The sequence below is a fragment of the Ceratosolen solmsi genome, unplaced genomic scaffold, assembly GCF_000503995.2.
Source record: "Ceratosolen solmsi marchali unplaced genomic scaffold, CerSol_1.0 scaffold35, whole genome shotgun sequence".
Lineage (NCBI taxonomy): Eukaryota > Metazoa > Arthropoda > Insecta > Hymenoptera > Agaonidae > Ceratosolen > Ceratosolen solmsi.
Window position 1 is genome coordinate 1,917,316 of NW_011948423.1, and position 72,089 is coordinate 1,989,404.

General features: G+C 26.5%; 2 protein-coding genes across 3 annotated transcripts; one reads left to right on the forward strand and one right to left on the reverse strand.

Moving 5' to 3' along the window:
• Nucleotides 1-1,747: 1,747 nt before the first annotated feature.
• Stg-1 (stargazin related protein STG-1) lies at nucleotides 1,748-21,873 on the forward strand. The gene is made up of 8 exons (XM_011499468.1): nucleotides 1,748-2,045; nucleotides 11,434-11,526; nucleotides 11,953-12,096; nucleotides 13,785-13,873; nucleotides 17,252-17,407; nucleotides 19,851-20,105; nucleotides 20,818-20,987; nucleotides 21,409-21,873. The coding sequence occupies exons 1-7, from the start codon at nucleotides 1,754-1,756 to the stop codon at nucleotides 20,974-20,976; spliced, it is 1,188 nt and encodes a 395-aa protein (XP_011497770.1). The 5' UTR covers nucleotides 1,748-1,753; the 3' UTR covers nucleotides 20,977-20,987; nucleotides 21,409-21,873.
• A 2,134-nt stretch (nucleotides 21,874-24,007) lies between these two features.
• Nucleotides 24,008-37,361, reverse strand: LOC105362120 (transmembrane protein 114). 2 transcript variants are annotated; one of them, XM_011499470.1, is made up of 5 exons: nucleotides 37,106-37,361; nucleotides 34,536-34,788; nucleotides 29,313-29,393; nucleotides 26,516-26,653; nucleotides 24,008-24,365 (listed from the first exon to the last, which is right to left on the reverse strand). In XM_011499470.1, exons 1-5 carry the CDS (start codon nucleotides 37,136-37,138, stop codon nucleotides 24,115-24,117), a joined length of 756 nt encoding a protein of 251 aa, XP_011497772.1. In that variant the 5' UTR covers nucleotides 37,139-37,361; the 3' UTR covers nucleotides 24,008-24,114. The 2 variants fall into 2 exon arrangements, with proteins under 2 accessions (XP_011497772.1, XP_011497771.1); XM_011499469.1 differs by having other exon boundaries at nucleotides 29,313-29,396.
• Between the last annotated feature and the right edge of the window lie 34,728 nt (nucleotides 37,362-72,089).

The following is a 72,089-nucleotide window of genomic DNA, read 5'->3' on the forward strand; positions in this document are numbered from 1 at the left end:
TTGTAAATATTATAAAATATAAATAAAAATATAAAGTTTTTAAAATTATTACATGAATTAAATGGAATAAAATTTTTATATGTATTTATTTTCAATTGAATTTATATATTTATATTTTACCTATGAAATATCTACGTATTTTAAATAATAAAATATTGATTACTTTAATGTGTATAATAATAAGTATAATTTGAAAATAATTTAGAGTATTATTATATGCAGAATAAAACAGAATTTATTTGAAGAAAAATATATTATTAGTATTTAACATCCACGTACACACACACACATACGCACGCACGCACGCACGCACGCACGCACGCACGCATATATATATATATATATATATATATATATTCAATCAAAATTATCATTACATTATCAAAAAATGGAAAAATATATCATAAAATATGTTACATTACTTGCTTTATTTATAAGCTATTCACATCATATTCAAAATGCATAATACTTATTTCTATTTTCCTAAAAAAAATTTTGAAATATACGTATATGTAAAAATCTATATATGTTACAATAACTTGTTTTCACTCTTATTAAATTACAATATTATATTTTCAGAATAACGTGTACATTTCTTGGATCATTTTAATATATAATATTTCTTAATGCAACTGCTCCATTTGATTCATACGATTAACCAAATTGTTGATTAATAATTCACAGACAAATTATGAGGGATTCATAGAATATCTTAAATAAATTATTGAATCGTGATAGTGGAATGAAAATTTAACCTTACAATACACTTTATATCGATTTCTTATCAATATTTTATTGAGTTCTTATTGCTTTTTTTTTAATATAGTTTTAAAAAATATTATAAAACTTTCGATGGAATAAAAATATTCCTAGCTGATATAAAGAAAATTAATTGAACAAAAATGAGTTATAAAAGGCCAAAACTTATAATAAAGCTTTTTTTATCATTTAATTTTATCTATTGTAAGTATTCAAATTTATGAAAACTTTTCGAAATAAATGGATTTAAGTTCAAATAAATTTTCACCCGAAAGGTTTTAAAATATATATTTTAGAATTTTAGAAAAAACGATATTTTAATTTACTTAAAATAAACCGTATTGTTTATAGATGTATACATACATACTGTATTATAATAAATTATATAAACATGATTAATAATTTTATAAAATTAATTATTTCAAGTACCAAGAATGAATGAAAATCATTTAAACTATAAATGTTGTATATATTTATTGACCAATAATAAGAGCAAGTAGTCCAAAAAATTTATAATTATGTAAATTTAAAAAGTTTATTTATTGTCATAATTCGGCTTTCGACGATGAATGCTTATTTTTAAGATCGAAAAGAAAATTAATAATCCACCCGACAATAAGATATCAAACTTCAATAATAAACGTTTATTAAAATAAGATATTAACTTTTAAGTGGCGGCCTCGGTATCACGAAGATAATTCGAGTCTATGTAATGTACACGTTTCAAATATCCTTTTTGTAATTACACAATATAAATTTAAAATTAGCTGCTTTGGACTATTTAAGTTAAATATTACTTGAACATTAATTTCAATGTTACTTACTGCATTCGTCGAGTATATCGCTTTCGCCATCTCTTTCACGCGTCTGCCTAACTCTTTTCACATGACCGCTACTCTCTCCATCCGCTTGTTTCATACCCGAGAGTTATCCTTTGGATCTGTCGCAACAGCGCTCCGGGAGTCAGCAACAACTAAGGATATCCAACGGTGCCATGTCGCGGCTCTGCTGCTATTGGCTCTGCCCTTACTCGGATGGCCGGGGCGAGAGCGGATCCCCGAGCTCCGGGGGCTCGGTCGACGACGAGGGTGGCGGCAGCCTGAGCATCACCTCGGCGATCTCCGCCTTACTGTCCTTCATCGTTGTGGCGATCGCGGTATCGACCGGCCAGTGGCTGCTTACCGAGGAGAAGCTTCCGAGGCTCGTCCAGCATCTGGCCAACGCCAGTACCGAGCCGGACATCAAGCTCACCTATAGCGGACTTTGGAGGGTTTGCGTGGCTGTTGGTAAGTACGTTGGTCGCTTTTCAAGGACGAAAGCATGAAAGTGGGGTAGTCAGCGATCTCGAGGATGGTTCGAAGTTGAAGGGATGTTCGAACGAAGCACGCGATGACAGTTGAAGTTTGAGGCTTCGTTATGGAGTTCGTTAAACGAATCGACACCCACGCGACACTTGGCTAATTACTTTCCGTTACGCTAAGCAGTCGTTATCTAATTTACCTATTAAATTTTTACTTGCGATCATTTCGATAGAAAGTGAAATATCATTTTTCAATGTACAATAATAGTTATTTTTAGGAGGTGACTGATTTATAGTTGGCCATAATAAAACGAATATATTCAAGCATTTTTAAATTATTCGTTGTATCGTTACTCTATTCATTGATTCAATAATGATATTCGGCAACTGTTAAGATAATTTTTTACACCTTTTGCAATTATACTTCACGAGTAATGAGCATGCACAACTAATCTTTATAATAACAATTTGTTTTATTCTCTAAGTGGTTTATAAAAGACATAAAGACAATTTTCATTTTGCAAATATCACACTTACCACAAACTAAAAATAACAAAAATTTAATACAATTAAGAACATTAATGTTACTTCGATATATAATTCGTTTTAAATTTCATGAACGTATAGTAAAAATTTTATGAATCTCTATGAAATTCGATATGGCTCTCTATTTTATTTTTGTTTAATTTAAAGCAAAATTTCAAATGACTGTTTTAGAAAATATATATATGTAATTTCTATATGTGCGCTTTCTGCGGATGCATACTTTTAAAAATACGGTTATATAATTCGTACAAAATATCGATTATGAAAACTCACCAAAGACAATAGTTATAAACAAAATATATATATATATATATATAGAAATTCGCACGTCTGTATTAAATACAATTATTAAATATTTAACTCATTGTTCAGGTCATTAAAAATGTATTATTTCATGACTGTGAATTACATATGCGACATACGTATTAATTAATGTAACTTCAAATGTATTATAACTATTGTTAATAAGTATATTAGTAAGCATATATACTTTATTCGTTATTGAAATTATCATTATTAATCAGTCAATATACAATCAACAATACCAAGTTAATAAAAACAAATAAATAATTTTCTACTTTACTTTACTAAATATTGTATTTTTATTATAGTTAATTTACATTATCATTTATTGGACGTATATTGTCTCAAGAGCATAAATAAAATAAGTGAAAATCTAAAGATATTTATATTCTCTGACTCGTACATAGTTTATTATTAACAAATATTGTGATCAAATTTTTAATATATTTCTTCTAATTATTAATTTATTGTTTCAATTCTTTCGATAACAACATTTTTGAATCGCAATAATTTTCTATAATAGAATATGGATTTTTTAAACATTTTTCTATTTCTATTCAATTGTTATTGTTTTCCTCTATACATAATAGCTTCTAACATCTATACCTACTAATTTCCATAATTTGTTTATAAATATATATAAACAATCATATATTACCACCATATCACTAATTCCATATCCTTAATATATATAACCTGTGTTTAAATATATAAAAAAACGAATTAATAAAGATGAAATATTACGTATCGTAAAGCACACAATTTTTAAAATGATAACAGTAATAATGATTATGCATACAGTTTTTTTTTTTACAAGTATATGTTGTACAACAAATTTAATAATAACTGGATTCATTTATTTCTACAAATTCATTAGCTCACTCAAATATGAAATCTAGATTAATATAAAAAAATCCACAATATGTATGTCGGAATATATAACATACATTTTCATGAATACACTTGAAAAAGTTACGTTATTTGTAAAATTAAATTTTCTTTACCATTTTTATCCGATTTACTATGATGAAAGAATTGGTTACTGAGCTTCTCCAAAGCTTCTAAAAATAATAAGATATCTCTAAAGAAGTATAATTTGTTTTGTCTATAATTTAACAAACAATTCGCAGTTACATAACTTCAGACGCAGAAATAATTTGTATCAAAGTATTCGTGGTTGAAAAGTAAAAAGTTTCGGTAATGTGAAACGTAACAGTTTCCTGAAACTTGTTGACTCGATGACGAAGATTGTAATATCTTAGCATTCGGCATCTAATATTAATTTTCAACATAATTTAAGCTGTCTGTCTTCGCGCGTGTCACACATCGACTCTAAACTCGAAAACAAAACTATCGTCCCTACCTTGTCATACTTAAAATCCTAAAACTTGCACTACTTCTAAATAACGAATCTATTTTTTGTGATATCAATTAATTGCTCCTATTAATATGGAGTAGATAACTCCAATCCTTCTATTCGGATTAAATCTCTCAGCAATCTATATGCAATCTTATTTATCATAATCGCATTCCGAACGATGTAGTTTGAGTAACCTAAATGAGTTATGAGTTTTCAGTTCACTCACGGGCTCCAAATCATTCTACTGTAATCGCGATGAGTGAAGTAAGCTCTTATCGACTTCAAGGTATCTAATGTCTCGTACCTTCATTTATTTGTCAGCTTTAATCTACAAGATGTCGGCATAATCAAACCGCCTAGGATAAACTGCTATGACTTCATCGTCATTAATCTCGTTGATCCCGATAAAGCTGCAAGCTCGCTGAAAGCTCTTCAGTCACAATACACGATTGTTCCACAAGTCATGAGCTCATTAGATGTTTTTACAGTTAGGGAGAGATATAGTATATATATTTTTTGTGTGCGTGTGCGTGCGTGCGTGCGTGCGTGCGTGCGTGCGTGTGTGTGTGTGCTTTCAGTTATTAATATCAATAGAATTTCAATTTAATACATTTTATTTTTAATTTAATATGTAAATTCAATTTCAACTAGTTATTCCATTTAGCATCCATTTCTAATAAATACCTAAACCGTCATTTAAAATTTGAATGTAATAAATGTAAATTCTTCAATATATATGCACATACTAAAATTCCAAAAAGAATATCTTTTCATTCTGATATATTGAAAAAGATGTAAAAATAGGATATGCGTTTAGTTTTCACTCATCGATATTCTTTCACCTAATACGATAAAAATCAATTTACTTCATTTAGTTACTACAATGATAATATTGGACTTATAAGCATGATGAGACATACTATTGATTATTAAAAGTTCTTCGATCTAGCGGTTAACCATTTTCATTAAATAAAGTTGCAAGAGACGATATCTCGAATACTGTTATTGCATAATAATAATACAATAATTGTATAATGGCTATTAAAGTTATAAATACTAGGTAGAATTATTGAAAGATTTTTTTTCAGTAAACAAAACGTATTTTATGTGTTTATGATGTAAAAGATCTTTACAGGTAATTTACAGGTTATATATTAAAAATATATTTAAAATTTAATAATAAAGTCATAAAATTCAAAATAATCATATTTATTATTATCAAGTAGTAAAAAAATTATCTCGTAGAATTATTTTATTCAAATGGTATAATCATTTGAATGACTTGATTATGGTAATTTTTTATTTATTAATTTTAATACGAGTATGTTAATTTTTAATCTCATAATGACTCCTAAGTGTATAAATCAAAAATTTATTTATATAAATTTATTCTATATTATTTATATTATTTATTATAATATATATATGTATATAAAAAATTTAGTTTTCTAACCTTTGAGTATTATAAAATAAATATCTTTAGTTCAATTAATTATATTTTTAATGCAATATTGTTATAGCTTAAGTAAAACGTTAAAATTAAACAAGAAATAAATTTATTAAAATGCTCAGTTTAAAAGTTATTTATATTCAGATAACGTATATACATATTTAATTAATAATGAGAGAAAATTATTGTTATTCATCAATATGTATTATATATTGATGGGTTTGTTGTTGGGTTGTTTTTGGGTACTTACAAATTGCATGATATAAATATTACTTTTATCAATGTTTGTTTAACACTTCTTTTTACACTCAATTTTGAAAATGATTGAATTTCCAATGTTTAATGTTTTTCACCATTATATTAAGAGATAAAGTATTGTTAATCCCTCGGCATAAAAAGGATATTATTTTAAGTTTCATTCAAGCATCAATCGCTAGTTGGAATATTGTAACAATTTAATGAAATCAAATTAATCGTCACAAACGCAAATAAGTTGGCAGCTTAAAAGTATCCTTTTACTTTAACTGAATTTGCAAAGATTTTCACTCTTATAATGCATTATATATGTATATACAATGCAAAATTCGAATATTGGATCTATTATATACAAAAGTATGATTATACAAGGAAAATAATGCGAAATTATATTTTTTTGTTATTTTTCCCAATAAATTGATGAAGATTATCAGTACATGTTTTTATCAAATGTATACATTAAATTTATAATAATCTTTAAAATATTTGTTTTATACGTTCATAAGTGTATATGATAAGACAATTTAATCTATCCAAGAACAATAATAAAATAATTTACGATTGTGCTAAAGAAAAATCTTTTCAGTGCACGAAATATCTGAGAAATATAACAAAAATGATAAATAATCATGCACAATCTATCTGTTTGTTTTGCCAATACGAAATAATCGCAATATTGTATACAGATTTCCAGTTATTTGCGGTAGACTCCATATGACAAACTACCTAGCCAGCGTATTGCTTTATTTTACTTGATGATAAAATCCAGTAACATGCGTCCCGGCAATTCGCCAAAATAAAATAACTCGAAATCCAGAAAATCGCACGCTCGCTATATGGAAATTGGGCGAAATAAGTTGAAAATCGAGTACAGCTGCATATCGAGTAAACAAAAATTCGATTAAGAAAATATATAAATTAAGATTCAATCGACGACATTCGCAATCATAGGGTTGCTACGAAGGGAGCTACCGATTTGCCTGACATCCACGGAAAATCAAGCTGCCCTGATGGTACTATCGAAAGGCGGAGATCGTAGCTCACCCAGTCACTTCCGTCACGTTTCCTACCGGATATGAGTATTCCACGCTCGCCAATCTTCGACTCCGCCTATCGATTCCCTCGTACCCCCCCCTGCCCCCTCCGCCTCCGCAATCTCACTCACTCTTTCTCCCTCTCTCTCTCTCTCTCTCTCTCTCTCTCTCTCGGCTTTCGCCGGCTCACTTCTCTCTAACTATTTATTCCTTTCCTACACCGCCGTTTCTATATATTTAAACACGTATACTGTAGTTATTGCACCTCAATTTAAATGCTCGGAATTATCAGAAATTGATTTGATGATCATAAAAAGGCAAGAATTTTTCACATTGATTGCATCTACAATTTTTATCTTTCTACGTTATTCGTATACTACGGGGTTAAAAAAAAAACTCCGTTTCACATATGCCATAAATACACCATAAATTGTATATTTGGAATTTTTATATTATATTACATTGCATTTGAATGTATTAGTCGAATGAATACATTGAGTACAATTAAACAATACGATAAAATCTTTGGATAAATAAATATATATACATATATAATTTAATAATATGAAATCTTACAAATTGAAGTGAATTTTAAGTGAACGTAAAGTAATTTAATTACAAACATCTCTGTGTTTATGACACATCGTATTTTATACCAAAAGAACATAAAATATCAATTTATATTTCTATAAAGACTTTCTTTTCTCGATTAATTTTAATATAAACAACTGCGTTTCTTAATTTTGACTAACGAACATGTTTAAACATATTCTTAGGAATGAGCGATCATTTATTACATAAAACGAAGCAAAGGAAAGATTATTTAGTATCGATATATATTACACGGTTTGATTTATGAAAATATCAATAAAAAAATCATAAACATATAAATATACGTATATATCTACGAAAATATTTTTAAAAAACTTAATAAATATCTAGATACAATTTTTCCAACTATCCTGTTTCTCTATCAAACACAAATAATAACGATTAAAAATTCTTTCATTATGATTAATCCGCTTAATTTAAAAGCTATGTATCATCAATTATAAATAATTGACAAATAGATATTAGCGAATTATCCAGTATTGCCGAAGCTTCTTTAGGTATTATTGAATTTTGTAAAATACCCCTTATTGCGAAGCTTAAAATTATTTTTTCAATGAGAAGCCCACGAAAGTCCGACCTTTCTATATAAACAGAATACTTAACGCATCCGATACAATTTAGATGAAGTTATTGAAGCTATAGAATACGTTGTATCGTGTAATATTGAATAGGCAGGGCGCATAACTCATTTCCATAACGCTTAGTTTCCGAGATAAATATTATATAACATTTTAACGACCACTATGTACGGGAATTTGTATATAAATAGCACTTAATTGAAGCTATAATTGTATATAAAATAAAAGAGTCACTTCTACCTACTGCTTTATTCGATTTTGTCAAACACGTAACACAATGTGCACAAGTATTATAAATATTTATAAATAATTGAAAAGTTAAAAAACATCTTGGTATGTATGAAGATCGTTAAAGCGAATAAATAGCTTTTTTTCTCAATATTTGGATACGTATTTAGTCGCTCAAAGGTAATAATAATCAAATTAATGTATCGATAAATATCGATGATATGATCCCTTATAGCTAATACATCTAATATATTCGATATGTTAAACGTAAATAAGCTTTGTATCTCAGTCACTTAAAGAAATTGAAGTAATATTATCGAAAGCTAAGAAAAAAGAGAGAAAAAAGGGAAAGGCTTTTTATTTCAGTTGTAGTGGAAAAGAATGAAATATTTATTTATGGAATAATTTTCTCTCCGTTGTATCCCATTAAACATTATTTTAAATATTTCACTTGGATTTATTATTCTCATTTATTATAAATATCAAATTATATTCTTAAGTATTACTGACTTGCATTAGCCATAAAATTACAAATGCCCAGCTTATCATCTAAACATTATAATCTTTGATTTTATAAATTAAATGCAATAAATATTACACAAGCTCTCTAAATTAAGTTTATCAATAAATATTGCTTGACAAAGTAGTCCGATAATATTGTATTATATTTATTATGCATTGTCAGCTAAAAGGACAAGTACGGAGCATGAAAAGGCATTGGAATTAAGTAATCGTTAAGATTTGCACGGAATAACTGGCGAAAATACGTACCCCTTATAATTTCACTCCCTCTCCACCTCGCCTTCTCCCACCTGCTTTTCCTCCCTTAATGCCGGGGAATCTGTATTTAACTTCGAATTGCGATGCGCTGAATGTCGAGCGGACGTTCGTGCGACCGCTTAACTAATTCTCGATCTCGAATTGCCATTCGCCCTCAATTTTCCCGCGACGTAATACCGTTGCCATTGCCAACATCGCTGCAAACCTATGCCTGAGGACATTACCGCTCTTACTTCGCAACAAGAGCGACCGGAGGAATTTGTTGCAGAGTAATCACTGAAGAAGCCTGCGCCGAGTGCTTACAGGCAATTTTATTCCCTTCACCGCCATTAACGTAGTTTGTTTGCTTCTCTCCATGCTGTCTCCTTTTTCCTTCTTTCTCTCACTCTCTCACTCTCTCACTCTCTCGCTCTCTCACTCTCTCACTCTCTCACTCTCACTCTCACACCCTACCACTCTTTGCTTGAAAATTGGATCGGTGTAAAACAAATTATCGTTGCGTTGTTGCGCTGTCGTTACATTTGAGTGCTCCTGATAAAATCCCGATTTTGGCTTTTATCAATTTATCCTAGATAATCAATTGAATTATTTTTAAAACTAATTTTTTTATACAGTATATTACGATATTCATCTTGTAATTTAATTTATATATGACGTGCCATATAAATAATATAAAACATTTATAAAAATTTGAGTTTGATAACTTTTGTTTTTCCATTTTTCGATTTTATAGATGTGTAGATAATTTTAATAATTATAAACATTAAAAATAAATATGTATTTATGGTAAATAGTCATTTTGATTGTTTTTTGTTTTCAAGCTTAGCAGCACAACGATACACAGTTTACAAATTCTACAATTGTTTGAAATTAATCAGCGTTCATGCTGAAAACTTTTGAAAGCAAAGACAATAAAAACAGCATTTCAAGAAAAATACGTTTACAGTTATAGTTTATACCGCATAAGCAAATGCAAGTTTAATGCTTAGATTTTTTTATTTTTTTTTAGTTACCGAATCAATAGATTTATCAATTTTTATACAAACTCAACATCGATATAGTCACAAAGATAGTTTCTCCCAACAAATTAATAAGATTCAATTTTAATATAGGATATTGCTCCAATTGTTAAATTGTTATATTAAATAAATGAATTTGCCATTAAAGTAAATTTAATTTTAATAAATTATTTAATATTACATTAATTCCCACCACACGGACAATAATTATATAGTTTAAATTTTGTAGAAACACAAACTTTTTTCATATGCAACTCAATTATAAATTTAGTTAAAACATATATTAAATTAAATCTCATTATATTAAAAATAATTATGTAGAATTATTTATGATACGTAAAAAATGAGTTAATTTAATACGTAAATTAATATTTTTAAACAAAGTCAATATCAAATTGTAATAAGTATATTTTAGTGAAAACTAGTGCCAGATTCATATCTGACAAGCTCATACTAAAACTAAAGTTACTGAATTTATCGAATACATGTTGAATCCACGCTACTTCTATTTGAGCGATACTCCGGTAGTTGTTGGATTGCTTGGAAACAGGTTTCGTTGAAAAAGAAAAAAAAAAGAAAATAAAATAAAATAATAAAGTTCTACTCCAGAATCAGCAGCATTTATATCGACCTAATTTTTTACAATTCAATTTGCTAGGCTATTAAAAGCACGGAGCTTACAACTTTCTAACATACAGAAATAATGGCTGGCTTCTCTTATATAAAACATTTTTATTTTCAGCGTAAGAAACAAATGAATGTGTCCGCTTGATCTCAAATATTCCATGCACAAAAAAAGCGAATAGTTAATCTCGCGCCAATCACCGAAAGTCGCGGATAGAAAGCCGGGATGAAATATAGGGTCGAGAAAGGCAAAAAAAAAAAAAAAAAAGAAAAAGAAAAGAAAAGAAAAGAAAAATAAAATAAAAAGGACGATGGTAAAACGAGGTAAAGTGAAACGTTCACTCGATATTACCATTCTCGGCCCCTAATGTACCAGCCACCAATATGCTCACGAAACAGAGAAATCAGCCTCGTCTCCAACATAAATCCAAACGTCGAAGGCTCGCAAGCCAGCAAGGTCAAAACTTTGTCAGTCCGTCCGCTCGTGTAGTCGCGCGTGTCAACAATGACAACTTTAAAATCGGCGGGCAAATATGAGGAGGAGATGTATAATGCGCGTCTTGAATAAACGTTTCTCTGTTTCAGGCTCGAACGCGGAATACGAATGCTCGACTATCGATTACTTCCCGCAGGAGGAGTACAGCCCAGATCCGAGTGACTCGACCATGGCAATACCGTGTAAGTGCTTATCTCTCTCTCTCTCTCTCTCTCTCTCTCTCTCTCTCTCTCTCTCACTCTATCTATCTCTCACTCTATCTATCTCTATCTCTATCTATATATATATATATATATATATATATATATATATATATATCTCACTCGTATACTAGTCATCCTCCTCCTTTGCTTGTTCAATTGAAAAATTAAGCCGTACGACTCCTGTCGAAGCGAGCACGTTTACCCATGTTAGAAAATGTCATTGCGCGCTCCCTGGAAGACGAAGTGTTTCCCAGTTATATGTCCTTTTTTACAGCCCGAGGCGGCCCGAAGCGAAATATCGTCCTGCTTTTAAACACCTTCAATGTCTCCTACTGCTTCCCGACTAACTCCCGATTGCCCTTCGGCCCTTTATTTCATTTTCACATTCGTTTTATGTGCGCGCAGATGCGGTGACGAAGTCCGCCGTCTTCTTCCTGGCAGCTACGGCGCTCCTCGTAATCGCCGAAGTCTGTTACTTGGCAGGTCATCTGGCACGGCCCAAGCCCAGCCTCTGCGTCTTCATAGCCGGCGTCATTTTAATCATTTCTGGTAAGGTACACGTACCGTACATTTATCTCTACCGCGGCTCTGTTCCTTTACAATGATATAGCGAGCGAAATATGAGGGGGAAGGAAACTAAGTTCAACTAAGAGTCAAAAGAGATGAAACGATGATAATTTCGAGCACGAATGCAATTTGATGATCTATTTTTTCGGAAAATTATAACAGCATTATTGTTAATTAGAAGAAGGAATAATTTAATTCGTCTATCTTTCATAACTTTAAAGGCTTAACAAATCCCAATCTGTCTGGCATTTAAATTATTCAATAGTACATACAACAATGATTTAATAATTTATGATTATTAAATGTTTGTTTATTATTATACATAATACACATATATAAATATATATCGAGTAACTAATACATTTTTATTAATAAATATGGTGCAAATTTGTTTACAATTTATTGATAAAAATAACAATACTTAATAAGAAATATGAACAATCAAAGTAGTAATATCTTGAATATGTCAGGCTGGCATTAACGTTCACCGATATAATCATAATTTCCAACCAGTCGTAATTAAATTTCAAAAAATAATATTAATTTAAATTTAAATTTTCTTTTTGTTATAAGTTTTTTCTTATTCTGAAATTATATATATATATATATATATATATATATATATATATATGTGTGTCTGTAAAGTTTCTTTGCACACTCGTGTATTTATATAATAAGAAATATGAACAATCAAAGTAGTAATATCTTGAATATGTCAGGCTGGCATTAACGTTCACCGATATAATCATAATTTCCAACCAGTCGTAATTAAATTTCAAAAAATAATATTAATTTAAATTTAAATTTTCTTTTTGTTATAAGTTTTTTCTTATTCTGAAATTATATATATATATATATATATATATATATATATATATATGTTTGGCTGTAAAGTTTCTTTGCATACTCGTGTATTTATATCATATTTCTATTATAAATATCGATGACAATGTATTTTAAAGGTTTATTATTAATCAACCCTAAAAATTATTTCAAAGAAAATTCTAAAAATGTCAATGATATTTATTTATTTTAATATATTGAAAATAATACATAGTGAAATGATAATCTGTATATTCATTGTTCAAAATTTTCAAATAATAAAACTTGATATTGTTATTGAGCATTAGGAAGAAAAATCATCAAATTAAAAAAAAAATTTAATACAACTACAATATTAATTATTTTTCAAAAAAGTTTATAATTCAACAAAATAGCATCATTAATGAAAAAGAAGGGTTATTTTCAAAATTTAAAATAATCTATTGAATTATTATGATTTGAGAACACTACTACAATTATATTGAATATTTATAAATAATTTTTTAGTATAAAAGGCTATTCTTGTAAATTAATTTTACTAGAAATATACTTTTACACTATTATATATAGAGTACCAATAGCAATATTATATCTTTTCATATAAACTAAAAGCTTAACACGCACACTCATATTTTCTCGAAGGTTTTCAATACTAATCGCAATGTGTAAAATGAAATAGAAAAGACAAGCCGATCTATATTGCTTTCTCGTACCTATTATACTCACTATTTTATATTTATTTAATTTAAGTCTTCCCTTCACCATCCCCACCCCAATCCAACCAACCAAATAAAATAAAATAAAAGCAAAATTTCTATTTTCTGTGCTTACATGTTTATGCATTTTAGGTCTTTTGATGCTCGTGGGCATGATTATGTATATATCTATATTCAAAGCTGAGGTAGGCAGTAAACTCCGACCTCGCTCATCGTTTCAAGTGAGTACAAAAAATTAATAATAAATGGCCATTCCGTAGTGAAAATAAGATGTTCATTATTAATTAGAAGGAGCGATGTGTTCTGCGTTTAAAATGTGAAAAAAGCGAATAAGAAGAAAACGTATTTTCTAAACTGAGATTTTTAGAATTTATAAAATCTTGTTAAAATCAAAGATAAAAATATCTATGTCTTTGTTAGATTTGCTTAAATTAATTTAGTATGCTACTATCTATAAAAAAGTTAATGTAAAACTTGTATTAATATATACAATGGGATACGAAGTGATATAATTTAATCTAGTAACAAACTTATGTATATATATATATATTTAATATACATATTTAAAATTATAAATAATTTATTTGAATCAAGGTATTTTTAGTTAAATAATTCATCTTTTAAACTTAATATCAAGTCAAATATATATCTTCTTACGCATAAAAATAATTATTCTTCTGTCATTCAACTATTTTTATTATAAACTACATTAATTTAAAATGATAAAATTTTATCATTCTTATTGAGATTTCTTAATTTACTTTTAGTATCGACAGTTTAATTTTTAATAAAGATATAAATAAATAATAAACATAAAAAATAAATTAATAAATGAATTCTTGAAGATCATAAGTACATAATTTAAATTTATTTAATCCAATTGTTTAAAATAATTTCCTTTACACTACACTTCACTTTACTTATCCTCTTGTGTACACTTTTAGTAAAAACATAACGTATGTCTCAAATAATCTTGGATTTAATAATGTAATTGAAGATAAATTAGTATAAAATAATTCATCAAGTACTTGGAAGTTTTTATAATATATTTTGCTATCATTATTAATTATTCATCTTATATTAGAAGAAAGGAATTAATTTTTTGAAATTCTAAAATATTTCACTAGGACGTGTAATTAAAAGTAAAATATATTATTAAATGACATGGACTTTAATATTTTCTTTGTTTCTATTTTCACAATAGACTTATTGAAATATCTAAAAGGTAGGGAATGCAATTTATATTATGAAATATCTAATATGCGAAACATATAATTCCAGCTTTTCAGAATCATTTTCCCTATTATATAAGTTACATGGAGTAAAAAAATTATTAAAAACATTGGAATGAATATTTTTGTCATTTTCAAAGAAATCAAGTTCAAATATTATTATATTAAACGAACGTCCATAAGGCTATGATTAAAGTTGTACGCTTAATGAATCTTTTTAATACTTCTATGGCCAATTTTTAGCATTTTATCTCAACATTAATCAAACGTCAAAGTAACAAATGGCATAAAACACTACCTCGTTAGCAATAAACGGACAAGCTTTTAAACTAAAGTAGTAAGTCTATGTATTTTAACAAAAAGCGGTAGTGGTATAAAAGCGAGTAGTGAGTCGACTATAAAGCTGTGAGTTTCCAAACAAAATGAAAAAGATATAGAGAAGGAGGAAGATAGATAGATGGATAGATATATATATATATATATATATAGAGAGAGAGAGAGAGAGAGAGAGAGAGAGAGAGAGAGAGATTTACCTGAACACGTAGAACTCATTTAGATTAAACTAGAAAATTCGTAGTAGGTGATTTCAGCTTTTCTTGCTTATGGTAAAAAAAAAATAAAAGCTTGAAGCCAACCTTAGGTTGTACGAAGCCTATTATACATGTAATACATTCATTACTCAATTTTCTTTTAGCCTTTAGCCTCGCGCAAGTAATTTATTTCCGTAGTCTTCGCGAATTAGAATTATCTAGCTCAATATATCACTTTCTTATTAGTTTCTTTATACATTCATAATTGATAAATTAATTTGATAACTATTTTTCTATCGGAAAAATTGACCATTAAAATTATTACCCTTATCGTTAAAGTCATGAAAGTATTTTTAAAGATAATCCGTGATTTAAGATGAGATTACGAATTATATGGTTTTCTAAAACTAACGAAATTAATGACCTGTTAATATAAATATAATTAAAAAGTTCTAAATTTGATAATTAATGTAAAAATTTTATCATTATAAATAATTTTGGCAAATTGCAATAAAATGTATCGAGGCATTACTTTTAATTATAACATTGATTTTAGTTTGTTTTTATCTTACAATAATTTTTATTTTGTTCTAATCACTTTTAACGATTTCACCATGTCTTATGATGGTTGAAGTGTTCTAATATAAAGAAGATATAAAAATATTATATACCAAGTATAGGATATATTATTTATGTACAGCACTTACGTTCTCAAGATAATTATTAATAATTAAATGCTATAATCACTTTAATGATCTATCAATGCATACAAAATTATTAAATTCGATTATATATTTAATATATACCATCTAAAATCTTTCTTGTATAATGTAATTAATTTATATTTAGAGGCGAACTTTTGAGTTACAGTTACTTTAAATATTATACGAAATTAAATATATAATGTTTATTATTTATCTACTATCTTTAATATACACTCATACACTGCACTAACACACACACATACACACACACACACACACACACATGCATAAGTACACATTTGTGTGAGTACATACGTATATGCACTATAAATAGCAACTTTATTAAAAGACAAATACACTTTATTTTAACAATATACTAGTGAATATTCTATTTTTATAATGTAAATAGAGATTTTGTATCAGATGTTGACTTTTTTATATCTAAAAATAGTATATCTGGAACGAAAAATCGAACGCTTATAAAAGCTGTTCAAGTTTAAGAAAATATTATGTAATTTTACCGGATATAAAAAAAAAATGCATTATAGATAAAATTCTTTGTAATATTTATATAAAAGAATTTAAATTCATTATATCTTCAGCTATGAACATATTTTTATCTAAAATATCATCCGAGACTGACAAATATTGTGCAAAAATTTAATATAAAAAATTCTAAAAATTGTTCTTTAAAATTTTTGAATCGAAATAAATTATTTATTTATATTATGTTTCTCTATTGAAACAAAAATTCTTTTACAACGCAGTGAATATCGATTCAATATAAGAAGCATTAATTTTCTTTAAGATACTTTTATTATTATTATAATTATGAGAATATATAATTTTTTTAACTATTTATTTAACTACTAGATTGTTTAATTACTAGATTGTTACGCAGTAGAGCATGAAATATATTAGTTTTTATGGAAAATTATCTGAACTGCAGTATGTTATAACATTCTCGATATTATGCTCTTTGAAAATATTATATTCTCAAGCTTAGTTTAGCACGTTCCTGGATTAAGGACACAATTTTTCATACATTTATCCAACACGATTGAATGATATTTATATTTATATTCGTAAATAAAATTTAAAGTTTAAAAACCTGTGGTTTTACATGCTTTCAGGGCCCACCGTTCGTCTATCGCTACGGCTACTCATTTTTACTATATGTCAGCGGCTTTATTACCACGGAGTTTGCCGGCACCACTGCCATTTTTCTCCACATCTCTTGGCAGCAACTCGAGCTCATCCGCGAGTGCTCCAAGCGCAAATATCAAAGCGTAAGTATTGGGGGCAAATATTCAAACCAAACGGATCGCTTTATTCTTGCATATTCGGCTTCAAGTGCTTATCCAGCGATATTTTTCACTACCAGTACTAATAGCATTGCACTTGAGCAGAATTTCAGAATACATCGTTAAGCTTGTCATTACGTTAATTACGCGACGTCCCGACGAACTTAATCGTAAGCGAATGTCAACTGAGTCAATTGAATACTCATCTTCAACGCAGCGGCTTAACTTAAAAAAAAAAAACCTTCAGAAATCAGAAAAAATGATTATACGTATTTCTAATGAGTTTCGAAACATTGGAAAAGATGATATTTTCACTGTAAATGCTACTAATTAGAAAAACTTGGATTTTCAAGATTCTTTAATTACTTGTTATATTCGAAGCTGACTAATTAATCTTCTCCGTTAAAGCGACTTGAGTTTTCGTTAACACATTATAAACATTATTAATAAGCGCGCGCGTGCATACACATGGAAGCGCCCGCGCAATTACAAGACTGATAGTGATTTTATAAGAAAGTGTAATTTATATAAATAAACTGTATAAACATAATTTACAGTGCTATATTGATTTAAATAAACACAAGTAAATGAAAATAGTATAGCGATTACATCATTATCTATTAAAGTTTGTAATAAATTACTTTAAAAGAATACAAATTACCAATATCAGCAAATAGAACTGGCTTACACTTTACATTGGCTTATCTTTTATCAAAGATCAATGAACTACCCTTTCTCAGCTCTCTACATACAAATTCGTAACTTTAAATCAATTAAAAACTTAGTTTTTTTTAATTTATCACTCAACGAAGTAAAGTTTTACTACGAGATATAGACTAAATATACTCACCATTAGAGAATGTCACTCATGCAGAGTTCATATTATAATATGTGAATATTAGATAATAGAATTTGAAATTCGTCGTTAGTCGTCAAATGACTAGTATTTTCTTTGCATTCTTATTGGAAAATTAAATTTGTCAACTATATTATAAAATATTTATTTACGAAATAGCAGTAAATTTGTCAATTACAATTTGTAGACTTAATATGGATGAATTATTGATTCTTAATATAAAACTACATTAAAATTACAAATTAATTTCAAATTACGTTTTAAATAATTAGAACGTACTAAAAAAAAAAAAAAAAAAAACTTTTTAATGCAAATTTAATGGGAAAATGTCTAATATTTCTAATTAATATGAGAAAATGTTCTTACATGCTATGAATTCATGAGGAAAGTGAATATTATACTTAAAGACATATCTAATATCTAATATCTAGAGAACAATGTCATAAAAAAGAATATTACTTTTGAAAAAATTAACTTTTTTTAACTGTTAGATTCATAGAGAGTAAAATAAATGAAAAAAAATTCGTTTATTTCTTTGTTTGAAGAGATGTGACAAAAGCAGTTACTAAAGTTTTTAAAACTGCCTTTTGTTATTAAAAATATACCATTTCTCGATTAACTTTCAGTTAAATAGTTTTAAATTATCATTCAATCAAAATTCATTATCTTTGGCTTCTCAATTGATTCGTCATTGTTACATTATATATGATATTATATTATTATATTATATTATATTACATACTAAAATATAATAATTAAAAATACAATGTGTTTTAATATAAATTCACACATGTACACATTATAATGAATTTAAATGTCCAATTTATTTCATCTAAATTTTTCGGTTATAAGACATTTTGAAGTTTTATACTTGGAATACTTATGTTTAATTAGGCCAAAAAAAATATATTAAGATAAGCTTTATTATATGAGTTCTTATTAAAGGAAACATTTTTTTTTTCTTTTTTTTTTTTTTTTTTGTAACAATTATAATGTATAACAAGATCCAATCTAGCTTGTTATTTTAGTCAGTTTTCTCAATTTAAACTAAAGCCTTAAATAAATAAATAATACGTATTTAATGGATTTCAACAAGATATTACAGAAATCGATATCATAATTCTAAATCGCCTTTACCTGACTTATAAATATTTTTCTTACTCCAGCTTACTATTCATCATACTAGTGATTCTATTTTGTTCAGTGCTATTGCTTGTTTTTGTTGTTTGTTGTTATTTTTGCTTGCTCATTGGTATCGGTTGACTTTAAAATAACATTATTAATATCGTAACCACTAGTTTCAAGTAAATATTATCTTAAAAATTACATAAAGAGCGTTGCATTTTCCAATTTGTGACAAATAGTCGCAAGCAGTAATAATTTTAACGAGACGTCAAGATTGTTCTAATAATAAATCGCATGTAAAAAGAAAGCGGAGGAGTGGCAATCGGCAATTAATATCTCTTAAGTTAATACAATACTATACCTGCGAGGGTAAAAAATTACTTTCGTTATCGCATCGCGTATCTCTTCGCGTCCCAATATTAATCGAATTACTCTCGTCATTATCAGAGGAACGCCTGCCACCTGGACAATCATCACGTGCACGCAACGACGAACAACGTATACGGGAGCTTTCACCTGTGCGAGCGCCACCAAAAGAAGTACTTTTGCGAGCGCGAGACAATCGATCCCCATCACCATCATCGCCGTCACCATCATCATCACCACCACCACCACCACCTCGAGTACGAGGAATATTTACCGACGCCGCCCGACTGCAATCACTATCACCCGGGCATGACGCACGATTTGACTACCGAAACGGTGTGTAGCCTAGATTCAACGCCTCGTTAAAAGAAAAGAAGGGGGGGGGGGGAAAGGAGGGGAAAAAAGAAACGAGAAGCGAGGCGGAAAACGATAGTGCTCGTGTAAAGAGCCCCGCAAAAGCGATTCAGCTCTTTTCATCCATTTGCGCGCGATTAGCATTGTAAGCGGCCCGCGCTGAGCCCTCATTTATTTTTAATATTGCGATATATACAGGCCATTTCTAACAATTACGTGCACTCGCGCCGTTAGCTATTAACAATTTTCTGGCCAAAATTGGCCAGCTTAATGTCGGTTATTCGGCAAGAGTTAAAATATTTTAATGACGGGGTAATCGACCATTCTCCTGACAATAATCATTTACCTCTCCTGCAATTCTAAACTAATGTGGGGTTTCGTTAGCTGCTGCTTTGTTGCTACATTTCGCCCGATGATAAATTAACTCGCATATGCCGAGTGTATTAATTCGGCCGTGGAAGCGGTTAAAAAAAAGAAAAAAGAAAAAAAAACATTTAACAGCGAAATCGACAATTTGGCAAATTCACATTGACGTAATTTGTTGTTGGCAAAGCGTTGAAAAATAAATTACAAATTAGCCATCCAAACAACATTATCTCGTTAAATATAATTAGCCATTACGTACAAATACCCTTATTATCCAAATAACCGCGCTTCTTTGCAAAATATTATTTATGCATTTGGCAATTTTCAGGTGAGCACGATAGCGGATGTGCTGCACGATGAGTATGCATTAGGAATGCAACACGAATTCGTGACTTTTGATCTGAGTGAGAATCTGCCGCCACTACCAGAAACTGTGAGAAATAGCGGATGGAAATCAAATTCGTTCAAGAAGACAACACCAGTCTGATATACCGTCAGGTATGTTATTTTCAAAATTTTCACATTCCATCCAAATTCAAGTACGATACAAGATATCGTGGGTATTGGTAGCATTGCGCCGAGTGCCTCGCGCATACATTCGCTCATCATTAAAATGCCATTCTTATTCGTTTGCTTGAAATGAAAACTTTTGAAATAAAAAAGTAAAGAATGCTGAGATTCTAATTGAAAATGTAGATGAAATAAAAAGTAATATCAAATTCAATATTAAATGTAAGCTTCTAGCATTGAAATGTAAAATTTAAATTGCTAAAATGACTTCCAACATTCTCGAATATCGTGTGATTTCTTTTTCAATCATAAGGCTTTTCTTTCTTGTATGATCATTCTATAATAATAATTTAATGTACGAAACCACAGAATCGCGTCGAATTAACTAAGATATCTACATTTATCGTAGGTATGCTAGATTAGTGCAAATTGTCCAAAGCAGCGATGTCGACTCCGAATGCGAGAGCGAAGCCAGAAAAGAAACGGCGAATACTGACAAAGAGGATTTCCCCGAAGCGAATCTAATTAACATGGGGGATGCGGATGAAAAAAGTTTGTTGTTGGACAATCAGTGAAATGTTCTCAAAATATTTACACATAATGATAAGCGATCGAAGATGGTAGGTTTTGGAAAAGAGAAAAGGAAATTATTAATAGTCGATACTTCAAATAAAATACGTGTCTTACACGATAAAACTGGATCTGTGCCTCTTCAGACGTAAGATGTTTGGCGTTAAGAACGCAGCTCGATATCTCTATGTACCATTTGTCTTTGAAAATTGTTTTACTTTCAGTAGAAGTAGATTAGATAGTGATGCGCAAGACTTCAAATACATACCAATATACGTGCTATGTAAAATATTATCAAATTCTCGTCCGAAGAACAATTAAGTAAACAGTTCAATAAGATGAAAATAATCAACTTAATAATAATAATGATGATTTTTTTTTCTCAAAATTATAAAAAATAAGCATTTTTTTACTCATAATTGCCAAGCAATTTGTATATTATATCGCATAAAAGTAAAGATGCAACTTCAATTACTCACGTGCTTCTATCTTTGTGCTAAAACTACATTTCAATGATGTGCTGTATAACGATAGAGAATATGTTGATATTATAAAATTATATATATATATATATATATTAGAAATAGCTCGTAATCATAATTTGTAAAGACAAAAAAAAAAAAAAGAAAGACAAACACAGACATAAAAATTTTATATATTGTTTATGTTATAAATAATATATCAGGTATAAATGTACACACGAATTGTCTCTCGTTATTGACAGATCGAAGCAAAAAAATTATATCACCGTAAATCGACAAAAACAAACTATTAAAAATTATATCTTAAAATATATTTTTGTTTTTTCGTTATGATTGAAATTATTTTCTTATTGTTTATATAGATATGATATCTAAAGTTACAATTCGTAGTTTAATAATAAAGAACAATATTCTGTACTTTCTTCATAATTGAAAATAGTGATTGTGAATAATGTTGAGATGCACCGATATCATTACAAAAAGTTGTGTGTCACGCGTAATTTACAATTTCTTACTCTTACATTCTCTTCAGTGACATTAGTAAGTTTTAGTGATTTACAAATCTACTGATTTCCTCGCAAGTAAGATATTTAAACGTAAGACTTAAATGTTAATATAAATAATGAAGGTTTTTTACAAACTTATTATATTATTTAGAATTAATCAAACCATTAAAATAAAGAAGATAAACATTGATGATGAAACATATAAATGTATCGAAATGTTCCATTATTACATTACAGTGCTACGATGTAAATATTAACTGAGTCCCTTCTTATTTCTTATTAACTTGAATACTTTAATTTACAATATTTATAATTTTTACATCATATACATTTACAATTTAATCTGCAAAACATATAATAATCAATTATTGCTTTAAAACATTATCTTATGTTTTATAATGTAATTGCTCCTTGAACGAAAAGTCATAAAACATTTTTACTACTATTGAAATAAATATATGTTTATACGAAGGATTTCTTGTAATAACAGGTAAATATTGAAAAAAAAATTACTTTCATTGCCACATAAGTGTTTGTTCAAAACTATAAACAGATTATAAACGAAGAGTTATGATGCTAATAAAACTCAATGGGGTTTCCCTTTACACCGGTCATTTAAAACGCAATTTTACAGGCGCTATTTTCAACTATTTTGTTTTTTATTATATTGTTTATTTTTTTGTTTTTAGTTGATATAAATTGTCCCTGGCGTCGCGATGCAATTTACTTTTATCCCTTAGATACAAAATGTCATTTACATTTAACGAATTTAGAAGTCGAAGTAATTTTTTTTTTTTTTTTTAAGAGAGAGAGAGAAAGATTTCGCACTTGAAGATACAAGCAGCCTGAGTTAAAGTAGCGATTATTGAAATGCTTGTCATATATTCTATATTATGATCGAGAGTGTGGGATTAGTTATTTTAACGTGGCAATTTATATTCCAATTTAACAAGTACTTAAAAACCTTTCTTTTTTCTTTTTTCTCATTAATGAATCTAAATTAACGTATATAACGTTCCTTTTTTTTATCATCAATTTTTTATTATTGATTAATTAATAATATTTTATTACTCGTGTAATAAATCGAATCTTCTTCGTAAATACACAAACGAAGAATATAATTTATCTGAAAGTATTACCGCGTGAATTTCAATTCGTTTTAAACATACAATTTGTACTTAACAGATAAACATCCGTCTAACTCTACAAGCAAACGCTTACTACCGAACCCAAACTAAATGACTGTTTAACAGTCACATTATTCTAATTCCCTTTTGACAAACAATTCTATTAAAATGCTAAGCATATTTAAACGAATCGATTAGTTTAACATTTAAAATATTGCCACCTGCAAATTAAAATTATGTATTTTGCCCTCGATAAATTCTTATAACACTCCATTGATGATATTATTATTATTATTAATATTATTATTCCATCCATATTTCCCGTGGAGAAATTTTAATCTCTCTTGCTTTAACATCTGAATACAGGAGGAATTTTCTCAGCTTTGACAAATGAATGGCTTGCTCGAATAAGTGAAAAGGAATAGGTCTCTCAACGACCGATAATCGTCGGTTCATCGGCCATAGCAAGCTCGTCATTGGGTGCCCGGTCACGTTTTCGTTTCCTCGAGAACAGCATGAATGCGCAGCCCGAGAGCAAATTGCCGAGAAATACGAACCAGGCGAGAATTAAGGAGTATCCAGCAAAGATTTCCACAGACTTCGGAAAAATCCAGTTGTCGCGCTTACTTCCGTAGTCCCTCGATGATAAGAGCACCTGTATTACTACCATTACACATGCACCTGGAACAAGCAAGTTCACCATCTCTCAATATCAGTTTCTATTTTTTTTTTATTATTTTCTTCTTTTCTCCCATTTTCTTCCTTCACATTATAATCAATTTTATTTCATCAAATATAAAATGGCAATTTTTTTTTTTTTAATGATGGGAAGCTACTTTTAGACAATTTACTTAATGTAATCAAAATTTAACGTTCATATTTTTTTTAGAAGTTTTATTTTAATTTTACGAGGAACACATGTTGTATTGTAACACGAAATGACTTTTGCAAAATATTATCGTTTCCAATTTTATGTATAAAAATTAGTGATTGGTAATTGTGAAAATGCTCTAATACATTAATAAAATGTAAATAAAAAAACTAACATATCCTCACTTACTTGACTACATTCGTAGTAGTGTCGACTAATTAATGAATATTCGTTTTATCATTGGTTACCTCATGATTATAATTCATTCCTAATTAATTCCTAAAATATCTCTGTTATTCCATGTATTGAATATTATTACAATTATTATGATATAATTTAATTTTCATCTATATTTTCATTCTTTTCCTATATATTCAGTATCAGCTAGTACGTCATTTAATAAGTTAAAAGTTCATTTATTATTATTTTCTAATGCGTGTGAGTCGATGTTAAAAAATATTGAATAATAACTTTTGAAAGTTTGAAACCCCAATTAAAATTATTTTCTGATATATGGATTAAGAAGAGGAAGATTTAAAGTAGTCGAGAGTAACTGAAAGTTTTGACCGAGACTTTTTCAAAATTAAATACTAGAGTTTTCAATATTTACCAGACCCTCGGAGCTTCTAATTTTAATACAAAATACAAAATGATAATGCAAACATTTTCAATTTACATATATTTTTGTCCTGAATGAATAATAGATATTTAGTGGAAAGCATAACTTTATAAAAATATTCTACCGAAACCAAAATTCAAAAGCATTTACAAAGCAATTAAAGTTTTATTTTAAAATTCATCTCTTTATTTATGCATTAAAAATGATACTAATTTATCAATTTTTGTAATTAATCTTAAATGAGTTTTAATACCGGAAAGAATAAAATTGAAAATACGGTTACAAACCAATAGAGTACTTTAAGATTTTATCTGTTGTAAAGTTCTTTTACGTGATTCTCTGTTCTTTAATCTCCTCAGTGAAAAAAATACTTTAAATTAGATTTTCAATTTTTGTATACTTTAACTATCAATTAATACAAAAATAATATCGATTTATTATATCGAATTAAAAAACTCCTTATGCAGGGGTCTGGCAAGATAAGAGTGATTCTTGTTAAAGCCACTTAGAATTTTGCTATGTGCATCTATTAACTTTAATCTTCTATAAACTTTACTGATCCATTTTTGTAAAACTTTTATTTTGTAACAATTGCCTTAGTATAAATTACATTCGCTGAATTATTAAATTAAAAATTTTAACAACATACTAAGCTTAAGACATTGTAAATTCAATATTATATATTATATTATATGATAACACATTATAACGTTAAATAATTATATTAAAATAATTACATTATTTAATAATTAATAATTAATAATAATATAATAAGGTAATAAAAAATTATAAATATTATCGATTGATTGTAATATCGTCGTTATAGAAATTTCAAAAATAATATTTTCAAACTTCATTTATAATTGCTTGAAATAATATAATTTCAGGAGTAAAATTTTTGCTCGAAAATAATGTAATTAATACAATAATAATGTAAAAACATTTTTCATATTTTGTGTTCAAAGACATAAATTCTTGTGGACATATAATTCTTTGATCCATTTAAGAAAAAATGTATTTAAAAATCGTCAGTGACATTCAGCATATTTTAAAATAAAAATTATGTATAAAAATTTTTATATGAAAATATGAAATTCATTTATATCAAATAAAAATTGGAGATTACAACAGTCTCCATTTGTAATGCCAATAAGTTTATAATCCAATAGTATTATAAATAAATATGATGCGTTTAAATTATTAAATATTAAAATAATTATTCTTTCATATGATTATTATAAGTGTCCATGCAAAATGATGTATATACATATTGTTGAAATATTTTTATTATATATTTAATGATTTCCAAATAAACATTTATAATAAATATGATCGACTTACATGTAATAAAATGAATGCCTCCGGCTAATCTCTTAAACATGTATCGTGGATTTCGAAAAGTATAAATCGAAAATCCAAAACCCATCATCATAACGAACGTGCTTATAATAGCGAATGATACATCTGTTCTTGAATAGTCTGAAAAAAAAAATTAATTATTTTTGAAATTTTTTAATAATTTTGAACGTAAATTTTTATTAAAGTAATATAAAGTTATACGCTTTGTACGCGATTCAGTAATCATTTATTAGATTTCATAATCTGACACTAGAATAACAACAATAGTAATTTATTTTTTCCTTATTACTAAATAGCAACATTTAAATATCCTATTTTATTAATTAAGTATTGAATTCAATTTACACATAATATTACAATGATTTAGAAGCATCATTTCTAATATAATTTTATTCTAAAATAATTTACCATAAGTTTGACGTTAATTTATGCATTTCACGTTAAGTTTATTTACATGTTTGAACAAAATTGGCCATTATAATGAATAATTAATAATTAAACGATGGATAAGAAAATAAGGAAATAAATATGAATTACCTTCAGGCCCCCGATTCTCGCCTAACGACTATTTCTTTAATTTAACGAATATTCTCTCATAGGGAAAGCTTTTACACATACTCATTATCTAATACAATTATTAATTTTATCTAATAATACTATTATATTCACCTTTTGCGAATATATTACTGAAGTAATCATTGCTTAAGTTCTTATATGTAAAAGTCGAACAATGCATTTCCTACATTTATAACAATATAAAATTACTATTACATTAATTTTTATACATGAAAAAATTTATCTCGATTATTTCCTATAATTTATATTCACGTTTATTATTATAATATAATATTATAAGGATGCAGAAATTTAATTTGCATGAACTAGTGAATATAGATTATGAGAAAATTCGTTTTTGATTTGCATTCATTCGCATAATTATAAAATAACGGAAGTTAATTATTTTAAATACATCATAAAATATTTAAAATATTTTAATTAGCTTAAAAAAGTTGAATTGTTCCATTAGGATTACCTAATTATTAAGTAATTAAATCAAACAACAAGTTAAGAGGAATTCTCCTTTTTATTACAAATAGAAAGGCATTATTTCTCTGCGACGAAAGTCCTTGAAAATTCGATAACAATCAATACTTTGTCAGCTCTATTTTCTTATAAAATAGTTTTTACTCAATTCAATTACCGTGAAATATGTTCATTTCCAACGTTGTTCGTAAGCGATAAACAAAATTGCCGAAGCTACCCTGTAATTATAATCCTCGCTTACACAGGCGCGCGTTCCACTTCGATCAATCGCTCAACAAATTATCTCGAATGAAGCATAAAGAAGAACTCGCTCGTGCTTTGCCCCTCTTCAAAAAAGCTATAAAAAGCCAAAGACGCAAAAGGAAAATTGATTAGAAAGCGCTCACCTAACGACGTTTACGTTCTATCGGAAGTGAAACAAGAGGCGCGGCGCTCCTCCACCCCATCGTCTCATCCTCAATCGGCCGATCTGATAAAAATTCTTGAACCGTGTATAACTGTGATGGGCGTCGAACGTACTTATCGCGCCAAATGAGGTGAAAACAGAGCATTCGGTTTTTATTTCTGGACCGCTTCACGCGTATTTATGACCATTTCCCTTTTCTACGCTTTACGACTTTTCAGTAGTTTGTGAATGAGTCGCGAGGCGCATTATACATTCCAACTGATTCGTAGTTTGGATTTTTATGAACGCTGAAATTCATGCGCATCCTCTTATGACACGTTTGCGAAGCTTTAAAGATCGAAAGCAAAAAGAGGGCACAAAAGTATGTGGAAATAAATTATTCGCATACTTACTGCCGACCGAGCGGCGTCTCATCTCAAATAAATTGCATGATGGAATTTTGACGTTATTTTGCCTTGTCAACTACTCGAGTACTTCGTAAAACATATGCTCGTATATTTTATTTGCCGAGTAATTCATATTTTAGTTAATATCATTTAACTTGAATATAGAAAAAAAAGGATCGTGTTCGTCATGAAAAAGGCCTTCTTCATGACTTTTGTTTAATATTTAATATTATAGTTTAATTATTATTATAATTACGTTATATGGAAGTAATTAGTAATTTAAAATTCAGTGATAAATTTTTTTTATTAAAGCATCAATATTTTAATTAAATAGAAACGAAGAATCATATAATAACGAATACTACTTATGGAGAATTGAAACTGCATTTAGATAATGATAAATAAATATAAATCGAGGCATCACGCTAATTAACAACAAAGCAATACCACTAGTCTCTTATTCCCAGAACAATTTAATGATAATTTTTTTCCCCTGTAAAATACAGTCCTAATAAATACAGTTTTCAAATATTTATAAATATACATTAATCATCATTAATTACATGTAATACAATGTATGCACGAAAAATTAATTAGCCTACTAATTATTAAACTGAGTACGTGTGTTTCACAAAGTAATATAAGCCCTATCGTATAAAGTAATTTTATTTTACTTAATAAGTTCTTTTATCATCAAACGGAGACACAAATATGTATTTTACGAAAAAACCAAATTAAAATTAATAATAATATGTTAAAAGATTTCAATTTTTGCATAGTTATTTTAAAAGCGTGTTTCTTTTAATCATAACATTCTACTCGATTTACAGAAAACATTAAGCGACTTGTAGATATTGCACGTGTAAAATCATTGAACGAAATAATAGTTTCGTAAATACGAGGATAGACTATCGATAAAGTTTTATTGTATCTGTGTACTTACTTATAAGTGTCTTATCCGCGTCAGGTCGTCGTTCTCGTTTCGATTTCATCTCAATCGGAAACATTTCATTCTGAACGCACTCTTCTAAAAAAAAATTGAATTCAAAAGAATGAGTTTCATTTTTCAGTAAAATCAAAAAAAAAAAAAAATCTTAATATTAATCTTATGCTTATGAATATTATATTATAATACTTAAAGTAAAAACATAATTATAATGGAAATATAAATATTACTGTTTTCTAATAACGATGGAACAATCTCTATTTCAATGAATACAAATTTTTATAAATTAAAATTAATTTCCTCATAAACTTTTACATATTCTACGATATTATAATTACCGCATATTACATATACACGAGTTAAAATTATTATTGTAAAAAACGTCAGCTATATTTGACTGTTCGAGTTTATATTTTTTATGCTAATAATGTATACAAAATTAAATTATTTAATAGATAAATGCATAACTTTGAATCCACATTTTCGAGTCATAAATAGAAATAATACCAAAAAAAAAAAAAAAAAAGAATTGATTAAATTACTTCAATTTAATTTTTATTTTGACGTTTGATGGTAATAGCGTAAATATATTTTCTCTTATAGTATTTTGTTATTACATTTCCATAAATAAATTATATAAGGGATATCTTATCAAGTTCACAATTATAAAATTTATTGTTATTCGAAAGTTCAGAGTCAACTAATTTAATTAAAAGGCATCATATATGTGAGCATTTTCGTACACATATACATACGTGCATGCACACACACACACGCACGCACGCACACGCATGTATATTAAAAATATGTACTTACAGAAGTATTCGATAAATATTTAAAGTTTTAATTAGCATGGTTGAAATAACGTTAGATACATGAGAGAAATTAACGAAGCATCATTTTAAAAAGCAATATAATTTCAAATAACAGTTGGAGTAATCTACATAGGACATCATGTTGGCTTTAAAATTAAATAACATTTTTTAAATGCTTGTAAATTGATACATAAAAATATATTTATTAATTAAGAATCCAGATTTATATTCATCAAACGAATTCAAATTCATGCTCATCAAATCAATCCACTTGTTTATTAAGTTAATACTGTTGAATTAAATAATCCCAAAATATGATTAACAACTAAATGTCACGCGGTTCAAAATATTAGCTTTGCAGTGTTTCATTATAGTAAAAATAATCTACCATTCGCAAATAATTTATGCGTACAATTTCTAACTTCCCTTTATAAATAAGTATACCGCATATATCTCCCATAGATGTGTCAAAAAGCGCGAACGACTTTTATAAGGCGATATCGCTCATAATACCGCGTAAAAAGAAATCTCCTTCGTCATCTTCGCGAAGCCACATACTCATGCAAAAATGGCTCTAAGGCGCAGCTATAAAAGCTAGTCGAATTTCGCCGAGACAAAACATGTAATAATATAGAGGACCCCGTCAGTCGTAAACTGCCTCACATTATAAGCCGATCGCACACTTCGTCGAGCATACGAAATCGCGGGGGCGTACGAAAATTTACGGCCTCATCAATGTATCATTACGTTTGGGTATTCGCTGAATCCAAATACCGTGTGGAAAATAACAAGCCTTCTCCCACTCCCACTCCCACCCGACTCGCTCCACTGCGAAGTACGCAATGAGTGATAAATATGCTTTTCGTATTGTCCGAATGGCAATTCGGGCATTTGTAATATTTTTCTACCGATTAAATTCTTTTGTTCGTCGATCAAAAAATTAATAATCTCGTACCGTAAATAGATTTATAATTAATTTTAAAATAGCGTCTTCAAGATTAGTAATTATATTTACAATACGTGTGTTTATTACATATAATTACATGAATTACAGTGTTTAGGGGATAGAAGAATATTTACAGGAATCATTATCGATTTTTTATATATTAAAAACTATCGAAAATCTTTATTTCACAAGTTTGGAATAAGCTATTCATAATTTATTTAAATAAGTAGTTCAATCGTATATGGAAATTTTAATTTCTTGGCAAAAGAATCGTTTTATATTTTCTTTAAACTGCATATATAAATGAAATAAAGGTATTTTATAGAAACTGAAATTTTATCAAATAAATATGCAATAATTCCAAGTGAAACAATTTCAATATAAAGTACAATAATCCTTGTTACGCTTTTATGTTTTTAACTATATGTATATTGACTTTTCTTTTTTTTTTTTGCAAATAAAAATATTAATTTATGTAGAACGTTATAGAATATTTTTAATCTAATTAATTTTATTATTATTAGAATTTTAATTTAAATAAGATTTTTATTTAACGGTAATCTGTAAAGAATTTATTAAAATATGAAAACTTTCTTATTAGGAAGTATCAAAAAATTTTCTTTAAAAAACTAATTTTATTACTATCCACAAATATTTGGGCTTGTAATAATGATGAAGTATGTAGATAAAACTCTTATTAATACAAATATACAAGTAGTATTTAACATAGTTATATTAAGCCTATTTATAAACAATAATAGTAAACACAGATTTATATTCTTTGATTTCATTTACTTAAACATAAACTTCACAAGTTGTGAAAATTTATAAATTCGAGCTATAGATATACTTTACTGTTATATCATATTGTTCATTTTAAAATAGCAACAACTGTTAATAAAATATATAGAAATATTTCAAATTTTTAATATTTTATCGGGTAAATATTCCATTCGGTACATTATAAAATTATATATATATATATATATATATATATATATATTTACAACTATTTTATAACAATAATAAATCTATTATAATATTATTAGTTATTGTATGGTGAAATATTTCAAATTAATAAAATAATCTAATAAACAATATTACGTGTCGAAAAGATTTTTAGTCATATTATATTCTATTAATTTGATTATAATATACTCTATAAGGATTCATTTATATAATTATAAGATAAATAATTTATTAAATTAAATTTCAGCTATTTAAAATTTTGTTTAAATTAATCCATTCTAGTTATAAAACAGTAGTTATATTTTTATATTATGTAACATAAAATACGAGAGAATACTTTACACCGAATAATTATTTTTAGCAAAGTTAAGTTTTTTTCAAAGTTATCGACAAACACATGTACAGATACAAATCAACCAGACGAATAGTTATTTTTCCATTTCCCTTCTTTTATGACTATTAGTACGTGTTCGTACGATTACAAGTCCGTAGGAGTAATGAGTATACGTGCGCCAAGTTCTCATAACTACGAAAAAGAGAGAAAAGAGTGGGGGGGGGGGGGGGGCAATTGAAAAAAAAGAACGCGCAGGAAGAGAAATCCAATTGATGCAGCCTCGTTTCCCTATGGTGCGTAACTGATTTCGCCCAAAGAAAGAAAAAGATGACACATTTAAGGTCACTTCACCTTTATCTTGCAAATAGCGTTTCAGCAGAGCTGTCAAAGTCTCTCATGTAAACCACAGGAAACCACACAGATAAAACGTCAGTCGACATTCACTTGCTCTCCTCCTCCCGCCCCGCGACTGCCACACACATACCCATTGAGGACGAAGTGCCATTTTCAGCAAACTACCCCGCTGTTAACAGCATGTAGGCTGATGTTTATTCAACTATTGAACCGATAACCGCTTCCCTTCATAATTATCAAAACGACCAGGGAACATTCACTAAGCCTAGTTGGTCTTACCACTAATAGCATGTTATGACTCAATCATTGAGGACCTCAGACCGCACATATCTATCTTTGCTCATTTATTTTTAGCATAAACAGAAAATAACAGCAGAAAAAATTCCAATACGTTTTGAAAGCCATAAATACTTATTGCATCACATAAAGCGTTTAGAATTTTATATAAAAGTATTTGAGCAAATATAATATACGATCGTTTATCATATTAATCATCTAAATATAGGATTAATTTACCTATTATTAAGTATTTTATTAATTCGAATTAAACATCGCAATATTGAAATTTATGTCTATATCATTACGAACATAAGTCCGAATCTCATAAAATTCATTGCTTTTCATATAATGAAAGTGATAAGTATTATAAAACACATTAAGAGACGAGTATAAATTACTAACCGACCTTTATTATAATACCATTATTTTAAAAATATTAAATAAAAATATATATGTGGATTAACAATGTACATGGTTATTTTAACATAATCTTTTATTATTATTAGTATTATTATTATTATTATTGTCGATTGACAAGAAATTAGCGTTGTGCTTCAATGTAAAATCAGAGAAATAAATTCCCCTATTTATTATTATATTAATAATAAATAAATTACGAATACGTATCGAATGATTGATTCTATAATAAATAGTAAAAATTTACGACTCACAGGTAATATTACACACCGTACGATTATTAATTAACTGGGAAAATATTTTTTTTAAAAACGTTTTACTCGCATAATATTTATCGCATTATAATTTCACAACACTATAGTTATTTAAAATTAAATATAGAGAAATGTGCTTACGAGGTAGGTACACGTCAGAGAATCGCGTTAAATAATTTAAACATTAATTTACAATAGCTTTTTGAGAAACGCATTTATATGTAATGATGAATAAAAAATTGTATTTTAAACATTTATATTTATATAAATATTTATGCTTATTAAAAAAAAAAAAAAATTATTTAAATATATTATTTAAAATCATAATTCAATGGAATTAATGTTGAAACATAAATATATTTTACACTACAATAATGGAATGAATTAAAACAGAAAATGATACTTTTTTAAAAAAAGAATATAATTTATTTCGAATTCTTTTTTTAATTAACGATATTACTGGTCTTCTACTATGCACTTCAAGCGATCTGCTATTCAAAGAATTATAATTTATTAATGATATATTAATAAAACTCTTATTAAAAATTTATGCCAATTTAAAATTAAACAAAATTACATTAAATTTCCTCTTATAATATTTATAAATCCTTTTTTATCTGTATGTACAATAGTCCTTTGATTCATGGAAATATTAATGCACTCTGTCTCTTCAGCAGTAAATAGATTATTTCGTAAATATTTATAGTATTACAGCATACGCAATAACTTCAAAATCGGCACAAAAATGATAGTTACCGTGAGTAGTTTGAACTACGCAATCCAATATAACATCGCGAATATTTATAATTAGAGAGTTAAGCCTACGGAAGGAAATGTTAAAAGTTCACTCACTATAAGGCATAGTGTCGGAACCGTTAAGATAATCCTGCACATAGCCGTAACTGCAGGTCCTGAAAAGCCCGGAGTGCCCATTGAGGAAGATTCTGGTCCCATTCCTGGCACCCGACTCCCCGACGACGATCTTCTCATTCGGGGACGTGTAGGCCACCAGCCAATGGTCGGTTGCAATTGAGACTGCCCACACGCAAACCAAAAGTCCCACGAGGATCGTGCAGAATAACAAAATCCGTCTTTCGAATACAACCTGAGAACAGTAATGTTAAATATCGTGTAAATCCCCCCCCCCACCACCGCCATCTGCCATTCATATTCATTCATATGTGTGCGTGCGTGTTTGCGTTCGTGCGTGCGTACGTTCGTGTGTGTGTGTGTGTGTGTGTGTGTGTGCTTGTGTGCGCTTGTGTGTTAAATGCATTGAGAGAAAATTATTGCAATAGGCGCGATGAAGAGTGAAACGAAGAATAGTAGAGTCGTTAAAGTCTAAGATAAATATTTAGAAGCGAGAATCGTAAGGAAAAATTAAGAATGCAAAGGTCGGGTATTGTTTTATAAAATTCAATTATTATTCGGTCTTGTAAGACAGAATGGCGCAGATTATAAAGTAGCGAAGAAATGGAAAAGTACCAGACTTTCATTGTATTTAAAAATCAATGAAATAAAACGTAACCACGGCATTATAATTTCTTTCATTCGCTTTTAGAATGACCACATAAAAATTATTATTCGTAAAAAAAAAACTTTTGAAAGACGTTATTAGCGGTTGGCATTGAATGAAGAAAAATTAAATTTCTATTATATATCCACTTCAAACGTCAAATTACAATTGGCTGTGCCCATTATTTTTCCATCTCAATAAATCAGAAAGTTTTTCGGTTAAATTCTTTAATACATATAAATATGTTTCAGATAAATGTAAGTGCATATGAGAATAATAGATCATCTTATACAATTAAGAGATTTATTGTTCTTGATTAAAAGACATTAGAAAATTTTGAGATATATCATTCGTATATGAAGTTATTGAAAATAAATTGTCAACTATTCAATTATAAATTATGATGATAATTTTCGAATGTAACTGTATTCGATCGAACCATACGATTGAGCAGAAAAAAAAATCAAATTTAATGTCGATTTCTTAAAATAACTACAATTCTAAACAAATTACACTCATATTCAAGATGGATCATCTTATATAATTTATAATCAAGAAATAATGATAGAAACACAATCTACATAAATATATCAGGCAATCTATTTATACAGATTTATTTTAAAAGATTTGACGAAAGTCAATGTCATGCATATTCAATGATTTTATTATTAAACACTATTAATATTTTATAAGCTATATAACAAAAAATAACTTTACTATTACAGATGGTTATTTTTATTTTTACTAAGAGTAATCGGTCGATCATCAATGGTTAATTGATTAAGCATTAATTTCGACAAACTTTTCAATAATTACAAAAACGATTTTTGTTTAAATTATAAAATATATAGATAAATTTTTACATACACATATAAAAGAATTAATAAATATACACAGACAATGCGTATATTATAAAATATTTCATATTCCAAAATTAGAAAAGATAAATAATGTCGTCGATAACTTTATCCATAATATTCTTTCTAATTCCTTGGATGTATAAATTTAAATTTTAAAATAACCGGCCTGTTAAAGTTCCATAAAAAAGAAAAGAGAAAGAGCGACGGATGTCATTGTACACGACTAAATAACAAAGAAGAACAAAGCCTCGAAAATTGCTTATAATTGAAAAAATATGAGCACCAAGCCGAGACGAATATCGTAACTTCCATTGACGAAAATATTGGTTCGAGAGTCAATCTTCAGCGAGAAGATAACAAAAAAAAAAAACTCGGGAGTTCGGATAAAGTAGCACGTTCAGAAAATTTAACCGAGAATTTTCCAGAGCCAACAATTCATTAATAAACACACTTGAAACAATGAAAGTTAGTTGAATAAGAAAAATAGGAGTGACATTGAGCGCCACGTCAATGTAAATCTTCTCGGGCTACTTTTTGTAACTTTACTGGCCCAGATTTTTAAAACGAATTTGCTTAACCTCCTCGCTTTTCCTCCTCATTCCAATCACATATTCATATATTTTTATAGAAAGACATGTTTATTTACTGCCGACAAACTTTTCTTTAATAATAACTTTTACATGCTTTTTAATTCAAAAGTGGAAAAAAATTCAATTTAAACTTTCCATTATCTTCCTTTCCATTGACATTTATTTTTATCTTTATTATTTTAAAACCATCCAATATGCGAATAGCGATGAAAAAAAGAAGAAGAAGAGATGAGAAGAGAAGAGAAGGGAAGAAAAGAAAAAAACGCAAAAAAGTCATTCTACTTAATAGTTTCCAGTACACTAAAGAATTCCGTATTCTCGTCTGTTTTTTATAACCTTAGACTCGTAAAACGACGGCACTCAAGGAGCGCGCGTTAGTGACGAAAATGAAAATGCGGAAAAATTTTGAGAGCTCGTAAGAAATAGAGATTAAAAAAAAGTCAGAAGCCGACGTACTTGGGTATAAATGGCTTTCATTCGATTCGGCATCGCTCGGCGTTGATAACGAAGCGCTCCTTTACTTCGTGGCGCTGACCTGCCGCTATAAAGCCAAATCCCATTTGCGATTTCGTCCTTTCATCGGGACGAATCCTTCTGATCCGGCGGCAGTGTCCGAGTCTCACGACGGCCTTCCACCAGCCATCGAAATCACGAGATCCTTGCGCTTCATACTCATTTTGCTCGATGCGCCGTCGAAGATGTCTCACTTGCTCCAACTGAAATAGGAAAGGAGATGGATTATGCATTTCTCTATTGAGCTTATAATCTCATTAGGAGACGGCCACTTTGATTTTTAATAATTGGTCGCGGGAAATTTGAGAAGCCAACGTAACAGTTGCTGGAAAGCTTGAATAAAGGATGAATTGAGTTAACTAGCGACTCGATAAACCGTAATATAACGTCATAACTGCCGAATAATTGTTTTTCCAATTCTCTTTTGACCGGTTGACGAAAATAATATAACAAAAATCTAGATGCATCGTTTGTTTTTCCAAACTTTTTCATAATAATCGAGCGCTCGGCAATATTTATATACAACTATTTTTAATTCGTGGTTCCTCAAAATTATTCGAATTAACATTAAAATGTTGAGTGCTTTGGGTATATTGGTGAGGTCATTATCCGACCAAAAATCTTACACAATCGTTACAAGTATATAACGATTCGTAATTAAATTATGAAATATTTTGATGCTTTCAGTGCTATTAATACTACATGATAAATTCGCAAGTGTCTATTCAATTTATTTTGTGATAGTGCTCCTTAATCATTTTAAATACATAGACACACTTATAATACGAATAATACGAAATTTCGATATAATACGAAAGAATATAAAAATCTAATTAATATATCATTCATCCGTAAAGTTTGCTTTACAAAATATTTTGGACAGAGAGTTGGGCTGATGGGACAATACAAAAAAAAAAAAATAAATGAAACTCGAGTACACAGAAATATTCCTAGTATATATTAGAAAATAAATTACAATATTATTTAGAGAATTAAATGATTTTTTAACTGTGATTTTGTTACGTATTATTTTATTCGTAGTGCAAAATGCAAACACACCAAATGTATTAATTAACACGTCGTATTATATGTGAATGTTTATATATAAAAATATTGCGTGCGAAGCTATTTTAAAATGTAATTTTATTCTGTGTGTAATATTAAAAAGTTTTAACGTGTACGTGAAATTTAATGTGATAGAAACATTATCAAAGTGAAATTAAAGTAGACAATTTTTAGAAAATTATTTTTAACATTATTTCGGCATTCGCTAAAATATGAAATTAACATCTAGAAATAGTTGCTCGTAAAATTAACGTTTGCCTAAACTAATAAAAATGATAAATATATCATGAATATATTTATTCCCTTTCCTCCTTTATCCTATATAATAATCTCTTAAATGAATTTCATACTATGTCCTATCAACAATGTCGTGATAATTTGAAAATTAATTAATTTTTTTTTATTATACTTAGATAATGTTAAGCTAATTTATTTTATCTAAAAAATTATGTTTTATTTATAAAAGATATTTTATATTATGCATATAATACCTGATTTATTTGACTAATTCAGAAATATATCGATTTACAAGATTATCGAAATTTATTCAAATTCATTATAATAATCTTAATTATTTCGATAGTCTTATAGCAGATTAAGATGATTTAAAGTCGTATGCTATGTTTATTTATTTACTACAAATAAACATGCTATGTTGATTGAAATAAATTGCAATGTTACTTTCTTAACCGTGATTTTACTTTTTTCATGATCCCCATAATAATCAAACGAACATATTTTTTTACAAAAAAATTTAATTTATGTACTACTACAGTTTTTCTACATTAATACTATAACCGAAATAACTTAGGAAAGATTTTCATTCGAGTTTTCTTATAAGCTACTATAAATAAAGAATAGTTGGCTCTATTTTTTAATTTTAACTTGAAATAATTATGAACTGTCTGAATGTAAGTTGCTTGAAAAATAAATAACTTACTTGGAAGTTTATACTTTTTTTTTTGTTGATTTTGTATATATTAAATTATGCTTTGTATATAAATGTTATATAATAACATTTATTATTTCAAACTGTTTGATATGAAATTGTAAATATCAAATTGTAATGTTCAAAAATTTATAGAGAACAATAGATATATTATAATAATGATTTTCTATTAAAAATACTGATTAAATGTGAAATTGATGCCGTAAACAAAATTTTGAGTTTCATTAAATTAAATTAAATATATGACAATAATAATCTAATTAAATGAGTAAAAAAAATTTATAATATCTCAAAACGCTCATAAATACAGTATATTTACATTAACTTTCTGTGACAAAATTACATAAAAAAATAATAATAAAAGATAATCGTTTCTTACGTGTTTTATGAAAGAACATCTTACTAGCTTGAACGAGAATAGCACAAAATTAAAAAAAAAAAAAGAAAAAAAAACATTTTCTCCTACAGTAGAATAATCTTATTTTCTATAAATAATATTTTATATAAAAAATAAATGAATATTATAATTTTTGTTTAAAATACAAAACAATTCAAAAATTCATTATAAAATGAATATCATAGAAAAACCTTTCATAAATATGAAAAATATAAAAAGTAAATGCATATTTTAATTTATTCTTTTTAATTTTGCATAATATAACATAATAGATTATCATACTCTATTATCATACTCTACAGTAAAAATAAACAGTAGTATCATTGTTTTTTTAATTGAAAATTTAACAATTAAAAAATTAATCTAAACTAAGAAACTCATAATCTTTTTTTAATTAACAAGCAAACTGATTTTAATGCTAAATATTAATATTTGGTAAGAGATATGTGCGTTCATGTGTGCGTACATGCGCGCGTACATGCGCGCGTGTGTGCATTATACAAATAAATTTAATTTACTTATGAACACGTAATTCGATTGAATGTACAAATTCTTATGAAAATTATTTTGAAAAAAATATGGCATAAAACGATTTCCAAACGAAAAGTCTATTGTTAATAAAAATTTAACGAAAAATTACGTTTACTAGAAATATTAATACATCTATTTATTATTGTACTTATTTCATTTGAAAAATCATAAAAGATTATATTAAAATTTGAAATAGTATTCCAATTAAATGTCAACTCGATAAATTTGAGAAATTAATTGAAAATATATTTTTAAAACTTTTTCAAAGAAGTTTTCGCAATTCTTTCATCACAACAACTTGTGACTTATAAAACTTAGCCTCCTGATTATTTAATATGTTTAAATAGAAATCTTTATATACCATAGTCGTAATATTTTTATATATTTTGTAACATATTGTAATTGAAAACATCTATTACGAATTTCAACATTAATGTAAAATTATTATCGCTATAATAACATCTCATAAGGGAAAGATGTATTATGCAGTTTTACCATCGAATATTATATTTATCGCGATAATTACATTTTAATTTTAATTAATTTAAATTTATTAATATTAATAACCTTTTCTAAATATTAATATGATGTTTTATCCATGACATAGTAAGCGAGGCTGTAAATTTAATCCCGAAAATGTTATATATTCAATAGAATCGCAATTTAAAAGAAAATTATTAAATTTTCTCCATTTGAAGCATTTAATAATCTGATATTCAAAAGGTGATGATTCAAAAGATTGAAAAGCTGCTTTATTGCTTTATTTACGCTATATATTAATTAGAAATTCTGTCTACCTATCCTAATGCTCTATTTAAATCACACTTATTAAGTATTTTAGAAACGTTTTAATGAGATTTTTTTCCACCCTTTGTTTACGATATCATCCATATAATAATAAGAAATGTTATTCGTATATTTATTAATTAATGCTTATTAGAATATCAATGGGTTATTTGTATTTTTAATTCTACACTATTCCTACTCAAGTGTTGTATTTATAAATGTGAGATTTGATAGGAAATGAATCTATTTTAATTATTGCTTATTGCAAATAAATTAGTTGACGTTACGCCCACAAATTCACGCAACCAAGTAAATAAACCTCCAACGTTTACTTTATCAGTTTATCTTAAAATATCAGATTATTTTCTATTCTAGCATCCATTTATACGAAACAAGCTCGTTTTAGATTGCCATTTGGCAATGACTATAGAACTATTTGCTAATCTCCGCGACAGTGATTTGAAATCGAGTGAGTAAATTAATTTTTACGCGCGAGATCGCGAACCTCGATCCCTAGTCAATAATCCCGACAGCGATTATTCATCGTTACGAGCACTTCGACATAATGAAACGGACATCTCGTTAGGGTGTGAGCGCGGGCAAGAAAATAGACCGGCGCCCGCTCATCCGTTTCCAAATGATATTTTAAGTTACGACTAGGACCCGCTACTGGCTGCTCCCTATAAAGTACCGGGCGCGAACACATGAAGATCGAGAGGACCGGGAAACCCGGGAATGCTCCTGTGCCAGAATAGACGTACGACGTCAACAGCCGTCATTGTTAATCCGACGGCTGGCAGCGCTTCCCTTAGTCAGTGCCGAAAGTGCTGACTGGGGTCGAAGAAAAACGAGATGCTAAAAGTGTTAGTTATTCCTCGTTGGGACTTTTCATCGAGTCACCGAGAGCGTAATCTGTGACTGGCATTATAATTCTGAGGAAAGTGACGGCGCATTTTGACCATCGGTTTAAAGAGAGAGAGAGAGAGAGAGAGAGAGAGAGAGCGACTTAAATTATTGCGTCGTATAATTCTCACGAGGAGCTTCGACAGTTTCTTTGACTTTAGAAAAATCAGACGTACACGAATTTCGTACGCATGCGAATCATAAAGAAGATAATTAAGTAACTGACTGAAAAACAAAGTCACTTATTTCTAACAAAGTACAGAATTGAAATAAGAAACGCATGAATTCGCTTTGAAGACGTTCTATTCTCATGAGAAATCATGTAGCGCCTACTGACATCGCATTCCAGAAATTTCATTCCACACTCTTAATTTTCCTTGCGCACATAAACTCCAAATTTATTAATGGTTACTTCGTTTTTTGAACAAGAAAAATATAGAATAAATTATAATCAATGTTAAACTTTTTTTTCAAATATATTCTTACGATTTAATCGACATTCATAAGAATAATATATCGATATATTAAGTAAATACAATTGTAATTTAGTGCAATTAATAAATAAAGTATTTATGAAAAATAAGTATAATGTATTGTATTTAATTGTCTATACACATTTCATGTGGAAATAATTATAAAATTTACAATGAAAAATATTTCAAAATAAAATTAAAATAGAAAATTGTCGAAAAAATTGGTTACCAGTGCACGATGCTAAGATATTTTTTTTTTTAATTTGAGTTAATTGCACAAACCTGTACTGCCTTGGTCTGTAAAATTTCCGTGCATAAACAGCAATGAAAAGTTTTCGAACTAAATAACCTTCATCTAAATATACAAACAATATTATTAAAATTACAATTATAAATATAAATACAGCAAATTAATTAATTTTGAAGTGGTATCAAGTAACTCCACCTACTGTACTAAGATGAGATCCTTGATTTTTTATAGATGAACTAAATAAGGAACAGACTATGCAAAACACTATATGCTTTGCTATAATTAGATGAATTGTCAACATATCAATAAAACTGGACATAAAGCAAATAGAAGCTTCCTAATAAATAACAAAGCACAGCAATTACTAATAATGAAAACAATGAATCATAGTTGACATGCGATGTTAAACAAAATTTTAAGAAAAGAACAGAAACAGAGAAATCTATACAAAATCCTAATTTATTAATGGTCTATTTTTGAGTAAACACACACACGCGCGCGTGCACGCACACACACACGCGCACACACACACAAACAAACATATATATATATATATATGTTCGAGTGTTCTAAAAATAAAATGAAAATTAATCCTATAAAATGTCAAGTTTTTATTCATTAAAATTTTTTCAATAAAAGTTTAATTCATAAATATAATTGCAAAAAAAAAAATTAATAAAAGTAACGTAAATATCAATGCATGTTAATTACTTATTTCTTAATACTATTAATTTAAATTACTAACAAATAGATTAAATCATAGTGTATAATGCTTAAACAATTATAGAATTCAAAATATATCTTTTATATTATATATATATATATATACATATACAGGTGTATTTAAAAATTATCAAATCATTAAATTTTCGTTAATTTAATCTAATATTTAATTAATTATAAATATTTCAGTATTATTTGCCAAAGTACCGACTTACAGTTCTCAATATAAAAAATTGTATACATAAATTATAATTTGAAAATCATTTAATCATTATAATAACAATAATAATTCTAATAGCAACAATCACCATCTTGAAGATTAATGCAGAACTTTTAAGAGAAATAAAATGTGTGTAATTCTACGTGCACAAGCGCCCGTATAATGTAATTTATTTTGCAACAAATCGCTACAAATTATAATTGCATTATATTCTTTAATATTTTACATAGTACTTATTAAAATAAAAAATGCCATTTACAGTAAAACACAAAGATGATTTCAAAACAATTAAAATAATATGATAATGCAAAGCGTTAGAATTATTAAGATATTATAAGTAAAAATAAATTAAGCCCATTCGATCGAATTCGATAATTATATTGCCACATCGCAAGCTTAATGAGCTTTTGCATATATACGCACAAAGTTAAAATCTTCTCGAATCAGCAGTATTTGTAAAACTTTATGTTTGGTGGAATATTAATAATGCTATTAAATGGCGCTATAAGCGTATTTGAATAATGGAGCCAAAGTTCAGAATTCAGAAGAAAAATCTATATTTTACTTAAAGTTGTAAATTATGTAGCAGTTGGAAATTATCATTTATTTTTATCGAAACATATGATTTGCCGTATTCATAAATAAGAAGAAGATATAATTTTCTAATTCTGGAAAGTTTAATAATCGAAGCTTTTGTTAGTAGCAATCTTTTAAAAAAGTACAAGAAAGTTAAAGCATCGTATGATGATTCGTACGTAAATATTCTATTAATATCAAAATAATAGATAATCTTTAACAATGCTATTGAAAATTAAAGTTAAATATAATTTTTATGTTTATAAAATAGATTCACCTATTATGTTCATGGTGGAAAACAAAATATAAAAATGTTAATCAAACTCATGAAGATTAGAAGTGTATGAAAACTCTCTCTCTCTCTCTCTCTCTCTCTCTCTCTCTCATACATTGGAATATATCACATATTATATATATGAAAGGAATATTTTATAAAATTATTTAATGTAAATATGCACGATTTTAAAGTATTTTGTGAAGTAATTTTCCAACAATAGTATTAGCATTTTATTTTTAGAAAACCTTTGGCATATTTTATAAATAAATGTTAACACTTGGTAAATGAATATATTGTGAAAATAAGTGAAAGAAATGCTGAAAACATAAAGCTGAATTAGCATGAATTGAGGCATTATTTAACAAAAATTTTAACACGCTTCATTCAATTGCAATAATTTACATTTATCGACAAAATGAATGTTGATACGCCTGTTTTTAAATTTATGTAGTTGCTACTAGAACATAGCAGCACTAAAATATTAATAGGATCCCTATAAATGTCTATCTCCGGCGTTAATATTTATTAAGCAGTTATGGTAATTATTTGAGCAGAAAATAATGTTTACGTAACACGGTATGTTTTGTATCTGCGGTATAAAAATAGCATTAAAAGAATAATTAAATTAAATAACTGATAGAAATTTTCATTTTTCTGCTTTTAAACTTATGATAACATTACCGTACGCAATATATACAGCAATATATTATGCGTTTTCAACTCCGAGCATATAATAAACATAAGGGCATTAGAGAATAAAGTGAGCACACTAATATGGCAAATGAATTAAACAAAGAGGGTAAGAAAAAGGAGTGGACCAGCCATATTTGTAGAAAGTATACGACAGTACAGCATGCGATTTATTATTCCTAAGATTTCATTTTTCTAATAGCTTGTATATATTTAGTCAGGCACTTATTACTTTTCTCATTGAAACATACGTAAAATTAGTGAAAACTGCGTTCCTCCTAAGTCAAATAAATACTCGAGATACAAAGAATTGAGATAAACAGAGGAATTGATATGATTGCACTTGAAGATCGTTTGCAGAGTTTAATTAAGTAATAAGAAATTTCGCCCCTCAATTGCACACCCACATTGCATCAAGTTTACACTTGATTATATCAAGATCTATTATTTATATAAGCTTTCTTGATCATTTGAAATTAATTTTGAAGTATTGAACTACAGTAGGTATTATTGTTTCGAAGAAAATTAAAATTAAATATAATATATAAGTAGTTTTTATTGTTAGTTTTTTAAACATTTTTAAACATTTTTAAACATTTTTAAACATTGCGGAGTATTAGTAGACATAAACAACACAAAAATTTTTTTATTATTTGCTATTAGCGTTTAAAGTACGAGAAATAAAACTCAAAATTTCAAATACTTAAAAAATCAATATTTAATGCAGATTTTAATATTACACTTTTATGATTAATAATAAATATGAAAACATTTTTTTAACAAATTCATCTAAATTTTCGTCCTAAATACGACTAATTTACTATGCTCGCTGTTCTTAAGAAACTACTGAAAATCCTAGAACATATATAAATAATTTCTTTTAACATTTTGTGAAAATTCTAGCGAAAATAGCCGTATGTATGACTCATTGAAATAATTTTATAAATATATATACCCATACCAAATATAAATATATTAAGTTTTAATGAAACAGTTTAGAAAATATTCTTATATCATATCTTAAGATTTATTGTTTCAATTAATTACAATTAGTTGTAGTAATAATAGATTATATTATTACTTTATTATGTCATCAAAATACTTTCTCGTTTTACATCTTTTTTGTTTTTAATTGAATCAATTGTCTCCGCTTAATCTTTCACTCGACATAAATAGTTAATTCAATCGTTTTTCAATTATAATTCTATTTCATTATGACTATTGTTGATAATTTTTTACCTTATTTTTTATTATAATTCATTTTGTCATATTTGCATATAACAGCGTACATCTTACATTTGTAAGAAATTACCATTCTAACTTTTAAATTAGATGCATACAGCGGACTTTTAATAGCCAAAGAATAATTTCCAAAGAATAAATTCATATATAATTTTTTCATACAGTATCTTCATTTATTATTCATATTTAATTTATTTTTGTAATTCGTTGATTATAACTAATAATTATTATTATGTTAGATCGATATAATGAATTACTTCGTTTTATAATAAAGCAATCTGCGAATTCTATATTCTTTTCATTTAAGTGAATGCTAAGGGTTTTTAATAAATTATTACTTTCCATGATCTTCAATAACCAGTAGAATTTTATATTTAATGCATATAATAAAAATTAAAATTCATAATTAAAAAGTAAGACTTCATATACAACAATACCGAATACAAATAATTTCTTCTTGATTTATCTTATCTAACATTTTATAAATAAATTATTGCTGATACATAAGATGAAATTTTATATGAAATATTATAAACTGTATAAATTGAAGAAAAAGCTCTATAATTATTGTAACGATTTGATATTATGTAGATTAAATTATTTTCTGTATTGGTGCACTGCTGAGTTAAACATATTTTATTTATCATCAAAAATAAATGAAAGATTTTAAAATTTTAATATAAATAATATCATTCTTCAATTATTGTTAGTATTTAAGGTTTTAATGTTTGCATTTTAATTCATGTAATATATATATATATATATATATATATATATATATAATAATAATAATATATGATTTGTTAAATAAAATATTTGATGTCCAATGTATCATATATGTCATATATCATCAATAACAATATGACTAATGAATGAATGATTGTCATATTTTGTTTCATTTAATTTAAATGAAGATTTGATACTTGTCACAATATTATTTTCAATTATTAAATTATAATATGTAATATTTATTAATCGTTGACATCTTTAATTGCATCTCCTGTACTTTTAAAAAAATTAGTATTATATTCTAATTACATTAATTTATATTATTTATTAATTTATGCATTCACACAAAATGTTATAAGTTTAAATAATTTAATTTTCTAGTTATTTCATATATTAAATATTTTTATTGTCATCATTAAATCTAACTATTTTATTTGATTAATTCAACTTGATGTTATTATTTACACTTGTTTATATGCTCTTTGTTAAATAAATTTTGTTATTTTTTTTTTTTTTTAATATTTTGTGGTTTTGGCAGCTTCTTTTATAGTTCATTTAATGTTTCGTTTGATTCATCGCTATTTCTATTACCATTAAATTATTAAACAAAACGTTTTTAATGAAAAAAATTCATGAATTTACTCAATATTCTGTTCTTTATTTAAATATAATTATATTAAATTAAATTACATTTAATTTTATCTAAAATATATTTTACTAATTGATTATAAATATTAAGAATGATAATCAAATTTAATTATATTACTTCGTACAGTTAAATGACTGCTCAAACTATTATTTAAACATCGACAATTTTCTGATAAAACAAATATCAAATTTTACTTAAAGTATTTTAACTACAAATACGAATATTTATTAATGCTTAATATATTCAAATAATAAATGAGAATGAAAAACGAATTTTATTTTTTAATAGAAAAATTAATAGAACTATAAATCAATTTCCATTACAGTTTTTTTTTCACGTATAGTAACTTCTTATAAGAGTATAACTGTTTGCACAAAGTATCTCTCATTACATAAAAATATATTTAAATATATTTAGGAAATATGATGTTAGAAATGATATTTATTTTTAATCCTTAGTAAACATAAAAAAAATTATTAATTTCTTTTTAATTATCTAATTAAATAAGTAGATAAGTTATTTTTATTAGAAAGAAAAATATACTATGAATTATTAAATATACGTTTAAATTTTAAATAAATTCATAAAAGATAATAAGAAGTTTTATCAAATAGCAAACTTTTATTAAAAAAATAATTTTTTTAATCATATTATTTTTAGATATTTACAAAATATTTATTGACATGTTAAATAATTTTAACTGTATAATATAGTTTGTACTATACAAAACATAACAAAATATTTATTTTAGATGTATGCAATAAAGTAAATTCTATAAATGACGTAGACGAATGACAGTCATATTGTAGTGTCGCCAACCAAATATCTAAAAGTTTTGCGTCACCGATGATGGAATGATAAAAAAAGTCAAAATATTATATATATATATATATATATATATATATATATATGTATATATGTGTGCTGTATCATCGTGTAAGATGAGAAAAATAAATTTTTATCTGAAGAATTCAAGTATCTTCTATATATTTTAGCTTCCTGAAATCGAAAACGAAATTTAAAAGGTATATGATTCTTATGTATAATAATAAAAAATTATATTTAATTATCAAGTAAGAATAACAGAAATTTAGTAAAATTTCTATGTATATGATTTTGTTTGAAATATTTATAGAAATTACAATTAAATACTTCTATAAATATTTAGATAGAGACTTACACTATTAATCGCTTAAAATTATTAAATGTAAATTCGCACTCAATATAATATAAAACACTAGTACTCGTTTCTGTTATAATATAAGGGATATTATTCCTCTAAATATAAAATTACATATTACTTAAGGTATCATTGATTCAGTAATATTATATTACTTTTCCAAAATATTGAAAAATCCCAAAAACCCAGCCATATTTTATATTTGTAATTTTTGCCTGTTTCTTTTTTCATCAATTTATTCTTCACAAATTCATAATTTCATTCATTCACAAATTCATAATTGCCTTTTACTAATAACCAGATTAAAGTATTAAATCAAAGACGATAAATCTTATTAACATCGACTAAACGAGTAAGCTTGATATTACTGGAATAAGAATTTATTCTTATGCATTTAATTTTTGAATCAATTAAAATTAAAATTCTTTGATATAATAATAATTCACGAATTAGGATTATTCAAAATTATAAAACAAAAATTTTCCTTACAAAATACAAAGAAGTAATTGGCATTGTAATTTTTAGATCTATATATTTCAAATATTATCTTCATATTTATAGATTAAGTAAATTATTATATCCATTCCTAATATAAAATTTATAATTTCAATAATAATTTAGTTTTCAGTATAAACTATTCCTAGATACTTATTATTTTATCTTTTATCATAAACAAAATTGAGATATTAATGTATAACGATCGTATAAAATTAGTTATTGTAGATTGAAAATTATTATATTCCAACTCATATTGAGTTAATATATTGTTTTAGATTGTATTTAAAGGTACAACGTTGCACGTCTACGCCAATATATCGTGCAATGAGAATTAATAGAATCATAACATGTTTCTAAATTCTCTCATATCATCCACATTCTTGTAGCGTTGTAGTATAAACATCTCTAAGCTTTCACTTTAATCTGCATAGCAGAACAGAACTCATATAACTAACAAATGAAAGCCAACGTATGATGTGGATTATATGATATATATTATAATCTTGAATGTAATTTAGTAAATTAAATATTTTCTGCTCTCTAAGTATTTTCTGGTCGCTCAAATATTTATTATTATACATTTCATTTAATCAGTATTTGTTTAAACATAATGAGACTTGCCTGTAATTAGAACTTTTAAAATTAGCAGAATTTTTAAATACATTTTTAAAATTAGAAATATTTTATTGATTGATCAATGCATGGATCGATAGCTTTGGTATTAAAGAAAATATATTTTGTATAACTGTCATGTCTTTATTATCTACTTTAAATAACGAATAGTATTTTTGCAATTTTTTATATTAAGATAGATGACATGACTAGGTAAATAATAACAACTTTATGATTGGTTATATATTAAAATATAAAAATATTTTTGCAATAGTATATAGTAAAGAACTAAGTGAATTCTTTTTTCAAGCACAAAAAATCTTATACTGCACCTGTATTTCCAACATAAATCAAATATACGAAAATGGAATGTTGCTTGTTTATGCGTTTTGTTTATATATATATATGTATGTATGTATGTATGACAAACATTAGTAGATTGAAAAACGTATATTCATAAGCAAACTAGCAGTTTCTCATCGAACATCAACTCCGCTGCGAGCAGAATACCACTCACTTACACACTATTTCTTAACATTTATGTATGAAAGTTTTGTGTATATCATCAACCTTGATTATCTCCTTTATCCTTATTTTCGTACTAGTTATTGGATTATCTCAATGATAAATAAAATGTACCGTAGGAAACTCCAATTTTGATATATTTTAGCAACTGTGTGATATATCTGCCTATAACTCTTACATTTTCATAACAATTTTTTATGTCTAAAAATAAAAACAGTTGTAATAAAGAAAAAAAAATAAAATTACACTGTAAATATTAATAGAATTTTAAATAAATTGTGTTATAAATTCAAATAAAATAAATACTTTTATATATTCAATTAAAAGAAAGCATACTCATAAATATTATTAATCGAATATATATTTCATTAAGTAATTCTTTCTTAAATAAATTTATACATTGTTTTTTTTTATTTAAGCAGCATAAAATTTTAAATACATATTTATGTTATTTTATAGGCAAGATTTGAAAATATCTATGTATTCCTTGATCATAAAGTATGTCGTTTGAAGCATGTTTAAAGCACAAAAAGTACTTTATTACATTTTTTTATGATTAGCCTATAAACTAATATATTTATTGAGTGATATTGATTAATACATAAGTACATTTTATTTAAAATGTTTCAAATGAAAAATCTATTTAGGCAAATTGTACAAAAATAAGTTTCTAAACCAATAATAAATTTCAATTGTTGTAGATATCGCTTTTATAGTTAAAATTAATAATAAAAGGTCTTATACTACATTTCGTACTTTTTCGAGAATATAAAGAAAAAATGCGATTAAATTTGAATATAAAATAAATAATTATAAGAAAGAAATAATAGATAAAAAAATATAACTATATCAGTAATTGTAATATTATTCGAATTATTGGTTTAATTAATATTTATTTTAAAATTTTAATTATAATTAAAAGTTATAATAGTTTATTTTTAAGTATCTTAAACTAAAAAACAAATCAATTACATTGTATATTGTATAATTTTTCTTTTTACATTATTATAAACGTTATTAATCGGACCAAGTATTTTTATAAAAATATTTGTAAAGAATTTATATTGTAAAATTCTTCTGAATTGTTAGTAAACGTTTGGATGTATTCATGAGTTATCAAAATAAAATGAGGAAAAAAATTTTGCATTTGATTTTAATGTAATATATAATAATTAATTATCATGTATTAGAAAATAAAATTAAAAATTTAAATATCTTATAAAAATACAAAATACCAATTCTTGCATAATCTAGCAATTACCTTATTTACATAAAACACATTGATTTTTCCATTACAGATAAGTTGAAAAGTTTATAACTAAATTATTTATACTTTTATAATTCTATGAAACAGGTATTTATTAGTGTAGAGAGAGGCCAAATTGATTAAATCTTGAATCTATTATTTATAAATCTTCGGAATAAAACAAATTTCAAACTTTAATCTCACATCAAAGTTAATATCGAAATTGAATTTCAATTTTTGGAGGCGAAAATTTCAACTTTAATTTCTTGTTAAAGTTGGTACTTTTGTTTATTACGATTTATGATTTAATAAAAATTTCTCCTAAAATTATAAAAGTTATTAAATATGTAAATAGCTAAATTAAAAATAGTTTATAAATATATAATATAAACGAATCAAATATATATATGTATATATATATATATATATATATATATACACATATAAACATGCGTGTACCCTTAAAAGTGTGCACGAGCACGCGTAGGTGAACAAGTGTGGATATTGTGAATTATTATGAATATAATTAATATTATTTAAGCGATGTCAGAATTCCAGTGGTGTTATCGTGTAATTATAAATTAAAATCATGTCTTACATTTAATATTACCATCGATTAATAATGTAAAATAAAACGATGCAATAAGAAATGCAAAAATAAATATAAACATAAAGTTTTGTAAAAAAAATTATAATTTCTTCCAAATTTTTGGATTACTGCTGTTATAGACATATCGTATTACGTATTCCAAATAATTAAACAAATGATATATGATATACTATATCACAAAAGACGAGCGATCATTTAATAATACGTATAATGTTATAATATTATGGCAAAGCGAATAAATACCATAAATCAAAGTATCAAAGATAAAAATGCCATAATACGTATGAAACAAAAATATAAACGACTCTATTTTAAGCACACGAGTAAAAATTAAGCATATCGTACAATTGTGGCTCAAAAGTCTTTCTTCGCAGAAAATTAAATGCCTGACATAGGAGGTAAAGCGTAAAATAATGTCTTGTTATTTCTCAAATCATACCATAGCATACCACAAGAGCCTTGAACTCGCGAAGATTAATGGACCATTGAATCCCATGCTTAAACAAACTAATTTTGAAGCCTCCGCGTATATCATAATTATCGAATCTCGCCGAGAATGTGTGGCGTATAGATCGTTTACAATGCAATGCACGTCAAGCTCGACTTTTTTACGCTCCCGGGGCTTTAAATATAAACTCGACACGACACGGTGAGCAGCGGATGACCGGCTTTAAAACAGCTTCCCCTGGTCGACTTAAGCGCAAGAAATAAGATCGACACGCGTATGCGTACTCACTGCAGCCATTAATAAGGTGTTAGTTAAATGCGACATGTACGGGTGATAGTGACGTCTAAAAATCGGCATCGATTTACACAAACAAATGTCCTGCGTAGCTTAGCAAGCTCACCTTTCCTATGATTAAACTTTAAGGTTGTTTATCATCTATCGTGAACTTTCCAAGTTCATGCAATTATCGTGTTACAGTGTTTCGAAACTATTTTAAGCCCGAATACCTAATCCGTAATTATGTATTAATTGCGTATAGAAATTCAACATATAATAAATCGTATTCATTGAGTATGAAAATATTGTTTAATCTAAATTATGGTATATTACATAATGCAGTAAGTATTACATTACGTATTACATAGTTTCCTTTCAAAGAGGATTATACATTATTTACTATTTATAAAGAAAATTAAATCTTACGATAAAATACTGATTATTAGGATTCTCGTTTATTTGATATATTTGGACATTTTTATTTAATATATTTAATATTGTATAATGTTGTAGCAAATATCTTATAAATTAGTCAATGGTGAAATAGTTAATACGGATGATAAACAAATTTTAATAACGCAGTCTTAACTGAAATTTTATATATTTCAATAATAACTCTAATAAACTAATTATTATTTCATTATTTAAATTAAATCTCAACATATTTAGAGAGAGAGAGAGAGAGAGAGAGAGAGAGAGAGAGAGCTGTAAATTAGAATATTACGTTTTAATTAAACAATACGAGATAGCAAAAATTACAATGAGATAAATCTTTTTGTTTATAAACAAATAAATCCAAGAAATCAGAAGATGCCAAAAATTTTAAATTGAAGAGATCGATAAATTTGTTTATATTTACATCATAGTAATGCTCTATTTGTCTTCAATTAATAAATAATATTTGCAAAGAACGAATTACATGAAATTAGTAACACAATTTTAGTTGATTAACTAATAAAATATACACGTTTCTTTCAAGATAAAATAATATATTTAATTAATATTTAATTAACATATAATTAAATTACAATTATATCAATTATCACAAATTAAAAATATTATAGCTTGAATAATTAATATTTTATATAAAACATATATATTTAAAATTTGATATTTAACATCTACTATACAATATATTTTATATCATATATAATAACTATAATAATTTATGTATTGAATTAAATAATTCGTAAATAAATTATTAATTATAGTACATTAATTGTCAATAGAACATATTCCTTTTTAAATAAAATGAGCTAATTTTTTAGGTAAATATTTGTGTCTTTATGTTACGTATAATATATAACATATGTAATTGTTAAATTACAAACAAAGTTATCAAACGAATAAAATTTAATCAACTATTGAAATTAATTATGATTTTAAAAAAAGATCTATATGTAGATTTCCTTGTCTAAATATTTTCAATAAGACTCTGCTGAGATACTAAAGAATTTGTAAATTCTATCATTTTATTATAACACACAAAATGCTGAGATAAATCCAACATAAGAGATCATATAGTAAATACAATTGGAAAAAGTATTCTCTAACTGAACAGCAATAAATTATTTTTATTCTTGTTTTTATATCTTTATTTTTAAACATATAATCGACTAATTACAAAATTTGGCAAAACCACAAACCTTGAAATCCAATAAATGCCACGAAACTGACGAATACAACTTACGACTTATTACAAAACCCATTGATAGCGTATACTCAAACAGCTTCAAATGAGTTTTATAATTTTGTTAATTACACATTTAAGACATTTTTAATTTTTGTGAATACTAACGAGATTTCTAATTTGAAAACATCTCTGTCATATTATCACCATTTCCATAATAAAAGTTAAAACTGATATAAATATCTATGAGACAGAAAAATAATTATCTTTTATAAATATTCATTTTCATGATTTTATCAAATATAGATATATATTTAAAGAACTTACAAATAGCAGTTTGATATTAAATTAATTTTTTAGAAATATAATTTAGTACATAATTTTAAAATAACTAATAAATAATATGATGTGTTTTATTGAAATTTATAAAAATTAATTGACGTTTATGATAAAAAAAAATATCACTTTAAATAATTAAGGATTACGACATAATTTTCAATTGCTCAAATAAATAATTGAAGAAAGTAAATAAAAAATATTATAAATTTCGTTAATCAAATATCAATAATACCAATATGTCATGGAAATTTATAATTCATTATTCTTAAAAAAATATATATATATATATATATATATATGGCTTTACGAATTTTCTCGTTAATATTAGTGTTACAATTTTTCTAAATTTTTCTAAACAATGAAGAAATTTCATAACTTCTATAGCTTTATAGTTAAACTTTAATAAAAATTCGACTTTTTCTAAAAATGTCGAGCATTTTTAAAAGGGCGATCGATGAAACGTGTCTCTAAAATTTTCATGATGAAAGCAGACATGTTATAATTATCAGCCAGTAATTATGTTTTTTTTTTTTTATTTTATTAATATTGTACACAGTTTACCCTTTTTAAATTTCTTAATTTAATCATAACATTATAAAAACTAGATTTATAGCTGATGTAATAATAATAAAGTATTGTAAATCTTTCGATATTTTAAAAGAATTTTGAATATGAAGTAAAATAAGATATTATTTTAATGAAAATAAAATGCACTATTATACAATATTCATTATAAAATGAAAGTAAATTATTAAAGTAAAATTTAAAAAATAATAAAAGTTTCTTTTTTAAATTTCATATTATACGAATTTAGAAAGAGTATTTGTACAATTTCCATTGCTAGCATATGTTTATAAATCCAACAATGTAATTATAAATTTGTAATAAAACTTCATAAAATAATACAATGACATTATTAAAATATTTAGTTAAATAAATATATTTAAAAAATCAATGTTAATAATAAAAATTCATTTTAATATTACATACGTATGAAGCATAAAAATTACATTAAATTATATTATTGATTGGCAAAAGAAATATAATGTGTTTCATTTAACAAATACAAAAAAATTAGTCATTTTGCGACATTACATGATAATATCAAATAAATCAAGTTAAAGATATAAGATATACAAGATGAATAAATACTAGAAGAGCATTAATATAAAAAATTAAAATTTACTGGCCATATATGAGAAGTGTGGTAAACATTAAAAACAGCGTGTACGGTCTTTGTAATTTTGTAAAATAAAAAAATTTATTGACCACTTTTTCTCTATTTGCATGTCTGTTCGGTATTTCTATCATCTTCTAATTTCATCTCTTTTCTTTCTTTTCTAATTTTCCTATTCTCTTCTTAATTCATGCTCTCCGTTCTCTGTCTTTCTATTCCTATCTTTATCTGTTACCCTCTTTTTAATCCATTTTTTTCTCTTACATTCTAAATTTCTTTTTCTCTTGCTCTTATATTCGTAATATTCTTTCAGCCTCATTTTCACCAATGCTACTTCTTGATTGGTTGATATAAATACAATAGTCGAAATGCACGAGCAGAGTTCGGAGGAGTGCTCAAGCCGAAAAGAAGAAGAAGAGGAAGAAGAAGAACAAAACGAAGAAGTATCATGCTCACATTTAAAACATATAAAAACGTATACACGTGCGCATTTCTGATAAGAAGTTTGGAAACGAAAAAAAAAGAGATTCTTCGCTGCCTTCATCGTATTCACTTTAAATGCAAATCTATATGAATTCTTTTCCAAACTTATGAATATGAGATGTTGTAGCTATATAAGTAATTATTTGTACATAGCAATACTTGGACATTTATAAATTATTTTTTAATTATTTAATACTATATATATATATATATATATATATATATATATAATAAATAAAAAATAGTACATTTACTTAATAATGTATTTATTTAGTGATACTAATATATTTTCTTTAAAATATTACACTATTCATAACGTAATAAATACTTTTAGATACATTAAGATAATTTTCAAGAAAAATTATAAGCTTAATTTATTCAAATGTTTGTGCTTAAAAGACAACCTGACCAAATGCTCCATTACTCAGATATCGTTAAATAATTCATACAAAAATATATATGAACTTCATATAACTACTTTGGCGCTGGCATAATATTAATTAATTTTTCGAAAAATGGTATGAAATTTAAAATCCTTACCTGTTTCATTCAACGTCAAAAATTTTGGCAAATAATTTATCTAAAAAAAAATCAAAAATTAACTGAGATTTTATTTAAAATGAAGAAAGTTAATTATTTTTTTATCTTAATCATTAGACAGTGTAAATATTTTTATAAAAATTCATAGCATAAAAAAATTTTTTCAATTTATTTGATATTTTGATTAAATCTGTAATTAAAACCGTAAGTAATGTTTTATCAATGAAGAAATAATTTATTTAATTTTCTTGGATTTTATTTGGAATTATACTAAAAATTTCTTATACAAATATTGATATAGCATAATTATTTATAAAAATTCTGTTAAAATATTAGGTAAAATTTCGAGTAATTATAGAAATATACTCACAATAAAATTAATATTTCATAATCAAGAAATCTTATATCGGATATAATGTAAATTATGAGAAAGTTCTGAACTAATTAATATCAACGAATTTCTTTACATTAAACAAATGTATAATTTATCAAAATTTGTACATATATATAAAATTATATAAAGATCCTGATTACTTATAAAATCATTTTATTTATTGATATTGAAAATAAAATAATAAAAATTGTATGTATATTGATTAAATATTTTTATTTTATAGAATAAGAAATGATATCATTTTTATATAAGAAATTTATAACTATTTTAAATATTTACTATTCCTCATACAATCAAAATTCTTTGTAATAAAACGTTTAATTAAAAGGATATTATATAAAGTACTATTCTTTTAAAGTTTATTTGAAGAAATACATAAAACTTACGTATGATTTAAAATATAAATTCATTACTTTCATTTTTTAATAGAATTATTTTATTAAAATAAGATGAAAATTCTAACTTTATAATTAATTGTATTTAAAAATATCTAAAAGCATCTAAAAAAAAAAAAAAAAGTAGGAATACATCGAATGTGAACACATTGCAATATAAATAATTAGCGATAATATTTACAATATATGAATATTATTTTTTTTATATATATTTCATCATGTAAATAAACAAGTTTCTTATAAGATGAAAAATCAACGGAATAACGTAAAAAATTCAAATAATTCAGAATTAAACGAATGTCTGACTTTATTCGACCACTTCTACTTCATTTCATATGATAGTATTTACTACAAAATTCAACTAAAATACATATTATTTATTAAATAAATAAATAACTCTATTATATAATTTAATATCGTACTGTTGTTTGCATAGCAATTCACCGGATGAACGAACGATATTAAAATTGATCGAATCTGCATCACACCATAAAATTATCCTCCACTGTCATCTATTTTGACATTAAAGGAAATTATTATAAGTAATAACTTTTCATTTTATATGCAAATATGAAATGTTAATTATTAGGATTTAAAATTGAAAATTATCTTTAAAATTGATAAAATCATTTGTGTGCGCTAGAATTTCTGTTATTTTTAATTTATAATTCATAAAATAAGTTAAATATAATAAACACGAATATTAATATTTTTAATTATTTTATTCTTCTATAAATAGCATATTTATATTTATATTACGTTTTATATTACTTACTACTTACTACATTTATATTACTTATATTAAGCTATAAATAAATCAAAAAGTTATATTAAAGTAATATAAAAGTCGATAAAATTACAATAACATTAAAAATCAATAAATGTAATTATTGAGAAAAATATAATATTAATGAGATATATTGCGAATATTATACAAAATGTGTCAAACCGATTGAATTCGACACATAATCATGAATTAACAAACAATTTTAATTATTATACATTAATGCCGATAGTTAAATTTATATTGCACTATGAATATTAATAGATGCTTTTATTGTAAAATCATTTGAAAGTTTTGTAGTAGAAATTATTAAAGCACGTAGTGCCATAAAAGATAATGTCCATAACGATAATGCTGATGACGATCGTTATAAACTTGTCATCATCCTATGACACATTTGTCTCTTACTTTTCTTTTTCCTCGTTTACAAAGTACTTACTGCACGCTAGTGTAATGTTAATTAATTTACAATCTCTAGTTAGCTTAAATGTTCAACACGTACTATTGATAAGAGTAATCCGAAATAAAAAAAACTACCACGCGGAACCACTGAACGCAAGTTAGGGTAATTGGTCGTTAAATTAAGTTAATTAACCGAATCTACAAATAATTCATATCGAGACGCAAAACTTTGTCCACATTGAATATTCTTATCTTTAAAATTGATGAATACTTTGGCTCTTAGCTAATTCGTAGCCGAGATACGAGGTTCACTCGCGCGCCAAATCTAAAGGAAGGATAACCTCTCGACCGCGAATATCCAGCAACTCCCCGCCGATCGGCCGTCACGTGTATTATCGCAAACTTAATATTCACGCTCGGCAAGGATTCGGGGGATTCGCACGCGCCAAGGTATCACCGTCTCAACCACCCCGGCGATAGACGCCGGATAAGCCGTTTACCTCGGGCCGCGGACGCCGGACTCCAGCGAGGCTGTTCCTCCAGGAGCTCGAATCACGAGGACGAGCACGCGACGGAGGCCGAGTTGAGGCAGCGCGCCGCCAAGGAAAGAGCTCTGGCCACGCCGGAGGCACGACTAAGCCGTTGTTAGCGGCACCGCTGACACGTACGCGCTCTCCCTCTCGCTCCCGAAGTTCAGCTCGCGGAACGTAGGCGCGCGCCTGGGGTGGGGAATCCGTAAGGAAGTAGTAGCACCCGAGCTGTTTGCTAAGGAGTGAGGAGCGCGGCTGGGACGAGACTGTCGAATGAGTGATTCGACGTTTTGATAATCGTTAGTGAGAGAGGAAAAGTGGAATCGTGGTAAGGATTCCGAGTCTCCTCGATGGTCTCCAAATAATGGGCAAAGCACTTTATGCCGCATTAATCGTGGCTGCATCGGGCGAATAGAATGAATTGCGCTCGGATATTAAATAATGAGCGTATACTGGGTTGTATATAGATGTAAATGGAGTGTGGAGTCGTTGTCAAGAGGGTAATGATTGTCTGCATTGTGAATGCTCCTGCATCAAACCACGACTTTTCACTTGTAAAGTTGTTTAGGAAGTTTAGGAAAGAAAATTTAATTATATTTATTCTTAGATAGATCGATATCATTTTGATATTTATCAACGTTTATTTGTATATATATTGTCAGTTAGATTACGTATGAAGCTTTGGCTAAATATGGAACAATTATGGAGCCTGATTATTAAGTTCAAATTTATTGAATATAATGGTTAACTATTATAATACTAATACATCAATAAATACATAATAGATCAGTAGAGTTTGAAAAATTACTATGGATATTAGAGCTTGTCGAATAAATAATTGTATTTCTTTTATAAAAGTTGAGTAGAAGTCCTTTATAACTCACTGACACTTAAAAAAGCACACACACACACACGCACACACACACGCACACACACATGCGCGCGCGCACGCACACATACACAATTATTAATATTAAAAAGTTTATCCGTAACGCTTCTAAAATATTTACGAACTTTATTTTTACTTTGAAGCATTAAACGAAGCTTAACTAATATATTTATCCATCGGTCGCCGTTTGATTTAAAAAATGGTTTTGAACTACAAACATAGAAAGATACACTACATATCAACATGTCTGTTCTTGTAATGAAGCTATTTATCTATTTATAAGTCTATTCAAAAGATTAACTATGTATAAATGGTAAAATTTTAACGAAAAAAAAGAAATGTGTATTATTGTCGGGTTTTGGTAGATTACTACAGTAAGAAGACGTAACTTAATAAAAAAATTCATTGCATTAGGAATGAAAAGAGAGCAAAATATTTTATTCATAATGTGCAGTTTAAATATTAATATTAAAAAAAATATTTTGATAAAAAAAAAATAAAGTAAAAGTAATTATTTAATCAACATATATCGAATGAGAAAAAGTATAATTTAATGTGAAAGTGAAAATTGTGTAATATAATCGATATCTGCGAAAATTACATAAACAAATGAGTGTCTTTAGATAAAAAAAAACAATTAAAAATAATATAAATAATAGAATGACAAAAACGCAATTCAATTTGTATGAATAAAATTTGAATACATGTGTCAAAAGCTAAAAAGTCACTTGGTATTTTTAAATAAATTTTATACCAACTATAAATCTTAATAACACACGTGTGCCTATGAAGAAGCTGTTTTTTTTTATTTTTAATCATTGCACATTCTTATCATGCCTTTAGCATAAAAATTCAAAAAATATATTTATGTAATACTATAAATTGTAAAGAAATTATAGTAGAGTAGACTAAAATTTTCCAGAAGATGATAATTAATTAATTAATACAAGTATTTTATTACTTCGAAGAATAATCAAAGTTTGAAGAAGATGATATTTCATGAGTATTGAAAAATGGTTCTGAAGCATCGTTACAAAGTATATATAGCAACAACACGACCTAAATCCTTTAATTTCAGATCCGGTCGACAAAAGTAAACCACAATATTCACGAAATATTGTCTTCGTATACAATACCAACAGTTTAATAATACCAGAAAAAAAGTTTATGAAATTGATGATTAAAACAATCGTATTATTTATCAAATTGATTATTCTAACGTTAGCTTCAACATTTTTTACATTATAATATTAACAGAGCAACTAATTTTCGAAAAAAGAAACTAAATCCTTTTATAACTTAATATCGTTATTCTCATATTACATAATACTGAATGATAAATTATAATGAAATATTGACAATATCCATATAAATTTATTAAAAATATATTAAAAATGTATATATGCTAAGTAATTCTAAAATCTAAACAATGTATATACGTTCAAGAGAAATACGCAGTTTTAACAAAAAATAACGCACCGAATCTATTGAAAAGGCATTGTTATATATAATATCGACTGAAACAGCTCGCTCATCTATTATTAAAGTATTATTCTTTTAAACAAAGCAAGATAAATGAATATAATAACGTTCAATTTGTTTCGTTCATTATATTATAAAATAATTAATTTTAGAAAGATTGTCGTGATTTAGTATTTTATATATTGTATATTTATCCAATATTACTACTTTAAAGTTCAATATTAGACATTTGACCAAATAGTTCAAGCATACAAAAAGCTATTTTTAGAACTACGAATATTACATTAAAGAAGTGGAATTGATTTTATTCGAACTGGCTTTACTGAAAAAATATTAATCAATTGTATATATCTTTTTTATGATTATAAATACCTTAATGAAAATTATTTTAACAAGATGTATGAATATAATAAGTTAAAAACTTATCAGAATAGAAATTAAAATAATTGCTTATATGTTTAGTAAACCTATTTATCCATGATATTACAGATATAATGAGAGATACAGTATTAAAAAGTATTAAAAATATATAATTACGAAAAATATTTTAAAATAGCAAAATATATTGGAAACTATATTTGTTGTTATTTCAAACAAATTTTATAATAATGCGATAAATATTTCTTCAAACACTTAGGCATAATCACTAAAACTTGAAAGAAATATTTACACATTAACCGATTACCCTTATGACAATAATAATACAAAAATACATAAAAAGTAAATATTTATAAATTATAAGGATGAATATTACAACTAAATAAATAAAAGTAATAGAAAAACATACAGGAAAAAAGAAATAAATTCTATTTGAATGAACTTTGTTACGGTCTTGAAGAAAATTACGTTTTAACAATAAAATAATATAAGTAAACAAAGTTGAAATAAATAAGGTACTTAATTTAGACTTATAATAGGAAAAAGATAAAAATTTTAATTAAGAGATATCACAATTTTAATAAGAAAAATTGTTTATAAGTTGTTTGTTTGTTTCTACATAGTTTTAATACATTTAATATACTTATTTTAATATGATGAATGAATTGTAGAATTTGTTAATATAACTTTTAACAGAAATTTTCCATTAAAGTAAAATTACTAGTTGATATTTTCGATATTTCCATTAAAAAAAAAAAAAAGAAAAAAACTCTATACATATATGTATAAAAATTAAATTGAAGAATATTTATTATACAAAAATTTATTTTATATTGTATAGTTAAAGTAAGGTTTACACTTATTTTTTTGTAATAATAAAATATGTGTATAAAATAAAATAATAGGAATTATTTTAAGAAAATTTGAATCGCAGTATTTATTTGTAAATATCAAATTCAACACTTCAAATTGAAATTATCTTATTGAAATCCTCTACCGCATTGCGTGTGCACAACACACACACCTCTCTCTCTCTCTCTCTCTCTCTCTCTCTCTCTCTCTCTCTCTCTCTCTCTCTCCCTCACGCATAATCATAAATACGTAATGAAAAAAATTTTTATTTCTTAATTTTATTACGTTCCTTTTATTTTATATTTGTAAGACAGCCCGAGAGAATAATGTATGGCTAATTCAAATAAAACTGCCGATAACATCAGAACACATCAAACCATCTATCGCATTCACTACTGCCGTTATCAACATATTCAATATTGTTTTCTGTTACTTATAATAAATTATTTTTCATCCTACAAGTCATATCTTTGGTAAGCTATAATATTTTATTTAATATTACTTTAATTTTATCATAAAAAAAAATATATATATATATATATATATATATATATATATATATATATAAAAATATTTTCAATGTTTATTCAATGCTTATAAAATGCCTGTTATAATTCTTAATTCCTACTTATAAATAAATAGACTGCTTACTTTACTTCTATATAAGTGCTATTTTAGAATGGAACGACATACTTATAAAATCCAGAATGATACTCTTATAATATAAATATTTAGTTAAACTCATTCAACGTAAATTATAACTCATTCAATATGAGCTAATTACATCTATGAGTGATATATTGCAGATATTATATTTATATAAGTATTAAAAGTAATAAAATTAAAGATTTTATTTATCGTTTACAAATAATATAAGATCAATTGAAGACGTAATACATTAATAAATTGAAAGTAAATTGATGTATGTACCGTTAAAAAAAATGAACAAAGAGAAGAAATTACTAAAAAGATAAACAAGAGTGAAAAAATAGTAAAATGAAAATACAATTGAATACAAAATTAGAAGATAAGATAAAATTGAATGAGCGTAAACAAAGGAAACAAAAAAAAAAAAAGGAATAATAAAACCAGACAGGCGAAGAAAGAAAGAGAAAGAATGTATGCATATATGAGTGAGTGAGTAAAATAGAGCACAAAATGAAAAGAAAATTTCATGACAAGGATAATGAAACACTAAAGCTAACAAAAACGCATATGTGACATCAATAGTGACAGCGAACGATGTGTACGATAGATTGTATTGCTATAAAACAGAGTAGTAAAAGTAGTGGTAAAAAGACGCAAATAGCATTAAAAAATTTTGGAAACGAAAAGTCAATGAATAAAAATATATTTTACAACTGAACGAAAGGATAAAATAAAAATTAGCACGTAAAAGAGCTTCTTGATGAAAAAAAATTTATTAGATTTATATCAAAGATTTATAATACACCCAATAACACAATTATATATCTACATAATTTATCATATATTGTCCATACTTACTGGTTTGTTTATCTTAACACCCAATGTGCTGAGATATAATATATAAATAAAGATACAACAGATATCCGTAATTTTCATTAAAAACTTTTCTCTTTATCTAATTCTTTTTCTTGATAGAAATTTTCGATGAAACTATGAATTATAATACTTTGACAGAATTTTATGTAATTTAAGAAAATATAATTATATATAATTATATATTCTAATATATAAAAACTAAATTATTTTTTATGTTCTTTGATTATTAAACATTTTTGTCTTTATATTGTAGCATTTTATTAAAATTGATTTTTTTATTAATTATTATTAAATTGCTTTGTTTTCAATTGATAATAATTATAATTTTAATGCATATTGCTACTTGAACACATGGTGAAATAATAAAATAATGGATGTAAGTGGACGGATTGTCATTTTATAATAAAAATAATACATATTTAGTTTAATTAATTTCCTGAATTCATTTTCATCTATTCAATATGCGCTTGATTTATATTAACTTGTGCAAGGTCTACAGCTTAAATTTATAATTCTTTAAATTGACATTTCACCCTATAAATAATCAATCACAATGAGAACTATTAGATGAATCATATTAATTAACTAGATTTTGATAAATAAATAATATTTAGTTATTAATATTAAATTTATATTAAGTTATAGTTTAGCCTTACGATACTAATCATACGATAAATATTTATATTTAAAAATATTATATAATACATGGTTATTTAATTGATTCGAGATCGCTTTTACTTAATTACTTGATGTTTCATATTAGGAGAATAATTCAATTTATTTAAAGGATGCATACTCCTTTATGCATTTAATTTAAATCGCAAAATAAATTAAAAATTTATAAAATAGATTACAGTGACTGTTTAATCGTCAGATATTTGGAAAAAAAAACTATTATTTTTCAATAAACATAAAAATTGATATTGGCATTATGAAATAACTCCGAACGAATTACATCACAAGTGGAGCTTAAGAATTCTGAGTGATCAAAAGAATTCAGATATGATTAATGAAAAATAACCAACACGATAACGGAAACGAGATAATCAATATACTTTTCCAGAATACAGACATATCTGCCCATCGCCCCTCTTATGAAATTTCATCCCCGAGGAGGGAAGAAGAAGGTCACGTCCTGACTTTCTATCATAGAACTACTGCAAAGGGTACCGGATAACATATGACGAGAGCTTCTTAGTATAAGTTTTTTCTTTCTTTTCCTTTTACTGCCTTTTGATTTGAGTAGGCCAAAAAACTCCAAAGTTACTTTCACTAATGTCATTGAAGATTTTTTATTCTCGAGCAAATATAGAAAAAAATACAGCACGACAAGATTTACAAAGTTAGATTTAAAAGATCTATGTATCGATCGGTATTATTGTCAAAAAGAAAGATAAATGGTAAAATTAAAACAAAATTATTGGAAAAATTAAATCCAATTATTATGATAACCATTTCAGTTCATATTTATTATTACATAATACATTAATTGAACTAAATATTTATTTATCACATTTTATAGTTTCATGATAAAATTTTTTTTATTAAACATATAATAAATATGTAGAAATAAATACACTTCTTGCTCACTAAATACAATCAACAAATTTTGATAAACCTATATAGATATTTGGGTAATATTATGAGAAAGATAATATTTCTTTTCTTAATTTATTATAACGTCAAAGATACTCATAATAGAATAGAAATTTATAATAAAGTCATATTATTAATACATAATAGAAGTCCGTGATGGTACAAATGTTAAGTCAGCTTTTAAAATTTCTTTTATTGTCATTGATAAGTTATAATCTTACAAAAAGACATTATTAAGGACTCTTCAATATTCAAAAGGAATATTCAATATTGAAACGGTAAAGTTACAATTCATTTTTTCACATATATATACTTTTTTTTTTTTTTTTTTTTTAATGAAAATGTTATGATTTATTGGAGGTACTTTGAAACTAAATTATTCCTAATCAGCCATTGATTGTCCAGTAGTTCGACATAATGCAGTATTATTACTATAATTATTATTAGACAATATTTGTAATATGAGGGACAACGATTTTCATGGATATTGTTATGAAATATTTTATTGCCTACTGTGGGTGCTGTATATTATTAAGTGGTAGTATTAAGGAAATGATATATGCATCTTATTCTTTGTGCACTGAAAACATTCAGTGGAATCACTCCCAGTGGAAGATATGGAGATTAGAATTTTCATGGAAAGAGAAATGTGAAATACTACGTGCTTAATAAAGAATAAAAATATATGAAAAATGTATGGAGTTGCGGATAAAGTGTTAAAAGAAATAGTTCAAATATATCCATAGTCTTTGCTGAAAATATACGATACTTGGTTGAAGGTGGGCATATTTCGTCTGTAAAATAGTCTGTACTAAAACTTATTATTATTAGAAAGACTAGAAATTATCTTTCTTTTGAGATATATTGATGAGAAAACTGCTAAAAAAAACTCTCCTTGAAAATTTAATTTCAAGGACTAAGAATGGCCACTTTCCATTATTTAGACAATGGAGAAATTATTTAATATTATCCACAGTACTATTTGCAAATCGATGTATAGAATAGAAAATCGTGAATTCAATGAACTACAAATACACCATAAATTTAAGACATGAAAATGCAAATAAAACGAAAAATTTAGGTCTCACTTTTATAATATAATGTATAAAAAAAAATTCTGTATTTTTCATCATTTACAAGATCTTGCGTACAAATCTTAATAATAATTATAATAATTTTATGAACATAAATATATGTCTTATTAATAATTATTTTATTAACTGTAGATGTTGTTTAACTGTGTTTTAATTAGCAATGATTGATACAAAAATATCTTATTTACAGATTCATATATTTGTATTTATCTAGTAAATAGTGAATATCTAATGATTAAAGTGGGCATTTATATTTCTCAATTATTTCATAGATTATTTAAGCAATATACAATAATACACAAGAAGATCATTAAATTATAAAATCAATTGCACACCAGATAATACTGTATATGATAGATATTTCAATAAAAGTTTAAATACATTTGTATTTAATGTACTTAAGTTTTGAAAATAGCAAAGATTTACAGTAGTTAATAAAATTACTCCAGTATAAAAATTGTAATATTTATAGATAACGTTTGAAAAATATCGACTTTAATGATATTTGTAATAATTTTTAAACTAGTTGCATACAAATCACTAATAATATGATAATTATTATTTTCACAATTTACCAATGAATTTAAAAAAATAATACGACAATCTACTTTAATTTCTTTAATTTCTTGAAAAAGGAAACTCGTTAGGTAATATATTTTAATATTTATAGCTGTTCTATTCTTTAAATCAGAAACACTGATTTCTTTATCGTCTATAAATGCAATAAAGACTTGCAAATGTTAAAATGAGACACTTCGTAGATATCCGACGTGCAAAGTCTATGACGTGAAAGGTGAAAATATCGACGCTCCCTGGATATTACGGAAAGTACGAAGAAATATAAGGGAAAAAGTATCTAAAGCCTGAGGCGTTTGACAGTACATTCCAATGAGGTTTGGCTACATTTACCTTATCATGCAAAGGGCATTTTACATGGTAAATTCCTCTGGTCAACATGACACCAAAAGCTGGTCAATGTTTGACAATTCAAATGATGAATACAAACATCCAAGATGTTTCCCTCTTATTTCATTGTACTGTATAAAATTACTTTTTTATCGATCGATTTTTATATTTGATTTATATATAGATAGAAAAATGGAATTTTACACTCTATTAGCAAGAAATTATTTTAGCATTTCATTATAATATATGATTGTAAATTAAAATATTACTAACTAAACCTTCTTTTTGGCTATATGACTTTACTATGAATTAATAATGAATTTCTTGTAATTTATTATTAATATATAATAATCGAAATTAAGTATATTAAATTTTAATATATAAACAATTATTTAAGATTAATATAGAATTATAAAAGCTGGAATAATGTATGGAAGGATCGATATTTTTGAGAGGAAAATTTTAGTTTCAAAATTCTTTAGATAAATCCTGAGAATGTTCAATATTTATGCTTAATAAAGGGTTTATATCAGCATATACGTAGTGAAATTAATTTCAGGATGTATTGTTGTCGATAAATTTATGGAAAGCATAAGTGCACAATTTCAAACACTAATACAAGGATTAAACATTTTGAGGATAAAATACTGACGGATACGAGCAACAAGTTTGTGTGGCTTTTCTACTTTACTAATGACTTTTATGTTAAAGCTTAACATTAACCAAAAAATACTTCATGCTTATTGTACATATATTAAAAAGATCATATTGATTTAAAAGAAAACTCCATGTTGGCCACAATGTTGAAAAGCCAAACTAAATTGTATTTGTAAATTTTGTAGAAATTATGAAGCATTTGTAAAAATATTTATCGATTACTTTCAATTGAGATCAAATGGTTAATATTTCTATATATATATATATATATATATATATATATATATATAATAAAAAAAAATATTAAAGTTGTTGAAAAATTAATCGTATTGTGATGATAATGAAAGAAATTAAAAAGAAAAAAATTTCTTTGTCGCATAATGTCGAATGTGCAGCAAAATTCTTTTGATGATTTTGGTTTGATTATTTTGATAAAAGAAAAATAAAAGCAATTCCGTTTTAGAGTAAAAATTTAATTTATTTTTCAAATAACAATTATGGTCAGGTAACAGTAAAAGACATTTGGTTAATTTAACATTGTACAACAAAATTTAATGACATAACGGTGAAAGAAATTGTTGTGATTAGAAAATAATATATATTGCTTCTTCAACAAAATTCACAAACTAAATTATCTTTTTCATATTATTAATGTTACTTGACGTGTATTATAAATAATAAAAGTTTGCTTGCATAAATCTAACGCCACAAATAAATATCACATATTTAATAATAATTAATCTTAGAGGCATTAAAAGCAATTTTTTTTCGCTATTAAATAGTTTGATATTTTTATTACCTCAATGTTTAATTAGTTTCTTAATGAATTAAATATAAGAGTTTAGAGTTAGAAATAGGGGGAGAAAATGAACGTTTAGATAAAATTCGCATATCTGATTCAGCCACATTAATAACTATTTATAAGGCATAAAGAGAATTTATGATTATTTACGGTGAAAAGGGTAAACGGGCAATAAATACAAATTAAACATCATGAAGTAATTTGCAGCAACGGCGCATTTTTCTTCTTTCGAATGAGGAAGAAAATCGACAATTTCTCATCTCATTCGTAATCATCGCGCGCGCGAGCTCGTGAGCAATATCAATTCTCGTAAAGCCCTTATGGCTTCCTCATTATTTCCATTACCAATTTCACCCTCGCGAGGCCCATAAATTTCCCGCCACCTCGACCATAGCGCGTACGCGAGCGCTCCCGTACGCGGCATACGTAATGGCGTTGTGCGCGGCGCTATGAAAAGCACGTTGTGGAAATAAAAATTCACGGGCCCGGGGCTGGCATTACAAGGAGCTATTTATAACCGATCGACAATAGCTTAGGCTCGGCGCGCGCCTCGACCCGCCCAAACTCAAGTCTCGCGCGCACATTGTGGGCGAAACTACCGCTAGAGCTTCGTGACGTCATCGCCCCGGGGGTTGGGGTGGGAAGGGGGAGGGGGTAGGCGGTGGGAGTGGGGTAAAAAAACGTGACGACGATGGGAGAGGAGAGAGAAGAGAATGAGCGGTGGCTCTTTTTTGTACGCGAAAGATGGTTCAAGTCCGCCGACGAGCGTAACTACTGACGTTGTGGAAAGCGTGTCATAACGAGAGTGAGAGATGCGACGGTGTAGTAACTCTTTACGCGAGACTCACGAAACTTACAGAGTCGTTTTATTTGCGCTCGTTTTATCCCTTCTAGTTCATAAGTCTAACTCCAAGAACTGCGATTAACAATTACAATTTACACACATACGTCACTTTAGTACGGCTGCTGCACATTATAATAATTGACGAATTATTGATTATAAATTTTATGTTAATTTCTATTTTATGAGTATAGGAATTTATCGATACGATATATCGCTAAGTGTATCAAGTTTTGTATCTTGCAAAAATATTGCGAAGCTCAGTATTTGGAATTCCTTACGAACTTCAATGGATGAGCTACATTCTTCGCACCTTAATAGATAATGAGATTGATATTTTAAGATTTTTTAATGCAAGATCGTTTAAAGTTGTACTTACTTAACTTAAGGTGTCGGGAAATAAAGATCGAATAATTAATAAATTGAAGAAAATTTACTAGAAGAACGCTTTTGCTGAAAAATTAAAGATGCCGAGTCTCGTTTATTCGGTTTCACATACCTAATTCTAGGACAATTGTGCTTTTACGCGCAATTTATTATACAACAAATCAATCTAAGATAATAATGATTTTTTTCGATCAGAGAAGGGTTTCTAATTTATAAAATACAATTGCACTAGATAAATGTCATTATTCAAATGTAAGACCTTTAATGTTGCGTTCACTAATTTATTCAGTCACTCCTTTCGGATCATAAATGTATTTTAATATTATATGACTACTTTGCCAAGTTCGAATGTATATTATGCTAAATATAACACTTCTATGTTCTCGCATTAGCAAAATTTAATAATGTATATGTAAATTTTATTTAATACAGAAATGATTTATGTGCGTCGTGTTAGCAAAATCTAGAAATTCATACTATAGAAAGAGAGAATGTAACATTTGCCGTATCATGGCAAATAATCCATGTTAAAGAAACTTTATTGTCTTCGATCAAAGCGACGCAAAAAATTATCTTTTCATTTGGTTTAATTATAAACAGAAATTGTTTACTAATATTTATATCATTTTCTTATACAAACATATAACATGACAATAAATTCTTTATAATTAAATGTCATCAATGTCACACTATGCTTTCGCTAAATTTAGCTTTAAAAAGCAATACAGCAAAAAGCAATTTAAAAATAAAATAAACATTTTTTTTTTAATTCGAGAATGTTATATAATCTTAGTCTTAGATTGAGGTTTTTATATCAAACTATATTATTATTTGCATAATAAATTATTTGTAAAAAAAAAAATTTGCAAAATACTATATACTATTAATAATAATAATAATAATAATGATAATGATAATAACAACAATTACTACTACTACCACCACAGCAAAAACAACAACAATATTGCAAATAATGCAAACTGTAAAACT

Coding starts and splice junctions, on each gene's coding strand:
- LOC105362120 (XM_011499469.1), bottom strand. CDS start 37,138: ATGCCGAATCGAATGAAAGCCATTTATACCCAA. Junction 26,654..29,312: donor CGCGGATAAGACACTTATAA/GTAAGTACACAG, acceptor TTTTTTTTTCAG/ACTATTCAAGAACAGATGTA. Junction 24,366..26,515: donor AGGCATTCATTTTATTACAT/GTAAGTCGATCA, acceptor TGCTTGTTCCAG/GTGCATGTGTAATGGTAGTA.
- Stg-1 (XM_011499468.1), top strand. CDS start 1,754: ATGTCGCGGCTCTGCTGCTATTGGCTCTGCCCTTACTCGGATGGCCGG. Junction 12,097..13,784: donor CGTCATTTTAATCATTTCTG/GTAAGGTACACG, acceptor TATGCATTTTAG/GTCTTTTGATGCTCGTGGGC. Junction 17,408..19,850: donor CCAAGCGCAAATATCAAAGC/GTAAGTATTGGG, acceptor CGTCATTATCAG/AGGAACGCCTGCCACCTGGA.